The 72,089-nt window shown below is 36.9% G+C and overlaps 2 protein-coding genes across 2 annotated transcripts; both read right to left on the bottom strand.

Moving 5' to 3' along the window:
• Window positions 1-14,835: 14,835 nt before the first annotated feature.
• On the bottom strand, window positions 14,836-54,402 carry CRPPA (CDP-L-ribitol pyrophosphorylase A). The gene is made up of 10 exons (XM_032237600.1): window positions 53,995-54,402; window positions 42,107-42,386; window positions 30,350-30,499; window positions 27,028-27,132; window positions 24,941-24,986; window positions 21,582-21,679; window positions 21,068-21,157; window positions 20,010-20,102; window positions 19,396-19,518; window positions 14,836-14,944 (listed from the first exon to the last, which is right to left on the bottom strand). The coding sequence occupies exons 1-10, from the start codon at window positions 54,201-54,203 to the stop codon at window positions 14,840-14,842; spliced, it is 1,299 nt and encodes a 432-aa protein (XP_032093491.1). The 5' UTR covers window positions 54,204-54,402; the 3' UTR covers window positions 14,836-14,839.
• Window positions 54,403-64,214: 9,812 nt separating this feature from the next.
• Window positions 64,215-68,337, bottom strand: SOSTDC1 (sclerostin domain containing 1). The gene is made up of 2 exons (XM_032238243.1): window positions 68,098-68,337; window positions 64,215-64,630 (listed from the first exon to the last, which is right to left on the bottom strand). Exons 1-2 carry the CDS (start codon window positions 68,288-68,290, stop codon window positions 64,215-64,217), a joined length of 609 nt encoding a protein of 202 aa, XP_032094134.1. The 5' UTR covers window positions 68,291-68,337.
• Window positions 68,338-72,089: the final 3,752 nt, after the last annotated feature.

Raw genomic sequence — 72,089 nt, forward strand, 5'->3', positions numbered from 1 at the left:
GACATTTTTCTAAACTCACTATGCATTAGGCATAACTGAAGGGGAAAGTTATTATAATGAATGGTTAAGCAGAATCTAGACTAGCTTGGAGAGCAAATTTGGTTTTAATATAAATTAATCAACACTTAATTGATTTATTGGTTCTAGGCCACTAAGAATTTCAAACCATTAATTTGGAAGTTTGTTAACTCAGAAAACACAATTGTTACATAATCAGGCCTGTTTTTTTTCAATATCCCTCAGGAATTTGGCTCAAGTTAACTATGGAAGAAACTGACTCCTCACAAAATGAAATAATTCACAATATTTTAGAAAAAATGCTCTTAATTTATTGCTTTAATTCTATTTTAATTGTAATTTTTTTCTTTTAAGAAATTTCTCTAAGAAATTCATATGCCTGATTATTACTGACTGTCAATTGGTTTACTTATTAAGAGCAGTAAATGCAATTATTCTTGTCTTTGTTTTTAAATCTTTCTGGATAGAAATGTTGCTGAAGTCTCTGGGTGGCAGCTTGCATGAAGCTATACAAAATACACACTGGATTAATGAGGGATTGTTATGATTTCAAACAACAGGGAAAAGGTAGCTTTTGCGTTGTTGACTCAAGGCATTAGGAAAAGTTTGTTTTTTCAAGCTTAGTATGATTTCCTTGAGCGGGTGTTAAGCAGCCACTCCCAGCTCCTTTGCAGACAGTTAAGTTTCCTTCCTCTCTTTTCTTTTGCCTATATGAAAAAACAAAAGCAAACATAAAGCCCACATTTAAACCTCTAAATCTTTTTAAATATTATTTTCATGACAAATTTATAAAAAAGTTAGTGGAAGTCTGGAGTGCATTGAAATTGGTCTGTTCATTACTTTTCATGGAAACTGGTTTTGAACAATCCAAGGAAGAAATGGATTGACTTAGTTAAGAGTTGGTATGTGTGTGGAGCAACAAACTGTAGTGGTAGGTTATCCTTTCCACCAGCTGCTCTTCATCTGTAGTTTGTTGGCTGCAGAAGTGCCATCTGCTCTCTGAGCCCCACCAAGCAAAGCTGAAAGATGCCAGAGACTAACAGCCTTAGTTCCTGATCCAAAGAGGCAAGGGAAGAACTCTTCTGCCAGACCATGGAAGAAGACCATTTAAAATCAAGCAGGGTGGGCTTTCAACAAGGAAAGTTGGCCAAGGGAAGCACAGAAACCATGAAAGCTGGATTGGTCAAAGACCATTTGAGGACAAAATGCTCTGAAAGCTTAAGACATTCTGGAAAAGATGATCAATAATGAGTGATGTTGTATATACTCCTCCTTTTCCAGTACAGCCTGAACAGTCAGAAGGAATAGACTGAGTGAAATGATCACAAATATACCCATCTAGAAAAGTACCTACAGCAGTAATGAAGGTCCACAGGCAAGAACCTGAGGACATGTATATAAAGATGCAACTCTTGGTCTTAACAAATGGCAGTTAAACCACTGTCATCAGTGAAAATAGAAACAAGCAGAAACAAACAAGTAATTACCACATTTAGACTGGCCTATTTGAACTAACTCTTCTAATTTGGGGAGGGGAGAGTTAAGGCAGTTTCAGATCAAAGGGAACTCCCACTATTAGATAATATTTTCTTATTGTTAAAGGAAAGAAAGCTCCATCTGTTTTCTCCTGAAGCCCCAGTGTAGCCACCATTATTAATATCACTCTTCTTGTGTCATATACTATTTGCAACAGAAAAATTTGCAGTATCAGGGTTTAACATGTGAAAATCGGCATAAACTTCTCCAATAGAAAAATATTACTGTTTTTTTCTGTTTTTAAGTCACAAAGAAAAAATATCTAACAGTTGGTGGGCTGTCCAGATTTCTTAAGACATCAATAGCGCTAAATAAACATGTTAAATCTCTAGATAAATAATAAACCTGAGTGCAATCATAGCAAGTACAGAATTTAGTGCCTAAAAATGTGATTCAAAAGCAAGCAATATTTCGAGTTCGTAAAAATTATCACAAAATGTGATGTCTATTAATAAAATAGTTGCCATAGTGGGTATGGAACAAAAAAAAACCCCTTCTATTTAATTAGAGGGTGAATGGACAACATTCCTATCTTCTAATTCAGTTTTGTTCTTTCAGGGCAGTTGTTTTCAAACAACATTTCAATGTTTTAAAAATGCCTATTCTTGTAAATAAAGATACTTTCTATATACTTGATTGGCACTTTGTTGTGTAATTACATTCATTTTTAATTGCAGATATCTTTGAAATAAAAACATAAGAAGTCAACAAGATTAATCAAAGGAAACTTCCACAGGTATTTTGGAATCAACAAACCCTACTCTGATGGAAAGTTCACAAACCAAGACTACCTGCTATACTTATTTTCCTTTTTGATTATAATAAACGTGTGTCATGTGGAATTAATATTCTTTTCCAGTTATGCAGATTAAACAATGCTTGGATTCACTTCACATCCTGTAGCAACAATGGAAATGAACACACCCAACTCTGACTCATTGTCTTACAAATCCATGATTGTTCTGTGTTAACTTGCTCTCTTGACTCCAATTGGATAGGATTAGAACACTTCTAATTTATTTAATTGCTTTCATTTTCTTTTCCTCAGTTACATTGCAGAAAGCTAAATTTTGCAAGCAGACTGATATATATTCACAACTTTTTAATTCCTGCAAATGTTGAGTTTTGGGGTTTTTTCCAGAACATTTTTTATCTTTCCCCAAGAAAAGATGGCTTTAGGCAATTTTCAACACTCCCTTGGCTAAACTTTAAAAAATTGCCCTTAAAAAAATAAATAACAAAAAAAAATAAAAATGAAAAATTCCCACTGTGGAGACAACTGGGTTTATTCTTTTTCTTTCTGAACCATTAGTAGTTGACAAACTTGATCTCAAATATAGATCCATATCAGCATGCAAGTCCTGTGGGAAAGAATTTAATGTGAGTGGAGGAAACTATGTTTAGAGTTGCCTCTCTCTTTACATTCAAGCATCTAAGTGAAATAGAGCCATTTGGACTGATATCTAACGGCTTTGGCAATGCGGGTTAAGTAATACAGTGCATTTTAGATTATTTTGAACAATAATTTCCAGCAACTTAAGCAATGCAGCAGATGGCAAAAATTTGTAGGAGTTAAAAAAATCTGGAGGACACCAGGGTGCTTATTTCTGCCTGCGGCAACAAAAGTGTCAACAGAGTATTAAGACAGGAAGCGCCGAGCCTAAAGGAATAGATTTTCTTTCTATTTCAAAGGAACAGATGGGGAAACAAATTACAATGAACAGGAATTAAAAGTAGTTGATTAATGTAAAAAGCACAGTGTCTGCTTTTTTGTGGCAAAAAAATTCAAATCCCTTAAGTAGAAAGCTTTCAAATGTAAATCAAGACTTACAAAAACTAAATTCAATATTATTTTAGAATATAAATAGATTCTGCTTAGTATTAATCCACAAGCCATAGTGTTGGACTTCCTTGACGCCATGTAAATTAATATTTACAGAAAGCTGCATCAAACAACTTATTTAACATTGTATTTCCATAGGTCAACAATGTATGAATCAGTTTTTAAACTGCAAAAAAATCCTTCAAAAAGTAACAATGTCTTTCATACCTGACACATTTCTAATACACTTTTCTTTATTGTTTTGCAGATATTCCAGTGTTCAAATTCTCCATAAAATTCCCACAATCATTATTTATTTTATAGGGCTATCAATACTGTTTTTAATTGTATAACTATTTTCAATCAAGGCCACTGCATTTGATTAATTTATTTGAGAAAAAGATTAAAAAATAGCCATAATAATAATCATGTGTGGAAGTAACTATCACAATAATTCCTTGTTCAAAATTGGCAGAAAGCACCTGTAAGATACATGTGCTATGTGGTCTATTTGAAAATTAAAAATTAAAATGGTAGTTCTTAAAAGGTTAAGTTTTGGTGATACACCCTGGATAAAATATAAGTCATTAACAAAACAAAGAATTTCCAACTATAATTTTCACCAATAGATTTTAAAATTAATTGCTTTTGCTGCATTTTTGCAGTAAAAATATTTATTGCAAAATATTTTTTCAGTGAATGTAAATATGGAAACATGAAAAATAGGATCAGATACATCAACTTTTATTCTTATGTTTGCAAATTCAATATCAATCAAGCTTCAAGAAGATGGCCATGAAATAGATCTTTCAGCTAGATTTACTATATTACACAAATACAAAAGACAGCAATTCATGAAAAATGTTATCAACCAAAGCACCACAAGGGATATTTATTTTGCATGTCTTGATATCTGTCCAAGTTTATCTAGAAACAAAAACGTGATTCAAGAAAGCAATCTTTGAAACAAGCAAAAAAGAAACACTTTTGAACAGTATTTTTAATCACATAACGAAACCATATATTTCAACGAACCATATATTTCAAGATAGGATAAATATCAAATCATAAATTTTCAACAAATGAGATTAGAATTAAATAATTTCACTATATAATTAAAAGACTATTTAGGAGTCTATAAGGATAGCCCCAGAATAGTTCTGAGGGATATACCAAGGCTTCTCTGCTATTGCATTGTCAAATTGCTTGCTTAGAGAATTGTTTCTTTACTGCTCCTTATATTGCTGCAGTATGAAAGTACAACCTCTTCCTGAATTTGAGCCAAGGTGTATTAGAGCAGAATTTTCCCCAAAAAAATTGATATGAAGAAGTTTTCAACCAATATCTCTAGTCATTGCCAGTTTGGTTTAGTGGTTAAGGCATCAGGCCAGAAACCAAGACATTGAGTTATCTAGTCCTATCTTTGGCATCAAAGTCAATTAAGTGATTTTGGGCCTGTCATTTTCTCTCAGCCCAATTCATCTCACAGGGTTGCTGTTGTGGGAAAAACAGGAAGAGGAAGGGATATTAAAGATGTTCTTTGCCTTGGGTTATTATAAAAATAATAAAGGGGGAATATAAATACGTATTCTATTATTATTTTTCAATCAGCAAGCTTGGATTGAATGGTTTTGTGCTGTTCTCCAAGATCTCAAACTCTGGAACAAAGCATGCAATAATCCTAAACATTTTTACCACAATTATCATGATTTTAAAGTCATCAGGAAAATTGCTGCTTTGTTGAGACTATCTAAACACTTGGTTAGCTCTTGACTTACACGAAGGACTAGAAAGGGAACTTAACAAATTTGGGATCATACTAAGCTGGCAAGAATACTCAACACCTTAAATGATAGGTTCAAGATCCAGATGTATCTTGATAAACTTCAACACTGGGCCCTATCTAACAAAATAAATTCAATGTATTGAAAAGTGAAGTCTTACATTTAGGCAAGAAAAACCAAAAGTACACATATAAACTGGGTGAAACCAGGCTTAGCAGTAACTGAGAGGAATCTTTGAATCTTAGTGGACAACCAAATAAATATGAGTCAGCAGCAGCTAAAAAAGCCAATGCAATCCTAAATTGCATTAACAGAGATATTCAATCAAGATCACGTGAGGTACTAATAAAACTGTATAAAGCCTTAGTAAGGCCACACCTAGAATACTGCATTCAGTTTTTGTCATCATGCTGTAAAAAAAAGATGTTGAGACTCTAGAAAGGGTGCAAAGAAAGACAACAAAGATGATTAAGGGATTGGACTATAAAACATATAAAGAATGATTACAGGAACTGGGCATTGCTAGTCTGGTGACAAGAAGGACCATCGTAGACATGATAGCAGTCTTCCATTATTTGAGGGGTGATCACAAATAGCAGGAGATCAACCTGTTTTCCAAAGCACCTGAAGGCCAGACCAGGAATAATAGATGGAAACTGATCAAGTAGAGATTCAATCTTAAAAAAAAAATTGACAGCGAGAACAATCAATCAATGAAACTGCTTGCTTTCAGAAGTTGTGGGAGCTTCATCACTGGAAGTTTTCAAGAAGAGACAGGACTGCCACCTGTCAAAAATGTTGTAGGATCTCCTGGTTGGGTTGGACTAAATGATCTATATTGTCCTTTCCAATTCTGTTAATCTAAATGGAGTTGCTTAAAGCTTTTGCCTCTACAAATCATCAAGTCTTTATTTGCACCACTGCAGAAAATCAAGACAGTTGAAATGCAGAGCATATTTTACCTGTTAAAATGCATCACTATTGCTTTGGGTATGAATTTAAGACAAATCTGATTGAAGTACTTTAAATTTAGAATGGTTCTTGACCCTTTAACTAAGATTGTTAGCAATGAAGTAAAGTTGGCAGAAACATATTTTTGATGTTACATGCACTATATCAGTAATTCTGATTCAATATTGTAAAATTTATATTCCAGTCAAATTAAGAAATAAATATATGCGTCAGAATAAATTATAATTCTGTTAATAATATTGCTTTTATTTTGAATCAGTAGTCAAAGCAGTTCATACATCATTTCAGAAATCAAGCAACATCCCTATAAAATATGCTAACAAGATTATTTCTATTCTGCAAATAAGAAAATTATACACTCTTTGCTTCTAAGACCATTTGTATAAAATTATTAACTTAAATTTATCATTTATTTTGTTAACCACTACATCTCATTTTTTATATTCTAATGTTGATATTTATAAAAATAACACTTTCTTTTTTTTATTTTTCCTTGAAAAGTTTAACAGCATTGTTCTTTCCAATTGGCATCCAGTGCTTGGTGCATATGAAAGTACACAATTGTAGACATTGTTATGAAGAACTCACATAATTATTGAACACAGAGAAAAACAAGGCCAAAAGATACTCTGTCTATGCAGCCATTCACCATATTAGTTTGCTTTTAATAATTTGCATGATCTTCTCAGTATTGATTATATCATACTGCACTCTTCAGAAGGAAGCTCTAAAATTTTCAGAAGAATTACTTGAAAATAGAATTTCTGCACCAAACCGCTCTAACTGATCTATTAGCTCTATCATAAATGATAAAATTTAAATCCATGAAGCAAACAGCACCTCGGGGATATTCAAGGTGTCAGTTTATAAGCATTTTTATTTACCTCAAGTATGTATGAAATGATGTAAGAGATGATTAATTCTCAACTCAACCTCAAAGACTTTGTGCGTGAATATACACAGAAAAATATAAAATTGCTTAATGATCATCTAACATCAGTCAAACTTATTTTGTGTGTGTGTGTGTATATATATATATATATGTATGTATGTATGTATGTATGTATGTGTATATAAATGCAACAGGAGTGTGTTCATGCATACACAAGGGTATTAGGGTAGAAATTATTCCATATGAATACTAAGAGACAACTAACTATCAAAGTGGGCATTACATGATTTCTTAAGATAGCACCATAACTTAAATTAGTATTAAAATAATGTTTTCCCAAAATAATATATAGAAAATAATGTTTTAACATTTCAAAAGACATTTAAGCTCTTTCAGTCCTTACTACCAAGACCATAGAATTATAAATATGCAATCTAAATGTTTAACATTTACTGCTGAACACAAGTGGTACAGTACAATGGTCAAGATGTTGGCATAAAAACCATCTAGTTTTCCTTCAGACATAAAAGACAGGCTGGTAGCTTTGGGCCAATCATCCTCTCAGTTCACTTTACAGAATTGTTGTTTATAGTAGGCAGGACTATTAGGTATATATTCTATCAACATGTTCCAAAATAAAGGTTGGATAAAAATAGCATTAAATGCAGCATCTGCATTAAAATGGCAGTTGGACTTACCTGAACTGCAGAGTGGCGTGGGAGGAGTAACACGTGGGTATTACCAAAGCCTTCTTGCCTATTGGAGACTGAGGTATTAATCTTTTGGAGCCACACCTCCGTACCTCCTCCTACTCTCCCAGATTACCGATGTATCGTAGCAGACACTGAAAAGGAAGGACAAACAAAGAACAGCCAACACATATCCTTCCTAATTGCTAACGCTGAACCTGGACTCGCTCAGGCCCCCTCTAGGCGCAGGGCGCCCAGAACGGGAGGGAAGTGACTCCTGCCACGCCACTCTCCGAAACATGCAGTTCAGGTAAGTCCAACTGCCAGTTTCCGAAGAGAAGGCGTGGGAGGAGTAACACGTGGGACATACCAAAGCTAGATGTCCTGGGAGGGATTCGTTGGGCCTGAGCCCCCCGGGGAGTCCAGAACCCCCTGCAGAACCCTCCTGCCAAAGGCAGCCTCCGCAGAGGTATGGCGTCCAGTCTGTAGTGTTTAATGAAGGGGGAAGGAGAAGCCCAGGCGGCCGCCCGGCAGATCTCCTCTATGGGGGCCTGGGTGGACCAGGCTGCAGAGGTGGCTGCACTTCTAGTGGAATGAGCCGTGATACCTTCAGGAACCGGAAGTCCTTGGGCCCTGTAAGCCTGTGAGATGGCCGCCCTAATCCATCTACTGATGGTGGCCGGAGAGACCTTGGCTCCCCGGGAGGAAGGCTGATAAGACACAAACAGAGCCTCCGAGCGTCTAAAAGAGGCCTTGCGCTTTAGGTATATGCACAAGGCTCTCTTGACATCCAGCTTGTGCCAGGATTTCTCCCTGTCACCTGAGGGGTGAGGACAGAAGTCCGGGAGAATAATCTCAAGAGCCCTGTGGAAGGGGGAATTAACCTTGGACATGAAAGCGGGGTCCAGTCTGAGGATGACCCGGTTATCTAAGAAGGTGCAGAGATCCGCCCTGCTAGAGAGGGCGTTGATTTCGGAGACCCTCCTGGCCGAGGTGATGGCGACCAGGAAGACGACCTTGAGGGTTAGGAGCTGAAAGGAGACCTCTCTCAGGGGCTCAAACGGGGCTTCGGTGAGGGCCTGAAGGACCGTGGGAAGGTGCCAGGTGGGGAATCGATGGACCACTGAGGGTTTCAGATTCGCTGCCCCCTTGAGGTAGCGTTTTAGGACCGGATGTTGGGACAAGGGAGGAGCATTCACCCCCCCTAGGACCGTGGATAGGGCGGAGACTTATCTCCTGAGCGTGCTAGTGGCTAGACCCTTTTCGTGTCCCTCCTGGAGGAAGTCCAGGACCTGTGGAACCGAGGCGGCGGCTGGACAGAGACCTTCAGCTCGGCACCAGTCCGCGAAGGCCACCCAAGACGCATTGTAGATGCGCATGGTGGACTGTCTCCTGGATGCCTCCACAGTTCTGATGACCTTTTCGGAATATTGGGCCTCCTTTAATTGTTCCCGCTCAATCGCCAGGCAGTCAGATGAAGCCACTCTGGGTTCGGATGCTCCAGAGACCCCTGGCGGAGGGCCAGCACCCCCGCTGGGATCCTCCAGTGGGGGCCTGTGGACAGATCCACGAGATCTGCCAGCCAGGGGCGACGAGGCCAGAAGGGAGCCACCATTATCATCTCTGCTCCCTCCACCACCACCCTCCTCAGGACCCCGGGAATGAGAGGGGGGGAAGGCATAAAGAAGACCTGGTGGCCATCTGCAACGAAGGGCATCCGTGTCCATGGCTCCCCTGGTCGGAAGCCTCGAAACGAACTCTGGCAGCTGGGCATTCTGCGGGGTCGCGAAGAGGTCCACCGTCGGATGACCGAACCTCTCGCAGATCTGATGGAAGATCGAGGAACGGAGCTGCCACTCTCTGTTGTCCATCATCTCCCTGCTGAGCCAGTCTGCTTGATGGTTGTCCGTTCCGGAGATGTGTTCAGCTTTTATGGACTGAAGGTGCCTCTCTGCCCAGTTCTCCAACCGCAGGGCCTCGTCGCGAAGGGCCCTGGAGTGGGTGCCGCCCTATCGGTTCACGTGCGCCTTGGCCGCTAAGTTGTCGGTAAGAACCAGGATGTGTTGATCGGCTACCGAGCCCTTGAAGTGTCGAAGGGCCAGATGGATGGCTCTGAGCTCCAGCCAGTTGATGTTGTTTCGCAGATCTGACGGGGTCCAGTGGCCCTGGGCGATCTGATTCTCCAGGTGGGGCCCCCAGCCGAAGAGACTTGCGTCTGTGGTGAGGATCCTCCTCGTCGGTTCTCTGAAGAGGCATCCTCTGTTCAGTGCTGGGGAGAGCCACCAATGGAGGGATAGCCATACCTGCGGGTTCACTCTGATCCTGAAGGTAGCATCGCTCGTCCCGGCTCTCTGGTGAGGTAGCAGGAACCACTGGAGCTCCCTGGCATGCAGTCGGGCCCACGGTACGATTCCTATGCACGAGATGAACTTCCCCAGGAGCCTGGAAAGAAGAACTACAGGGACAGAGCGTAACTTGCGAACCTCAAGAATCATTTTAATGATGCTGTCCTTGCGATCCTGGGACAGGAAGACCTCCCCAGCTACCGAATCGATAATGGACCCTAAGTGAAGAAGCCTGGTGGAAGGGACCAGATGGCTCTTTTCCAAATTGATGGAAAACCCCAGGGCCCTAAGGGTGTCTATGGTGGTTCTCAGGTCTCACTCAGCCAGGGCGGGAGACTTGGCTAAGATGAGGATGTCATCCAAATAACAAAACAAATGGACTGGAGGGAGCGTAGGTGACCGGCTGCTGCTGCTAGGATCTTGGTGAAAGTCCTGGGGGCTGATGCCAGCCCAAAGGGAAGGGCCCTGTATTGGAAATGTTGCCCTTCATGTGAAAACCTGAGGAATTTATGGTGTTCCGGGGCGATCCTGATGTGTAAGTATGCCTCTGTGAAGTCGATAGAGGCTAGGAAGTCGCCCGGTTGAATACCCTCCAGAATGGACTTTAGGGAGGTCATTTTAAATTTGCGGTATACTACCCTGGAATTTAGGAGCTTAAGGTCCAGGATGGCCCTCCATCCCCCTGAGCTCTTAGGGACTAAGAAGAGGTTCGAGTAGAACCCGGATCCCTCTTCCCCTTCTGGGACTCTTTCAATGGCCCTGATGTCAAGTAGATGTTTAATGGCCTTGGCCTTAAGGGCCCGCTTGGCCGGGTCCCTGGAGGGGGCAAAGGTACAGAATCTGCTGGGGGGAAGAGAACGAAACTCCAGGTGTAGCCCGAGCTTTACAGTCTGGAGAACCCACTCATCCAAGGTGACCCGTTCCCAGGCATCCGCAAACAGGGAGAGGTGACCACCGATGGGGAAATCCAGGCCCAGATTACCTGAATCTGCGGAAGGGACGACCGCCTCGCCCTCGAAAGGGCCGCTTGCCCTGCTGCTGGCCCCTGAATCTGTCCCTCTGGAACTGTCTATCCCCTTGCCTGTGGAATCTAGGGTTCTGGTACCTCTGATTCTGGTTGTACCCGTCGGGTGATCGGTACGGGGCCCTCCTGGGGTATGGCGCATGGTGGAAGTCCGATCGCTTAGTTGTTGTTGGGAGCACCTTCCGCTTGTTTTTATCCTCTACGAGGAGAGGATCCAGCGCCGTCCCGAATAGCTTCTCCCTGGTGTAGTCTGCGCCCATTAGGTGCAACTTCATCCGGGATTCCGCCTGCCAGTGACGTAGCCAGAGCATGCGCCTAGAAGCAACTGAGGAAGACATAGCTTGGGCCACATACTTTACCGCATCCAGCGTGGCATCTGCTGAGAACTGCGTTGCCGCCAGCATCTTGGATATGTCTTGTAGGAGGCGCACATCAGAGGCCGGAGTCCTGTCCCTCAGCTGCTCCAACCATAGGACTGTGGACCTGTTAAAGAAAGAGGCGGAGGCAGCCGCCCTGATAGCCCAGGTGATGGCCTGAAACGTTTTGCGCAGGACAATGTCTGCCTTCTTGTCCTCAGGCTTGAGGCAATTGGCAGTGTCTCCTGCGACCATTGTTGAGGATGAAACCAGAGTGGCCACTGGGTTGTCCACCTCCGGTACCTGGAGAGCCTGGGCAAAGGTTTGATTAAGGTTGTAAAACTTTCTTTCATTCCCACCTGGGGTGGGGAAGGACCCTGGTTTTATCCACTGCGATTTAAGGACTTCCATGAACATCTCCGGAGTGGGAATCTCCTCCTTGGCCACGGGGGGGTCTATGGAAGGGCCCCTTTTTCTTTTTGCTCTTACCCTTGTCCGATGATTCTGCTGCCGGTTTGGGATCCGGGGGAGGATCCAGATCGGCTGTGGCCGCTGCCTTGCGAAGTAAGGAGCTAAATAAGGAAGAGGGAAAAAGCCCTGCCACGGTGGAATCATCCTGTCTGGGGATCCTCATCTTCTGAGAACCCCACCTCTTTTAATTCTCCTTCCTCTAGGTCGGAGGCCTCGCTAGCTGTGGAAGGGGAGGGAGACCTGGCTTCCCTGGCAGCTGAGGTGCTGGGACGTTCCTGCTGGATCCTAGGGGGATCCTGTGGGGCCCTGCTCCTGGAACCTTGAGGTTGCTGACCTAAGCTAGAAGCCATTACCTGGGCCAGAGCCCTGGCTAGCATGTCCTGGAAACTGTTAGTTAAGTCAGGTAGAGCAGGCTGTAGTTCTGGAGGCTGCAAATATTCCCTGGGCTCCAGAGAAAGTGGAGCCAGGCGAGGCCTGGTTGGGCTGGTGGTTCTGCGCCCAAAGGAATCCACTCTGGAGTCCGCTGGGGGAGCAGGCTAAAGGGGGGGTGATAAAGAGCTATGCCTTCTAAAGGAGCCCCCTGGAGAGGCTGGAGATGCTGCCTGGGCCTCCACCCGGGCTGGGGCCCTGTGAGGGGAACAAGACCTGGAAGGGGAAGGGCTGATGGTCGCCCTGAATTCCCTGGCTGAGGCCCTGGTGTTTCTGGCCTCCTTCCTGGGGGCTGCCTGTTTGGGGGCCCTGGCCTTATCCCTCCTCAGTGGGGATCTCCCCCTGGGTGCTGGGGAAAAACCTCTGGAAGTTCCCTCGCCGGGATCCTCACCCCCTGGGGCCTTGGGCCTGGTGCCCTTGCTCCTGGTTGCCTCTGCCATTACTCACGGTTAGATGCACACCACCTCCTCCTCCTATAGCCGGCTGCAAGGTCGGATTCTGCTCTCAGGGGCTGGATCTGCTCCTTAAGCCCTTTGCTGATCCTCTGAAGCAGTTGCCGGCAGGCCCAGCTCTGGATTACCCCCCCGGATCACCGGCGGGGTGGAGCCTAGAAGAAGCCTCTTCCGGCTTGCTGGAGCCTTCTGAGCACTTTGGGCCTCCGTAGGGAAGCTCCGATCACGTGCTCGACCACGTGGTCTTTTCAAAATGACGACCAGGCCAATTCTCCTGCTGCTGGAGATCGTAGGGGGAAGCTCCTGGAAGTCCCCGGGCCTCGCAGGTCCTCTTCTGCCTCCCACAGGCCTGGGCTTCGCCTGGATCGATCGTGCCAGGCAGAGGCTTCTTTGCCCTCTCTTACGCAACCAGCCGGTCGTACTGGACGCGTGCGCACATGCTGGTTTGCAACGAGGCTTTTCCAGCGGCGCGGAGCACAGCGGAGGAGAGGTGAGGAGAAAGGCAAGGTCTTTGTCGGAATCCTTTGTAGCTAGAGATCGCTGATCCAAATATGAGGGGAAAAAACTCTAAGTCTTCGCAGAGAAGGGAGAGAAGGAAAAACACTCCTTTTCAGGCTTCAGACTGAGGTAATCTGGGAGAGTAGGAGGAGGTACGGAGGTGTGGCTCCAAAAGATTAATACCTCAGTCTCCAATAGGCAAGAAGGCTTTGGTAATACCCACGTGTTACTCCTCCCACGCCTTCTCTTCGGAAACAAGAGAATACCTAAGATACTGTCAGCCTTCCCAAGTAAACCAGACAGGAAAAATATAGATATGAGCCAATTCTACTTTACTGTAAGGCTACATTAACAGAGTGTTGCAACTTTGAAAGTGCAAATATCCCACTGTCTCCTTAACAGCCTGTTAAGGAAAGAAAGAGACCCTTCTGAGTCTCTTTCTCTGCCCATTGGCTGTGCAGCTTATTTTACCATTTCCTAGGGAGCATTTTTTTTATCCTATTTCTCTTTCTCACATACCAGTAGAGATATAAGCTATCTGTTCACAATATTTGACAATGCAAAGATGATGCATTCATGTGCAACATCAAGCCCACGACCATGAACAACAAACCCTAACAGCTGGGCTGATACAACTTACTAGGCCAAAATCAAACAAAAAACTTAGTGTAGTGTAATGTGTAAAGCTAGTTTACAGTTACTTGAGTCAGTCTTTTATTAATCTTTTATTTTCAGCTCAGGAGATGAGCAAACCTGTAGTAGTGGCAATACTTTTATTTTCCCTAAAAGAGTCAGAATTTCATTTGGAGTTAATGGAATTGTGTTTAATCCTATTCTGTAGTTATTAGGATATAATAACTTGTTTCTTAAGTGTAATTTGGAACACTTTGTTTTAATTTTCCCATAGAATTCATTTTACTATTGTGTTTCACCAAATTCAATTCAGTCTTCTCCAATTTTTAAAATTTTCAGCAGTTTAGATATTATGGAAACTGAAATCCAGGACATCTGAGGGAAAACATTTTGGGAATGCTGATCTATCTCCATTATATGTTTAAGATGAAATCTACTACAGGGGCTACATAAAGCAAATATATATATTGTAACACTTATATTTTTCACAGACTTTTCCTCCCCCTTTTTCCTACTTACACAAAAGAGCAAAACTATGAGCATACAACTATACAGTATTTCTCTAAAATAATAGTCATACACATTTTAATAAATAACTACTGATAGGTTCCTTAGTTTATAGTTCAACAGAACCAGACTTAAAACATTTTTCGGTTTACCAGCTCATTGTCATATAAATTTGAAACATTCACTTTTTACTTATCTCTTCCTAGAAGTATTTTATTTAGCCTATTTCCTACCTTCCTCTCTGCTCAAGGCACTTGAGGCAATGTGCAACTGAATCTTCTGTATTTATTATAAATATATTTTATTTAAAATATTTGTATTTCATGCTAAATATATTAGTGACAAACCCTAGTTTTTAATTGTTAAAAACATATGTACTTTCAAACACAAATAACTAAAAATATTATTTTTTCATGCTACTAGAAGCTGACCAACAAATGCAGGATTTCGTTCTCTTATTAATACAGTAATAAGTGCAGCTGCTGAATCCATGGTCTCTTGAAGCTTTAGACTTTCCTGAAAGAAAAGGAAAAGTTTTCAAGAATGAGATACATATCTAGAATTTTAATATAAAATTTCCTTCACAACAGCAATGTTTGAAAGCAAGTCCCCAGTTCAGTATTTCAGTTCTGCATTTTGAATGTTCTTAGATTGATGTAGACATAATTGCTTCTGAAATCCAAATTCAATTCACAACCTATAACTACATTTTTCTAATTATTCTGGATTTTTTTTTCATTTGTAGTGAATAAATTTATATACAATAAATTATCAGATATATCAGAATAGGAAGCATGCCATAAATAATTTGTTCTTAACATGTTAAATATTTCACAGGATCATCCAACAGTTGATTCTTTCTGCAGTTATTGCTGGCATTTTATATTCCAGCTTATAGATGATATGAAATATTGTTACTCGTTACCAAAACCTGAACAAGGAAGGAAGGTTTTGGTAATTACAAACTCTCTATGTTCAGTAATTGGATGCTATTGAACTATTCATCAATTATTTCCATCCATGTAAATACTGCATCAGGTACTGAAATATATGGAACAATGTAAACTCTACATTTTATATGCCATAGGCTATTATCCTCTGCTTGCTTGGTAAAAAAATATGCATGGAAGCATTATTTCAAGAAGAATCTTTTTACAATTTAAAGATTGAAGTACACATATTATCAGACCCTAACCTTCTTTTCACAAACCCGGGAATATCTGGTGGAATGCAAGAATCTCAAATTTCAAAAGCACTATTTTTCATGGATTTGTTCAAAATTAACCATTTAAGCCTTTCCTTGGAACCATGAGGATGAACTATTACCCTTAAAATATTCTAGAAATGTGATTTCACATGTTATAATCCTTATAATCCATACATATTATTTTTTCCTGAACACCTAAACAGAACAAATATTTATTTTTTGAACAGTATTAATAATTCTAAAAAAACCAGCAAGCGAACAAATAAAATCACCTTTTTTTTAAACCTTACTAGTGCTATCCAGAAAGGAGAGACCACCAAATGTGTAGAGTATATGTATAACGTGTATAAAGTGTAGACAGCAATGTTGCATTGCATATAGGGTGTCAGAAGTAGGACAACATAATTCTTTGCTTTTTGATAGCAATTATATTTTGCATCTTCATTAGGTGACAGCTTGAGCTTCAAGCCTCAACAGACATATAAAAAGCAACTTGATTTAAGAAAAATTAGGAATGCAAAAGCATGAAGTATATATGGATATTTGTGGAAAGAACCATTAATAGAAGAAGCTGGAAATAGAAAATAATTTTTGCTTTTAATATTATGTACTGACAAATCTTGTTTATATTTATACTACTATTCAGCATTGCCAAAATCCTAAAGAATATTGGTTTTGATGAATACACAAAAGGAAATTACACTAAACAAACTAAAAAAAACCCACCCTTTAAAACAAAGCCAAGAAAGGCTTTAATGACAAGATACTTTTTATTGAACAGTGAGCCGAGGTGGCACAGTGGTTAAATGCAGCGCTGCAGGCTACTTCAGCTGACTGCAGTTCTGCAGTTCGGCGGTTCAAATCTCACCGGCTCAGGGTTGACTCAGCCTTCCATCCTTCCGAGGTGGGTAAAATGAGGACCCGGAGTGTTGTTGGGGGCAATATGCTGACTCTGTAAACCGCTTAGAGAGGGCTGAAAGCCCTATGAAGTGGTATATAAGTCTAACTGCTATTGCTATTGCTATTGCTATATTTCTGCCAAATAAACATGCACTCTTTCTAAATTAAATAATGGCATGCTTATGGAGTTTTTCTTCAAAATTGCTAATTATTCAATTCTTTAGCAGACATTTTATTCCTAAGCAAAATAGCTATTCAACTATAACTTCCTGCTTTTCTACAATGTTCTTCCAACTGCCAAAAGCATTTTCCAAATTTCTCTTTTAATTTATTTCTTTGCTTTGTTTAGTAATTGGTTATTTTAATTGCAATGAAAAAAATAATAAATACTTTTCAAAATTGCTTTGTGAAGGAGTGTTGGTTTATGTCAAGATTTCATCATTAAAATTAACTAAGCTTCATGATTGAGCTAAAAAGAATAACTTGCCTTACAAATTAAAACAGAAAACTGATATACGGCGCCATAATTTTTCTTCCACCAAATACAAGTTTGGAGACCAGGAGAATTTCATGAAAGAAGATATAAATTTTGTAAATACTGTATATCAACAGAATTATAAATGGCTTTCCCACTATTTCTACTTCTATTACCAGAGATGACTTTTACAGATTTTAATTAGGAATTCTGAATAATAGAAGTTAGAAGGGACCTTGGAGGTTTTCTATACCCTGCTGAAGCAGGATACCTATAACATTTCAGACACATCACTGTCTAGTCTCTTCTATCAGTAATTGTTCTTGATATATTTGGCAGGCACCAAATATATCATATCTTTGCGGAAGGCTTTCCAAACATACATAATATTTTTTTTCCACACAACACTTCATTGGCTTTATTTTGCGTTGCATATTATATCATTGCATCTGCCTCTATCTGTATGTAGATATGTATATATTAATATTATATTCTACTCTAGAGTAACATATTCTATTTGGGGAAAAGGAAATAAATATCATTCTTGAACACAGGTATGAGCAGTCATAAAAATAGGTACAATAGGTACAGCCAAGTATTGCCCTCTGAGGAAATTAGTGGAATTCATTGGGATTTATTTCTTGGGAAGGTTGCTTAGAATTTATATGAACTTCAAACTTCTATTGGGAATTTGTCCTTTCTGGAAAAGAAGATGACTACTATTTATATATCAAGTATATATTTTTAAATATGTTTTACTTTATTCTTGTTCACTGAAAAATGCTTTGAACATCAGCATTGTCAGGATGCATGCATGAGCAGGTAAATGAATGTCTAATGTCAATATAAAGTGTTAGAACTTGGGCAATAAATTTATAATTATAAATTAGGACAAAGTGAAGATCTATTACCTGTTACTGTAATTATATTAATAAAATCACTGTTGACTGATGAAGACATGTGATATTTATGCTTGAGGGTTTGTAAAGGAAAACTTACTGACGGTCAAAATATTTGAGCAATTGCATTTTGGTTGAGATTTTTACCAGAAAGGTAGTATAATTCTCCCCTCCCCCAAATTCCACATATAACTTTTAGCATTCTTGTACATAATTCAGCAATGCACTGTTATCTGATTTACTTGCTCACAATTATATTTTATCGAAGGTAGTGATGAAGTAGTATGCATTTTATACAGTTCAATGCAGGTAAACCATTTTTTCAATTAAGTTAATACAGTAAGGTAATACTTTATTTCTCAATAACCACAAATCATAGCCAAATCTATAAACTATATAGGTTTATTTTTCAAAAGACTGATGATCCCGGACATATCACACCAATAACATTTATTCTACCCTGTTTACCTGAAAAGAGCCCTCCCAGATAATTAGCCTAATCAGACTTTTGAGTGCATGCGCTAAAATAAGCCCTTCCCTGAAAATAAGCCCTCCCTGGAAATATTGCAGCACAGCATATTTGGTACCTCTTGCACCTGAAAAATTATCAAACCTTCCCGAAAATAAGCCCAAGCGCTGTCTTATTTTCAAGGACACACAGAATGTAAGCTATACTTGTAACATTTTTATTAACACAAGGATTCTTGTTTTCGAATGATTCCAAGTATTTTATGCTTAGAATAATCCTCCTTTTAACTACAATATGGAATGATAAATTTGTATATCACAGGTTTGGTTGTGAGGTGGTACCAGCCTGGTTAAAAATATTGTGTTGGCTAATATGACTGCTACTAAAGTCAAGCTTCTGGGCTACCTGAGACCTCTACTACCAGGCCTTCCAAGGTTTCTACTTGTTAATTTTTTCTCACCATCACACATCAGACTTTCACTTCCTGTTTCTTCTAATTCTCCATTGCCTGCTTCTCCCCTATAATATCTCTAGGACTTTAGTATTTCTTATTCTTTTCTTCCTTTTTTATTTCTATGAATGACTACTTGCCACCTCAATCACAGGCAGAAAAGCTTAAGCTTCAACTGGTAGGAAGTATGGGTGAAGTTCTGGGCACATTCTCAAAATATGCCTTGGAATCTGTTATCACCCTCCCCCCCCCCCCCCCCCCCCCCCGCACACACACACTCCCTAGCATCAGCTCACAGCTCTCCTCTGTAAGATTGCAAACTCAAACTCTTTACACACTGCCTTTATGTGATGCCCACTTAATGACCCACATGGACTTGGGTTTATGATAGTAACCACTGCCAGGACTGCTGTTGCTAAATGATATAATCATGTGATGTCTTGCTTTACAATTGCATTGTTTAGCAATGGAAATTCCAGTCCCAATTGCTATCATAACCCAAGAACTACTTTTATATGTTACAAAAAACTGATACAGATTTTTTCCCCACTCATTGTAACACATACCTTTTTATACTGTATAAAGAGACTATAAAGTAAAATATTTTTCTTTTTAACTTCCTTGGCAAGTATAGTAAAACTTTCAATTCCACTGTTAAAAGGTGTATTTTCTAAAATACTCATGTTTATCTGCAAAGGAAAGACACATCACAAATTATTTATTATCAGAAATGTTTATATTTTCTATAGATACAAGGGAAAAGGTGATTGCTATTTAACAGTTGACAAAATATTTTTTCTCAGAAATATTATGTACATTTTGCTTGCAATTGTTAGCATGCTAACCAGGAAATAAATGCAAAGACTAGTCTATTTCTAAACAAACATGCATGACTGAATCCTATATCTTATCAATTCTTTTATATATTGTCCATCTGAATTTTAAACTATTGCTTTTTGTATGGAATAAGAAATCAAATAAAATATCCAACAAAATAAAAAACCCTCTTCTCGAAGAGCAATAAATTAAAAAACCAAGTAACTAGTTGAATAATTTTGGTTTCCTTTTTACAAGATCTCTTACTTGTTACCAAAGTCACAACAATTATGAAAAACAAAATATTAATGTATTGCACCAGACTGATAAAATATTTTAGAAACCTGAAGAAATTTTAACCTACCAAAATGAGAACAACAGGGTACAAAACCGAAGCACCTGTCTTTTCAAGTTTGTCTACCAGCAGTGAGACTTCATCAAAGCCAGGCAGTTTATTCTAACAAAAAGGGAAATAAGAGTCATTTTAGAAACCTGAAATATATTATGTTCCTTTTCTTTTATAAATATGGGAAATTGCCATGCTGAATCAGTTCATGTATATTCAGTACATACCTACAATGAATTTAAGGTACTATTAAGATTTAAATCTCTCTTTTCCCAAGTAACTATGGGAGTTTTTTCTAGACTTCCATATATCACTATAATATAAATTATTAACCTGTTTATAAATTAGTTTTCCCATTTTCTGGCCATTCTGAGCCATAGAATCAGAGAAACTGGAAAGAAACATAAAATGTAATCTTCTTAAGGTCATTTGTATAGTCAAAAAATAAAACATTCATATTAGAATCATGGGTCTGGATGAGATGTCTTCAGCATCATGAACACACCACTTACAGAGGATATAACAGGTTTTTTTAGAGCAATTTGTTCAGAAAGTTATTTTAAAAGCTTCAAATAATTTGGATCACAATAAATTTGCCCAGGTAAGCCAAGTGCAAACATGTTTTTTTTAAAAAGCTAAAATTGCTAATAAATTTGATGTCTTCCCATATGTGATGAATTAGTTACACCCTCTGATACTGAAAGCATATTTTGAAACTTTATATCTCGCTGCTACTGTTGTGCAAAACATTCTGAATTCAGAATTTCCAGTGCACAGACTTTTCAGTTTTTCCAATCATTTTGAAAGTGTTTCAAGCTCATATTAGCCTTGTTTCAAGTTTGAAAAAAATTAAGCTCAAAATATTTTCAAAATGATCAACACAACATTTTACTCTAAAATGCATCATATCAAATTTAAGCTATATTCCACACTTCTCTGAATGTAAAAATTTGGTTAACATATACGTTAGTACAAATTTAGAAAAAAGTTTAAGTAATATTATGTGGCTAAAATATTTTTAAAATTATGAAGTGGTCTTCCCTCATAAACTATTATTTACTTTCTGTAATACTTACTTTTATGCAAATAAAGTTGTAGTACTGTCCTAACAAAATATTTTGTAGATTGTCATTTTTTTGAAGGGTGATTGCTACATTTTTAACATGCTGAAAAGAGAAATAAAAATCATTTAATTAATTCATTACAATTCATTTTTAGTAATGAATTGCTAAAACTGCATGTCTCAACTGAAATACAAATTGTTTACTGAAGAATATAGGGTATTATTTGCATGATTTATAAGTAATAATTAATACTTAATTATTCAAAGGAAAAAAGAACAATAAAGTATCACAGTGCAGAAGAGAAAAAGCATTTTGCAGACTGTTTTCTGATCAACATTTATTTCTTTATTAAACAATATATGTATATAACCACCCAAAAGGTATGTAAGAAATATTACAGAAAACCTGTGATATTTTAACTGTGATAAAACCTAACAGAGGAGGTGATAAACTTGTTGAACACAAAGAGTTATTGGCCAACAGCAACTTTTATATATTGGCTTTACATGTTGCTGAGAATACTCACTTTCACGTGATTCTTCATTTTTTCATTAAGGAGCAATCCCACTTGTACAGCATCTTCCTCTATGTCAGTAATAATGCAAACTCCCTGTGATATAGTGTCTAGCAAAGACAATTTCAAAAAAAGAAGAACAAAAAGAGGGGGAGATTCATTTTCTTTACTATTACCTCATTTCCAGGATCCTTTCATTTCCCTATACAAAATCACAGTGTATATAGAAAACAGAATGTTGTTTATGACAACCATTAATATTAATGACATTTCCAGGCTTAAAATCTTGGCTAATCTTCTGAATTTTTATAAGGGGAATATATTATGGATTGTTCATGATAAATTGTACAAAACAGTTCTAGGAATCAAAATAATATCTGTTCTGGGCATGACTGTTTTGTCTTTCATTCATAAAACTGGTTGCTACTCATGGATATTCAGAAGACAGCTTTGTATTTCACTGTTCAATTGGTTATTCACTTCTACATTAAAGAGATTCTATAAGCTTTGTAGTGGACTTTGTTTTTAAACTGTTTTTTATAATAAGATATAAATGAGTTTAAAGGGTATAATAAAGTTATTGGTTTTTCTTTTGGGTGCTTCCAACTGTAGATAAAAACAAGGGATTCAGTTGCTTTATTTAACACACAATATTATACTTATTCAATCATTCAACTACAATTTGTTTTTAAGTTTTTGTACACAGAAATTTTACTGACTGTCCAATGATTATCCTGAATTATGCTATGTGTGAAGAATAACTACTAATAAAAAGTCTTCCTACCAACCAAGAGTTTTAGCATGAAAAAAATGCATAAATGTTCCTTTGATACGTACTTAATTAATGAAGGTTCTGTCTGCAACTCTGGATAATATTCTTCTAACTGGGATTAGGGAGGGATAGAACAACTACAGATAACATTAATGTAAAAGGAGCATTTTTATTTTCAGCAGCATCATTTTACTACATAAAAAATGCTGACGAGGTGACAAGTCCAAGCAGGACATACAAAGTTATGTAGTGCCTGCTGGCAATTCCCCTGTGAACATAAGACTTAGTGATTTTAAAAAAGGTAAGCTGAAACTGGAATTCAGGAGGTCATATCATCATAAGAATTTGATCAGAGTTCCAAAAATATTAATTCTTCACCTAATTTTAAATATACATTTTAGGGACTACCTTAAAGGCAGACTGAAATCTTCAAGCTTACATGTTTCAACTAGAGGTTCAAAGATATAGTTAGCCTGAGGCAAGAAATCCTTACACAGATTCTTTCAGGATGTTTTTATGCTATCCAGGTTCTAACTACTTTTATAAATGAGTCATCTTAACTGCAGGATGAGATTTCCCTATTTGCAGACTAATAATATAAGAAAAAGGAGAGACATGCGCCACATTGTCTGCACATCCAGCAAGTTGCTACCTGCTTTATTTCAAGTGCATTAAGACTTATTTTTATTAAATCAGTATTCTATTATTTTCCAATCTACATTTTAAAAGAAATACAAAAACTAAAAAAATCCATGGTTATTAGTTTGTATGTGTGTTTGTATGGAGTCCTTGGTGTTCTCTGAACTTGGTTGTTGGCTTGCAGATGTTTCATTATCCAACTCCCCAAATCATCATATATAAAACTGTTTGTTTTTCTTACCTACATCAGTGTTCAATTTAATAGAATGGAATGTGTTCTTTATCAACAGTTTATTCTGCATACAGGAAAACACTTGATTTTTTCCTCAAGCATTTGAAACTTATTCTACATTTGCATAGATAAGATTACATTTGTAATTCAAAGTATCAAACAGAGCTCAAATAATTAAAATATATATGATATATTAATTTGTTCTAAATTATTTTAGGCCATGTATCTCCAGTTGACTTGATCAATTACTTTAAAGATCAACAGGACAAATTAATAGCTATTATTTGAAATGCCTGTAAAAATATCTATGCAAAGGTTCTGTTTAGTATTTAGTTGTAATATTTATTTAACAAATATATATGGCCATCCATATTTTAGTAGAAATCATAGGCAACCATACACACACAAAAACTATTTGAAATAAGCAACCCTTCCCAGAAACCACTTGTATCCATCCATCCCATTATGCCATTTATAGCTCATTTATAATTAAGACAAATGAATGCTAAAGCAAATATCTACTTATTCTTCACTTTTTATTGTTATGTTCCAGCTGAAGTTTCATAATAAATTCTCTTTTTAATTTGTCTATGATATAAAGCATTATCAATAATGTCATGATATATGTGTGATTCATCTGTTATCAATGAATATTCAGTTTGGATCCAGATTTAAGATGATTCAATAAATAAACTTCTTAGTCACTAAAATTTTCATTAAGTTGAATGTTGACCCTAATGTAATTCTCTAAAAAATTCAAATCTGGATAATTTGATCCCAGAAATACATAGCATTTACCTCACTGACTACTCTTAAAGGAAACTAATTACCATATGTATCTTTCAACCATCTTCATATGAATAATTAATATAGGTTTTTCAAAACAGTTAATATATAGTTCTATATACATAATAGAATGTAGAATTAACTTGAAACTGTAGAATATTTGATGAAAATGTCTGGTTGATTCAATTTTAAAATTATTTAAAAATATTTACATTTTTAATATTTAATTATTATTTTAGAAATATCTTAGATGGTCAGAAATCTGAAGCCTGCATAATTGTTTCATTTAATTTTTTTCATAATAATTTCTCATAAATAACTCAGTGCTTTTTTCATAATTTCTAGTTGCTCTTATATGGGAATAACTTAATCTACCAGCAATGAAATTTTTATTTGTTTATGCAAATTTCTGAAATTAACATCAAACTTAATATTAACTGGTGATTGCCAATCTATTAAATAGTTACATTCACAGAGAAATATGACTAATACTAAAGAAATGAAAAGAAAAACCTACAATTCTGTTTTGTTCAAAAACTCAAAAGAGAACCACTCCATATGACATCAATATATTTGCTATTGGGATCTAAATAATTATAATAGCGTTTCTGCTCTTCACAAATGCAGCATATATACCTATATCTATACATCATATCATTCATCAGCTATTCACACCCACTGACCATTTCCCACTAATGTTACATGTTAAACAAAATTTATATTCTACAACCCTCATTGATTACTATATTTTTAGACTTACCAAATATAATTATAGAAATTTTTTATTCTAACTGATGTTCTTTTTATATACAGGAATTTCCCCCCTTATTTGTAAAGCACTCTCAGGTAGAAGGAACTGCAATGTTACCAAAAAGAATTGATGACTGTGTCCAATGCCTAGAAGGAAATATGTAAATTGCAGAAACAAGGAAAAACACATACCTTTGATTAAACAATCAGCTGCAAAAAGATCCCACTTGTAAGTTACCTAAAGGATAAATAATATTTTCTAGAGCAATCAATATATTAATAAATAATTGCAAGCAGAACAGTGTCCAAAAGCAACTGTTTACAATATATGTAAACACCTCCAAAAATTTCTTAATCTTATTTTTCTAAAAGATTAAGATTTTGTAGCATTTAAAATCTATTGAACATTAATTTTGACTCCTTGCAAAGAACTTGTATTTCATTTAACAATAGTATTTATTATAATTTACAATTAATAGAGTAATTATAATTCATTCAGTAACAGAGATATATCTGAAAATTATAATCTTAATGCATAATATCATCAAATCAAATATCTTTATTACATTCTTTGATCAGTTTATGCAGTAAAAAAGGAATATAATTTAACAAAACAATTCATTATCAGCAGGTCAAAACAATAAAGACAATAAAACAAGGTATATAATTGTTCAACTGCATCAGTTGGCAAAAAAAGTATCTGGAACCTAGTATGTGACTTAACAACTCTTAAAAAGTAACCAATTTATATTTAATTAGTATGATTTATAATTTAGTGGTAATGGGGAGATCATACTATATCTTAGGACATCACAGAAAGGACATCATAAAAGAGACATAATTAAAAAAGAGTGATAAGTCAAGGGGCATAATAAAAACAGAATTAAAAAGGCAAGCTTAAAGGTGGAAGGAATGCCCTATTATAGATTCGATGCCAATGAGATTTAGTTGCTATCTGACCTCAGCAGAGGCAGCAGGCCAGTACTGTTAACGATTACTCTGAGTCCTCAGATTAGAACTGAGGAGCAGACCTAAGTCTTAATATTTGACATATTAAATTCAACTTCAAGACTGCATATTGGGTGCATTCTGGGCTACTGAACAAAATTCTAGGAATTTAACTGAATCTTCATAAGACCATAAGTTTATATATAACCCCAGTTCAATTGCTTTTGGGATGTAATTTATCTATGGAATTTAGTTATTGCTTGTGTGTTCTATTGGGGAGTTGAAGTGGCATAATTTGCCTGTGCTGGTAATATCATCTACAAGTGTTAAGGTTTTTTAACAGTTCAACTTTTTTTTCTTTAATAGAAAAGCAAATAAAATAAATTCAATATAAATTTACAAAATAGGACAATCAATATATAGTAGTACTCTCCATGGACTGGTGGCTTCAAAAGTTTGTGTAATTCTTTCAACATAATTTTCAACCTAAATACTTTGACAAGAATGAAAAAATACAACTGCCATTCTTGCTTTTTCCTTGTGCCAATCAAACCTGAGATGGACAATGCATGTTAGGAGCAAGATCAGCACTTGATTATTTAACTACTTTTGCCATCAAATGTTGATGCTGTTGCCAAGGCTACATATGTTGTTGGACTATCCCAATCATCAGCAGAGGAAAAAAAGTCTGTAATTCTCGCAGTTACAGTAGCAATATTCAATATACAGTAGCAAAGACTAGGAGATTAGCCTCCTTCTCTAATGGAACTCCTAAAGACTGTAGTTCATTTCCATTTTCTTGTCCCAATCAGATAATTAAAAGAAACATGGAAACTAACATGACAGGCCATGCAATTTATAAACTATGAAATATCTTCTGATAATTGCTACAGAAAATTACAATTACTTGTAATGTGTAATTTTATATAAGCTCAAATTTGATATTGCATAGATTAAATTATAAAGAAAACTTCCTTGATGTTACCCGTCAAAACAGAAGGAAAAAGCCATCCCATCCATTATGTGATATTTTGTATTATTCTCTTGCACAGTGTTGTTCTAGTAGCTTTTCTACCTGCCATGTTTGATATTACCAGAATATTTTCCATTCTCCTCTATGCTTTCTCTTTTAAGATGATGGTTTTCTACTGAAATATTTATTAACGTAAGCATTATTTATTAAACAACATAATTAATGTGTTAAATTTAATAAGATGGTCACATGTTTTATTATAGTTAGTGTTATTAGCACCTAGACATTAACACCCTGTAAAAAATTCTGTATTATCAGAAAATGTTTCAATAATAAGCAGCAATAGCAATGTTCTTACCTTCCATAGGTCAGGAGGTCCTTCAATAAGTTTAGCATTTATATTGCTATATTTTAGAGCTAGATGCAAACATTCTGTTCCATAATCCAGATCATAATCACTACACTGTAGAAAACAAAAAGAACAAATTATAGAATATTTTAAAAATAAAATATGTCATTTAAAATATGTAATGGGATCTTCAAAATATATATAGAAATTCAACAAAATAGATAATACTTCTCTATGTTTGGTTAATCTTTTCAAAATGTTGCTACAAACACAGTACATTCACTCTCCTGGAAAAAGGTAAATTCTGTAGTATTTCAAATATTTTTAGAATCACACAGCAGTTTTTATCGCTCTGTATATATACTTAAATGCTCCCTATTATAATGATTACAATTTTAATGCTGAGCTCTCACTTTGGAATTCAACCTCTTTTTGCTCCACAACTGTAACTGTGTTTCAATCAAATATTTATTAATATAATGATGTATCATGGTATCAGGATACAAATGCAACTTAATGACTTGTTGCTTAATGACCATTCAAAGTTACAACACATATAATGCACTTCTGAATATTGCAAAATTCCACACAACTTCCCCTGCATAGTCAGATGAGTGCAATCTGGCTTCTTGGCAACCTGATTGCACTAATCAACATCTGTCAAGTGGTAGCTCAGCATTATAATTGTTATCATTATAATAGAGAACATTTAAGTGTTTACACATACAGAAATGACATCTGCTGTATGAATCTAAACATATTTGAAATGCTAAAAACGATGGGCACATAATTGCATTTGAAATCTTCTCTGCTCTCAATGATGAGAGATCAATGAGGAAATCTGCAAGGAAGATTGCAAGCTGTTGCCACCTGCTGAGAGGATTCCCTCTTGTCTCTGGGAGCTGGCTGAAAGAACTCCTTTCTAACTTGTGCATGCTTGGATTTTGAAGGTCAAAATTTGAGTTGGCAAGAGCTAAAAATCCTTCTTTTCCACCTCAATACCTGCTTGAACCTTGGCAGCCAAAATCCAAATGTACACAGAGCCCAAAATTTCTTTCTGTCTCATAGTCTTTCCTTGGTCTATCTCACAGCCCTTTCGCTGTCAGGACTTGACTGCTAAAAGAGAATCTCTCTTGTTGAAGTATGTGTTTTGTGTGTGCGTGCGCACTAACACAGCCGTAACTTAAATTTGACCAATATTGAAATAGCAATAGCAATAGCAGTAGACTTATATACCGCTTCATAGGGCTTTCAGCCCTCTCTAAGCGGTTTACAGAGAGTCAGCATATTGCCCCCAACAATCTGGGTCCTCATTTTACCCACCTCGGAAGGATGGAAGGCTGAGTCAACCCTGAGCCGGTGAGATTTGAACCGCTGAACTGCTGATCTAGCAGTAGCCTGCAGTGCTGCATTTAACCACTGCGCCACCTCATGAAATGAGTTTTAGCCTTCCATAAAAACTTTTTCATTAACTTATCCATTTAATATAGCTAATAGGAAGTAATCCTGGAATCTCTCTTAAAATATACATATAAATGTAATGTTCTCTTAAAAATAACAACTAATACTTGACTTTTAGTTTTTGCAATTGTATGCACTAAATGAAAGTCTTTCCATAACTGAAGCACTTATAAAGAAAGATATGGATAAATGATCATTTATCCATTGTGTTTCAGTTGTAGCTTGTCTTGAAAGCTGTAAAAGATGATCTCTTGTACTAGACTTTAAAAAATTAAATTATAGGAAAGAGTCTCTGTGAATAATTCCCTCTTGTTCTGTAAGCATCCATTATCATACTTTAAAATCAATTGGCAATGAGAAGCATTCCTGAAGGAATCCTTATGTGCAATTTAATAAAGATTTCCGCTACTCATCATCCAATGATAGGCTACTTACTTTTTAATTATTTCTGCTGAGCTGCCCCCATACTTTAAGTAGTTTTGATTGTAATTTTGTAATTTTTTTATCATGGAATTGATCATGTTGTCTCAGGTCTTAATCCTAGAGAAATAGCAATAATGCTCTTTAACCATTCCATAATTTTAAGATCTCTGTGGATTGTGGATATGCCAGTTACCAAACTTGTACATTTAATATCAATTTGGGTGGAAATGGGTTGGAATTTCATTAATAATTCTAAGTCTGTTATCTTTTCTAATTGAGATAATAATATATCTCAAATTAATACAGTTCTGTTTAGTCCATTAGAGAAGGAGCCATCATTTTTTCTTCTCTCTATGGCATATCAATACATTATATACATTTATTCAATTTTTCTCTAGTTTTTACTCTGAACTCTTGTTTTAAATGAGTGAGGAAGACCTATTTAATTTATGACACATATTGTTAAAATAATATTATATTCACTAAGACAAATTTAAAAAGTTTAGGCACAAATCATTCACCATGAACTATTTATCTGAGCAATTTACACTGTGATGGTAATAATGATTTAATAGCTGACCAGCTGCTGTAAGGCTATAAACTGAAATGAGAATGCAATGAGAATGGATCAGCAGGGTTATCACTTTAAGAGGCTGTCTATATAAGAGAGATCCTGTGAGGGCTTGTCTCTGGGTATGTGCGTGCTTCCGTGCTATATTTGATGATTGATTGCCTGATTGTATCTAGTACGTATATGTATATTCTTTGTAGATAAACCACTGTTTGAAAGACAAACCACTGTTTACTGTATTTTGCTCCTGGGTTGTCTCAAAATAGTTACATTGTGTGCACTCTGACATAAAACCATAGGTTTGAACAAGATAGAAAGCAATCATGAAAATCAGGGCTGCAGAAAGGAGGAATATTGCCTCCCTTTCAGCCAAAAGAGAATTTGTGGGGGGGGGGGGGGGGGGGGGGAAACAGGTCAGAAAGTGGATAGAAAGGGACCTTCCATAAGAATCAATTGGAGACACAACTTTGCCAATGTCATTTCTAGTTCCATTCCCACTGGTTTCATTCATTCTAAATTTCCTATGTGTAGTATTTGGAAGTAGGGTAAGCGACAAAAATGTCATTTTCAGAGAGAACCTTCATCTTCCAGCTACCTCAGTTACAGATGGATAATGACATACACGTGGTAATAGGTAGACATATCCTTGGGAAATAGTAGTCTGATCCTGTAGCAGGATAAGGAAGCTGCCTATCCTGAGATCTACCTATATTCAAGCACATGCCAAATCCCTAGCCAAGGAAAAGAAACACTACAACTTGTTCTTTAAAAGAATACTTATTTGGAGCTTTCAGGTGAGAAATGGCATTTAGTACTATACAAATAATCCAGATGTTCTTACTGTTACACTGACGGCAAAAAAACCAAAATACTTACCTGAAGATATGCTTGATGGATTTTATCAAATAAGAAAGCCTGAGGCATTTCACTTGCTCTGTACTTGGCACGATCTAGTGAATGGTCTAAACATCCCTCTGTAGTGGAAGCAATAACCGTGGAGACAAGAGGACGGATTGCTCCTGCAGCCTAGGGTACAAAAAATGTCAGTTTTAAAACAAGTCAAATCAAATTAAAGAGTTTAATCTTTACATACATTATTAATCGAATATAGACACAGATGAATTCCATGTGAATAAATGGCACACCAGAATTAATTGCACAAAATATTTATATATCAAGTTCATGCACGATCAACTAATTGCAGTAGACAACAAAATTATTCAATGATACACCGATAATTAATCTAAACTCTTATTTATATTTTTTGTTGTTTCTAAATGGAATATTCATTATCACTACTTGATTAAGCTGATCATCAAATTGACATACTTTATTACCCTAGCTCTTAATATTGATTGAATGCTGTTATGAATGTATGGCAAAGTTTATTTGAATTTGGGTGTCAAAGATTTTCTGAACAATACTGAAAAATATTGATGACTATGCCTTCAAATGGAACAACATTACATGATCAAATATGAATTAGTCATTATCAATAATAATGATCATTGTGAAATAGTTTACTTATATTAAAACCTTTCCTTTGCTAAACATTTCATTTCTGGTTCATTGATAAATAACTATAAAACATTTGTTTGACTATTAAATTTGATTTAATACCTTTGTAAAGGAGTACCGGAACATTAGATTAACTTAATTTAGTCAAATGATATGCTTATAGATATCCTATGCTAAGCATGTATGAAACTTGTGAATTAATTTCTAATATATATTAGATTGATATAAATAATAAATTCCAATTACAGGAAGTGGTTAGCAATAGAACTTTAGTGGTTAGAACTTTGAGAACAAGCTTTTCCCCTATCTAAAATTTAGCTCTATTTTTACAAGCGTAAATAAAATGCAAAAGTACATTAAAACGATGTAACAATTTTCAAATTCATGTCATCAATTGTCCATTTTATCAAATTAAACATTGACACTTCTAAATATTCATATTAATATGGTTTTAAACCATAGGACAAAGATCAAAAGCAAAGGGGAGGGGTGAAATCACCTTGATCTTATCACTGACTTTGTTGGGTAGGTTTAGTTTACCAATATTTAATCAGATTCCCTATTTATCTAATTGTGCCCACTATTGTCCCTCTTATTGTTAGAACACTGCCAACTGGAACTAGAATTTACATAATTGAAAGAACTTTTATTTGACAACATTCATAACAAATTCGTTACAAATTCTACATTCAAGCAGAATTAACTGTGTACTTATTTTTGCAACAAGTAGAAACATGTACATCTGTTCAGACATCCATGCTTTCACCAATTATATATCTAATAATCAACATGCTTTACCCATAACTGTAATTACCACTTCTGCTAGCAGAACTGTGTTAAAGAATTACCTCTTTTACATTTTTAGAAATGCCACCTTCAAAGAAAAAGCAACCATGATTATGTGACTTAAATATTTCAGTTATTTTTCAGAAAGTACATATTTTGTATAATGAATTTTGTATAAATTCACATTGGATTTATACCATTTCTTTGGAATTAAATTGATTCTGTAATTATTTTAATTACCAACAAACTTGTAAATTAATTAGCAGCAATTACAGAACCAACATTTATATGTTACCATATTACTGATCAGTAAACCCATTGTTATTTCTTTGACATCACACACATATTTATTTTGGACCCTTTTTGGATAGTCACTTGCTTAAGTTCTAGTATTACAGTACATATACTTTCAGTAAGCATAATCTCAGACTCTCAATGCAAGAAAATACTGTGAACAATTACGGATATGTGAACATTTTATTGTTAATAATTAGATAAACAATGGTAATTTGAGTGAAGGGGAAAATCTCTCTATGTTTACATACAATACAATACAATAGCAGAGTTTGAAGGGACCTTGGAGGTCTTCTAGTCCAACCCCTGCCTAGACAGGAAATTCTATACCATTTCAGACAAATGGTTATCCAATATCTTCTTGAAGATTTTCAGTGTTGGGGCATTCAATTCTGGAGGCAAGCTGTTCCACTGATTAATTGTTCCGTCAGAAAATTTCTCCTCACTTCTAAGTTGCTTCTCTCCTTGATTACTTCATCTTTAGAGGCTTGGGCTATTTGCTTATATTGTGCCTTAATTATGTCTCCCTCTTTCCACTTTTTATACTTTTGTCTTTCAATTTGTCAGAGAGTTCTTTATGCAGCCATGCTGGTTTCTTTTGGGAGCTGTTATTTTCCTTCTTTGTTGGTATTGTGCAAGACTGGGCCTTTGTAATCTCATTTTTCAAAATTTCCCAAGCTTCTTGAGTTGTTTTCCCCCATCCATGGAATTTTCCCAAGCTCTCTCTAAGTTTATTGAAATTAGCTCTCTTAAAATCCAAGACTCTAGTTTGACTTTGTTCTACTACTTGGGTTTGCATAATGTTGAATTCCAATATTGCATGGTCACTTGCCCCCAGGGCTCCTATGGCTACAACACCTTCTATCATTTCCTCTCTTTCAGTGAGAATTAAATCCAATATGGCTGATCCGCTTGTTCCCGTCTCTACCTTTTGGGAAACAAAGTTGTCTGCTAGGTTCGTTGGGAACCTGTTGGATCTTCCACTTGGTAAAGAGTTTATTTCCCAGTTGATGTCAGTAGTTAAAATCTGCCACTGCAATTGTGGTGTGCTTTCTACATACCTTAGTTAGCTGACTAGCAAAAAGTTCATCTACTCCTCTGCTTGGTTGGGTGGCCTGTAGTATAAACCTATGGCAATGTCATTCCCCCGCCCCCCACAACATTTAATATTGACCCAAATGCATTCAAGATAGTTCTCATCATTGTCGTGCTCTATTTCTGTAGAGATGTAGTTATTTCTTATATATAGTGCAACTCATGTTCTTCTTTTATTGGTCTATTTCTTTTAAATAATTTAAATCCTTCTAGCTGTGTGTTCCATTTATGGGTTTCATCCCACCAAGTTTCTGTAATGGCAACAGTATCGTATCTGCCCTCATTTACTTGAATTTCTAATTCACCCTGTTTATTTCTCATATTCTGTGCATTGGTGTGTAGACATTTGAGTCCATTTTGATTGACCCTGTGTTTACTGTCTACATAACCTTTGTTATGCCTGATTGCCCCTATTTTCTTGCCACTTGTATGATTCATGCATATGGTATGGCACTCACTATTTTTTTTTTCAAGTTTCTTTTAAAAGTTTATTCATTGACAACAAAATTATAAGTAAATATATACACCAGAATACACCCAAATTTTAACATAGACTTGTCAGAAAACAATTCACAAATTAAATTTTTTTTCCTCTGTTTCAAATGTTTATTCATTTTCATTTTCAATTTTGTACATTCACTTATATACTGAATATTGCAATAATAATAATATAATAAAAAAAAACACAACCTAAACACAACATCATAAACCCAACCTGTCGCTTTCATACACCCCTTCTTCTCCCCCTCCAACTTTCCTTTCTCTCTCCAACAATCACCCCTCCTACTTCCCTTTCCCCTCCTATCTTCCTTTCTCGCCTTCCTCACCCTCCTTCCCCTCTCATCCTCCTTACATTCCCTCTTCCTCCCTCCTTACTTCTCCCTCTTCTTTCCTCTACTTCTCACTTTGGTGCATTTCTCTATTCATTAATCTATTCAATTACTAAAAATTGCGCTAAAAAGAAAAGAGAAGGAAAAAAAAAGAAAAAGAAAAAGAAAAAAAAAGAGGAAAAATAAAAAGAAAAGATAAGGAACAACAGTATACAAGTGTATTCTTCTTATTCTATATATTGAGACTATATCTCCACCCACCCACCCACCCCCAATGAACCCCCCTCCCTAATCCCCTCCGACTTCCCAGGTCCCACACCCGGCACAGTTCAGTACCATTCACCTTCTAGAATATCTTATTAACAATAATAATGAAATAAAATAAAAAGAACACTCCGAAAAAGAAAAAAAAAGAAAAAAAGAATAAAAAAAAATAAAAATCTTTTGCATTATGCTCAGCCTCCCATCATTCTTAAAATTTAAACAGTATAGATCATTCCATTTATATTTATCTTCGTCCCTTGCTTCTTTGATATTTACCCCCATCTTCCTGTAGACTCTCCAGATAGCCTTTCTTAACCTTATATTCAAATAATAGTTTATACAAAAATCAATTTACCTTCAAATACAGAGCAGTCTAATCATACTTTCGCTACTCATCTTCCTACCCCTCGTTTCTCATCTCCATTCCTCCCAAGCCCAAATTCCATAAGATTAGGATCTCGCTCTTCACTTTAAAATCCTGAGCTTTTTATATTATACTTCAAGCATGTAAATCCGTAAAATGTGTGCCCAAAATCCATACCACTTCATTCAGTCCCAGGATCCCTTCATCGATGTCCCGCTCCACCTTCCCTTCTGCCCCACTCCTCCCAACTCCATTCATCCCAAACCGCAATTCAAATAAATCTTGGTCCCCGCTTTCCTCACACCAGAAAACAATTCATGCGCAGTTTGGATTAAAATTCAAATAAGTCTTATAAAGATCCCATACAATATCTGTCCAAAATAAGCAATGCTTCTTTCCATTCCTCATCGGTACACAGCTTTACCATTTCGTACCAAACAGGAATCCTAAAATTTTAATCAATCCAAGAGCTTAAAAAGTATTTTAAAGACATCGCTGGATCTTTATTCTTTACTCTTCTGCCCTTCCGGAAAGAGAAGGCAACCCTCTGCCTTATAACCACGTGTCCCGCTGCTTTGAAAATATGGCTAAATCCTCAGTTTCCGCTCTTCTGCCTCTCCGGTAGGGGGAGAACAACTCCCTCCATCTTGTAACCAAGTGAATTGCTGCTTGTCTTTCCTTCACCTTGTCTTTCCGCTTTTCCGAGTGAGTCAAGAAGCCCCGCCTTCAGAGTTTTATAATAAAAGTCCCGAGCTTCCGAAACAGAATTGAGACGAAATCTTTGATTCTCGAGTGTAACTGTGATTCCAACTGGAGCTTCCCATTTATACTGTATTTGACGATTTTTAAGCTCTTGGGTTAAAAAGTATAGTCTCTCCTTGCTTGCAGCATCTGGAGTGGTATTTCTTTAAAGACAAACAAATCTTGCCCATCGATTCGGAGCCTGTTGTTGTAAAACTTATGGATGATCGCATTTCTGGATTCTCTTGTGAAAAAGTATATAATTATGTCTCTTGGAAGCTGTCGCTGTTCTGCTACACACGAATTCTGGCGATAGATTTTTCGAATATTCCAATCAAAATTGAATCCCGGACTTCCCACCGCTTGACTGAAAGCCTCTACAAACGTCTGTTTCAAGTTCTCTCCTTTCTTTTTGGGCAGTCCTCTGACTCTTATTGCAAACGCCTTTCTGTTATAATTTATCATTATAAGTTGTGTTTGAGTATCTCTAATCTCTTGTTGTAATGCTTGGATGTTGGAAGTCAAATTAGAATTAGCCTCCTCCAAAGTTTCCAGTTTAGTCTCCATTTCTTCGATATAATCTGTCAAAGTAGACATAGCTTCAAACATATCCACCTTTATTAGGGCAATCTTAGTCTGTATTTTGTCGCATAAATCCAGCACAAATTCTTTGATTTCTTGTTTAAAATCATTGAGTATTTGAAAAAGAAGCTCCTGTGTTAAGGAATCTCCAGTAGGGGGTGTAGGAGGCGAGGGCAGCGATTTACTAACAAGTTCTTTAAGCACATGCGGGGGGGAGCGTTTTGCCTGCTTAGACCTGGGAGGCATTATAGATAAAAGCTGAGAATAAACAAATAAACAGTGTCTTCACCTGCTCAGTTCTCAATAAGTTATTTGTAGATTTTGCTTGTTAATGAGTAGCAGTCTCCGGGGAGATAAAGCCGGTTAATTACGTCATCAATCACCAACATAGTAAAAACGCCATTTTGCAGCACGATTGAACAAAGAAGTTTCAAAGGAAAACGAAGCTGGTGTTTAGATAGTTATAAAAAAGGAACATCACAGGAGTAAAACCCGCTCGTGTTGGTCTTAAGTTGCTTTAAGCAATTTATCATTGTCCTGAGGGGGGGGATCGCCTGTCTAGGGCTGCAAAAAAAAAAGCAGCTGAGAAGAACTGGCTGGAGATAAGAGCTCAGTTACGCTGGATCTTTTCTCCGTTCGCAGCCCAAAGAAAAAAGAAAAAGGGCTGTGAACTACGAATAAATCCTAGCACCTGAGCTTCTGCCTGCCCCTTTCTGCCAAAAAGGGGTGATATCTATTGATCTTAATTAGATATACAGACCAGAACTCTGAGAGGAGCTCCGTTGAGCTCCTTCGGCGACAGGCTCCGCCCCCAGGAAGTCGGTATGGCACTCACTATTAAATGCTTGGTTTTGCTTGACGGCAGGAGTGATAATGTTACCCGCACAAACATCTATATTACATGCACTGATAACCCTATGAGTTTTAGATTGCTAGGGACAAAAATGTTCTGTATCAATTAAATCTCTGTCCCCGCTGTTCAGTTTAAATGTTTATCCAGAAAATCTGTGAATTTAATGCCAAGTAACTCAGTCCCTTTCTTGGATGGGTGCAAACCATCTCTTTTGCACAGTTTTTCATTGGACCAGCTGCACGCACCATGACTAATAAAACCAAAGCCTTCCCTTTTACACAACTCCTTTAGCCACACATTAAACTCTGCTACACGCTGGCCCTTTGCTTTTTGTTTCTTATATACTAGTAAAACCTCTGAAAAGATAAGCCTACAATCTACACTACTAAGTTTATACCCCAAGCTCTGGAAATTATTCTTCACAGAAAGTACATCTTTTTGGGACACATCATTTGTGCCAAGATGTATAATAGCATCAATGTCACAGTCCTTACTTGCATTCTTGACTATGATTTTATATATATATATATATATATATATATATATATATATATATATATATATATATATATATATATATATATATATATATATATATATATATATATATATATATATATCCCAAACTGCCTTTTTCCTAAAAAGCCCCATATTTCTATAGTTTTTTCTCATAAGGAAATACCTATATTTTTTAAGAACTAAAGGCTAGGGTGAGACAGAAATAAATTAGCAGTAAACATTAAACAGTAATTTGGCTTACATCTAGATCTTGTACTTTAGCTAGACCTAAGTTTTTCTCTGTTTGGGGTCCTTATATTTAAAATCTTAAGCATGCACCCCACCCCCACGTATGCATGGCAGAGACCCAAAAATCATCTGGCTGGTAGGAGGCAGCATGCATACAGGGCAGAACTGAGCTGAGGCGATGGTTCACGTGCCCACAGAGAGGGCTCTGTGTGCCATCTTTGGCACACGTGCCATAGGTTCATCATCACGGATCTAGCCAGTCCCACTGTCAGGAAAACCAAGCAGGATTAATGAAGCAGCTTCAACTATAATTTCAGTACGATCATAATCAGCCCAAATTAGAACTCTGGTTATTATTACATGTGAAAAAGATTTATTTTCCTATAGCTAATACAAAAAAAATTCTTTTTGCTATTATAGACCAACATAAAAAAGCTGCTGAGTTATTGTTAGATACATGTTACTGCAAGTTTCTGTAGCAACAGTAGCTTGCTTTCCAATTACACCTGATTTCCTGGAAATCAGAAAAAAGATGCATAGCTTAAGGCTGTTGATCATTTATGGTCTTGCACTTCTCAGTGAAATGACATGCACTAATTGTGTTGGAAATGCTTCATCCCTGGAGCCTGGTATAGATGAAAGAAAGCTAGGATATCCATGAAAAGCAGGCTTGAGTATATACATTTTATGTATTTGTATCCTAATTTTCATTCCAAAATGAAGCCCTAACAATTTTGAGCAAAAAACAACAACCCCACAATATTTTAAAAGATAAATGTTGATAAACTGCTAAAATGAACATATTTCAATAAATCTGTAAATATAATTTAAGTAGCAGCTAATTCAGTTCATGAACTACTATAAACTCATAAACACAGAGCTCTAGAAACAGTTGTATAGTTGTGTGAGCAGTGGTGGGTTTCAAAAAATTTTGGAACCTCTTCTGTAGGTGTGGCCTGCTTTCCGGGTCCACTGGTGGAACCTCTTCTAATCAGTTCGGTAGATTTGACGAATCGGTTCTACCGAATAGGTGCGAACTGGTAGGAACCCACCTCTGTGTGTGAGTATATACGGTATAGTTTTATAGTTAAGGTATTTTAGTTTTTTCTCAAAGCTTGAATATTATTCTTGTAATAATGTAAAATTCTAACTATTAGACTTCAAGCGTTTTTTGATGGAAATGTGGCTATATTATACTTACTACCATATGAATTGTATTTAGCATATGAGAAACAAACAAATAGACATCAATTAAAGCAAGTAAAGGTATTCCTTGTCTGGCTTTCAGGTGCTTTGGAAAATGTATGGAACCTGACCAGGAGAGATTCAACCTAGAAATAAGGAGGAACTTTCTGACAGTGGGAAAAATCAACCAACCCCTTCGGAAGTTGTGGGCGCTTCATCACTTGAGACTTTTAAGAAGAGATTGGACTGCCATTTATCAGAAATGGTGTATGGTTTCCTGCTTGAGCAGAGGGTTGGACTAGATGACCAACCCCCTGCCAATGACCTGCCAACTCTATTAATCTGTTTTCTGTTAAAAGACTGGCAATGGACCAAGTTTTATCGCTGCATAAACATTATGGTTAAAACTGGAACATTGGTGTAGCATATTTCTTTGAATCTCCCAACAGATATTTTTATAATCAACATTCATATAAAAATATATCTTTATATATTTGTCTTAATCATATACTAGCACTATATCTGAATGTCAAAACACCCCCATTTCACCTTTTTTTGCCATTAATGAAATAATAATCCAAGTTTTAAGGAAAAGGCACTAGCATGATATTAACTTATTCCTGAAGTTATAACAGAATAAGCTGAAGTTTTAGTTATAAGATTTCATGAGAAAATTGGAGTTAAGAAAACTCCTGGTCCCAGGATTGACAAGTTTCTTTTTTTTTTAAAGTGCCGAATTTTTTTTTTCCTTGTGGTACTGTTAAAACTTTTGGCAATACAAAATTGCTAGGCGCTTTGGAATGCTGCCTTCTTCTGTATTCACTACCTTTCACAACTTGTATTGGCAACAAAAAATGGGTTTCTAGAAATGTATGTTTAATTATGAATTGCTTCAAAACATAAATGGAATTTAATTGGTTACAAAGCTATATTCTAACAAACAGGAGATTGTTTCATATAATTAATTTACTAGGGCATAATTTAGTAGTTCTCATAAGCTCCACATTTGAATCCTGCAGGCACATAACAAACTGATTAGTAAATATAATAATGTAATTTATTCTACTGACAAGTGGAATTAAAAAGTGAAATATCCTACTTGATCAATTGCCATTTCAAGAACATTAGGACTTCATACAATTATGCTATTCATATGGTATGCAGAATCTGAATTTACAGTATCATTGTTGCATGAGTGATTTAATGTTAAGTTTCAGCCAAGATTTTTTTTAAAAAACTAGGAAGTCTAAGTACATAATTTAAAAAGGAAATAATTACTCTTCATAAAAATGTTTAACAAAGAAATATTTATGTAGATTTCTCATTCATCTCACTTCATGTTTCAGAATAGGCTTTGTATATTTTTTTCCTAAGTGGCCATCAATAAGGAAGGATTTAGGATGACACTCCAGTTTACTATGCCAAAAAAAGAGAATATTTATATTGCTTTTCTATGGATGCAGGCACTAGCTATGCATAGGCTTTGCAAAGAAGCCTCCGGAGAACGAAAAATGGACCTACGGGCAGCCCGGAAGTTTGGGAACTGACTTTTGGGTTGCCCTTAGGGCTACTTTTTCCCTCCAGAGTCTTTAGGTGGTTTCCCTGAAGCCTCCAGAGGGAGAAAAACAGCCCAACATACAAACTTGAAGTGCGTTCCCGAACTTTTGGGGCACGGTGCCATAGGTTCGCCATCATGGATATATACATAAATATACATACATACACACATACATGCATGCATACAAACGTTTGTGTGTATACATATATGTACAAATATCTTAATCACTGTCCATTTTAATTTTAATACATGGTAGAAAGACGAAACACAAGACGCTTTCAATCTTTTTTCTAGCAGTTATAAATGCATTTATATTTTATCATCACAAGTTAAGTTTATGTCATGGTTTCGTCCTTTTCAGTTCTTTCCTTTCTAATTATCAAACCTATAAATCACAAATTTATTTTTTTTGTTTTCAGAAAACGTTTAAAGTGCAAAAGTTACCTTAATTTAAAAAATTGTGTATTTTCTTCTAAATTCTTTCTGGAGATAAATATACTTTAAAATCCCATTACCATAATCCTGAAATTGATATTTGGTCTCAATTATTTTTTTCCTAGAATCTTAGATAACATGAGGGTATTTCTATCATTTACTCAAATGATAATAATTAAAAATTCTTTTTACCAATAATACTGTAAAATCTATTCTTATTTATAAAATGGCTCTTTAATTTGTCAAAAGGATTATTAGTGTTTCTCTTTTAATTTACACTGATCAGAGTGGATAAAAAGTGATGATTTTTTTTTAAAAAAATCATATTTTTAAATTTAAACCCGATTTTCTTATTTAAATCAGATTTTTTTTTAATCAATTTTATTTTAAGAAAATGTTTTTGGAGTAAAATGTATCTAAAGATAGTTTTCTATTTAAGATACATTAATAATTTAAATCAAATTCACCCCGACTGATCATGTTCTTCTTTTATTCTTCTTACTCTATCAAATGCCTCTCTCATTTGCTCCTTCTTGCTTAGCTACTCACCCACCCCATAAGCCCAGTTTTTGGTGTCTTCCTCAAAACAATGTAACTGAGTAGTGATTCCTCATACAGAAGAAAAAAAGATTTTACTGAATAATTTCGGATAAATGTTTAGAATGTTCTGATATACTATGTGAAAATGCAACAGATTAAGTAAAAATAAATATGGCTAATATTGATTGTAATAACTATTTCAATTATGTCTGTTTATGTTAACTATTTCTGACATCCATAACATATTTTTGATTCTTTGTTTAATAAAATTAAGAAATTCACCAAAGAAAGGCATTTCTTACTTAGCTATCCTATTAATAGATTCAAGTTCAATGTTCAGTATCTCACTGATTTAACCATTTACAGTATAGAAAATTAAACAATCTTTACTTATTAAACTTTTAGATGGACTATGATAAGGCAATAAAACATTTTGCTATATATTTAAGTGTGACTTAAACCCTTAAAATAAATTTTAATATATTTTACTGAAGTTAATTGTATTTTCAGGTGGCTAACATTCAAAGGTTACAAAGCAAGCACAAGAGTTTTAACTTCCAATGGTATTTTTCTCTGTATTCCATTCCACATAATTTACTACACACTGGAATTAAGATCCATTCATTTTTAAAAGCAATGTGCCCAATTTGTACTGGCGACTCTTATCCATTCAAGAAAGCAAATTAAAAGTTCCCATGGGTACATAACATTTGTATCTTGAGTATTTTTTTTAATCTTAGTCAATAATTTTAGTTATGCATATTAATGGAGAATATAAGGTTGATAGACTAAACTGAATATCACTATTAGTACAACATTACAGATCTTTTATAATACTTACCCCGTGCTCTTTGGCAGCCATAACTACTTTAAAAAGAATATCTTCCTCAACAAATGGTCTGACAGCATCATGGATTACTATTATTTCTGGTTTCTGGAGTGGGGCACAGAATGTATTGCCTTTTACAAATACTTTCAATCCATTGAAAATAGATCTGTGACGGGTTAGTCCTCCTTCCACTACCGTTGTCCGTTCATGGCCGTATTTTCTAATAATAGATTTCATTATTTCAATATTCTCTGAAGAGACCACAACAACAACATCAGTAATCCAGTTGATTCTGTAAGACATTGAAGAAAAAGTACAATGTCTAAAACTTCCTGGAACGTAATGTTTAAATTTTATTCTATTCGGAAATAAGTATATAATATAGCTTCCAAATTTTGCCTATACATTTAGTCTATTTTTCACCATAATACATAGAACAAATATTTACTGTATAATTTATAATATATATTCAGTGAGTGTACAATTGCAGCATTAGTAATAAGATTATGACTAGAGTAGAAAAACCTCTTGTAGTTATGACTATGTTTTACTAATTTTGATGGAAATATAATCTCCATTTCCAAATCGTAGTTTACATTTATGACTTCAGATTCATCTTGAAAGTTTTCCATGGGGTTGTTAGTTGAGGAAGTTGCAAGGCAAAGATAACATTTAAATTTAAAGTCTATTTTGATTAAGGTGTTGGATTAGAAATCTAAAAACTCAGGTTTCATTCCAATCTGAGCCTAACTAGTTAACTAGGTGACTTTAGACAATCTAATTCCAATCTACCTCATGCCTAGTTAACCTGAACTGAGCTCCTAAATAAGAATCTGAATATAAATCTAATAAGGAAATATAGAAATATATATATATTGTTGAAGTTTATTAGTGATTATAAAAATGTTCCTGCTGAATTTTATTAGTCAATATAATTATAATTTATGATTATATAATACAATTATTTATAATTTATAGGAAACTTGACTTGATAATTCCACAGCAAATTTTCATAATACAGTATTTTAATATGTTTATCTCCTGTTTATATCTTAGATCTAGGGCACATATTATCATATTAAAAGAGTGCTCCAGATTTATATATTCAAACTCTAATAAAAAAGGATTTTTTAAAATGTGAAGATAAATATTCTACTAGCATAAAATACACATTAAAACTAACATTTTATCATGCAACTATACATATTTTCAGAACACAGCTGAAGCAAACGAAGAACTGTGGTTTTTTTTTAAAAAAAAATTAAAACTTGTTAATTTGAATTTGAAAAGGTGATTCAAAGACAGTATACCCCATTCTTTCACAAATTCTGCGTCTGTAATGTGGTATTTATGTTTTCCTACTAATGCAAGTACTGCACTGCGTAAACTGTGTTGCTCTTGTCAATTCTATTGACATGGTCAGCAGAAAAGCTCAAAGCATCCTGTTTTTGTGCGTGGAACTAAGAATGTTGAAACTGATCTGAGGCTAAAGCTGACAAACATAATATCCAAATTCACAAACTAATACTATCTAAACAGAATACTTTATTTGGCCAAATGTGATTAGACACACAAGGAATTTGACTCCAGAGGTTCTCAATGTATATGCAAAGCAACAGATTAATAATAATCATACTATTGTGCCAATAAGATGGTAGTAGATAAGGTGAGAAGAGAATAATAATATTATAATCATATAATATGAGTAAATATATTGAGACATAATAAAATACAGTAAGGATTAAGTGTTTATAAGAGTGATGGCACAAGGACAAAAAAACCTGTCCCTGTGTCTAGATATTTTGGCATGCAAAGTCCTACAGTAAAGTGACCAGATTTTAAGATTAGTAAAGTGAGACACCATTGACGGATGGACAGGGGTGTTCTTGATTAAAACATTTCCTCCAGCGCTGTGGCTGAGGTGAAGCTGCCAAAGCTCCCACTGGTGCCTCCGCCCGTGGCAGCGGTGCCTCCCTCTCTGCTTGGAGCACCTGAGCTGGGCACTGCGTTACCCCTGCCGCCACCTCCTCCGCCACTGCGATGCTTTTGAGAAGCCACTGGGCCTTTTTTTCCTGCTGCCTCCCCCTCCGCCACCTTCCTACTGGCTCCCACAGCCTCATGGCTCCTCAAAAGCATGGCGGAGGAGGAGGGGGCAGGGGTAATGCAGTGCCCAGCTCAGGTGCTCCAAGCAGAGAGGGAGGCACCGCTGCCACGGGCGGGGGTGCCAGTGGGAGCTTTGGCGGCTTCACCTCAGCCACAGCACTGGGCGGCAAAAGTTTTAATCAAGAACAACCCCCTCATTCCATTCCCAGGCAGAAGAAAGAGACTCTGTGGAGGAGAGCTTGGCCAGTCATTGGAAGGCATTTGAGAAGGAGAAAAGCAGGCAAGGAAACTTCTCAAGAAGTTCCAGAAGCAGCTGCTTCTCCTCTGGAGGAGGGAAGGAGAAGGAAGGAAGGGTAGGGAGGTGGTGAATAAAAGAAAGCAGGAAAGAAGAAAGGGAGGGAGGGCAAGGAAAGGAATGGAAAAGAAAGTAAGGTAGAGAAGGAAAGAAAGCAGGAAAGAAGGAAGGGAGGGAAAGGGGAGGGAAGAGAAGGAAGGAAAAAAGGAAGATAAGGTAGGAAAGGAAAGAAAGACGGAGGGAGGGAGGAGAAAGGGAGAAGAAGGAAGAAAGAAGGAAGGAAAGAAGGAAGGAAAGAAGGAAGGTAAGGTAGATAGAGAAGGAAAGGAGGGAAGGATGAAGGAAGGGAGAAGGAAGAAAAGAAGGAAGGGAAGGTAGATAGGGAAGGAAAGAAGGAGGGAAGCAGGAAGGGGAGGAGGGAGGAGAAGGAAGAAAGGAAGGAGAGAAGGAGGGAAGGAGGAAGGGAGGGAGAAAGGGAGAAGGAAGGAAGAAAGGAAGGAAAGAAGGGAGGGAAGGAAAGAGGGGAGGGAGGTGAAAGGAAGGAAGGGGAAAGAGAGGAAGCGAAGAAAAGGGAGGGAGGAAGAACCCGGCTTTCCTGAGAACGGTCTGCTCTGGGCTGGGGAGGGTGAACCAAGAAGTTTAGACGGACTTTGCTGGCGGTTGCAAAGCAGCCTTCCCCTGATTGCCTTCCCCCAACACCCCCTAACCCTTTCAAAAGCCACCCCCATCGCTGGCCTCTCCGACCCAGATCCCCTCCTGCCTCCCCTCGGCTCACCCGGACCAGGTTGCTGATGGCGGCTTGCACAGCGGCCACCGGGGCAGTGACGTCCAGGATGGCTTTGCCATCTACCTCGCCCTCCTCTTGCATGATGACCAGGTGGGAGATCTACTGGGCCACCGGCTCCAGGATGCCCTCGATGGTGCGGGTGTGGAAGACCGGCATGGCTGCAGGGAGAGCGGCGCCCAAGAGAAGCGGGGAAAAAAACTTGCGACGGCTGAGCCGCTTGACCCGGGACTGAGCACTGGGGGCTTTGGGGAAGCCCTTCAGACTTTGGGGACCGGAGCCGCAGCCGAGCCGGGACTTCCCCCTCAAAAAAAAAAAAAACACCTTGCTTCGCCCAGCTCAGCCCTCCGCTCTGCAGTCCTGACCCCACGCCACTAATCCCCAGTTCTAGCTGCCTGCAAAGGACCTCCCCAGCTTCCGGAGCCTGTGACAGTAGAAATCACTGTGCAGCAGTTGCAAACTGCCGCACAATGTTTTCTTTTCATGTGCGTGGTCGCGTGAAAAATCAGGACTTTTTAAAAATGCCGAGAAACACGGGACAAATTTTTAAAAAATCGGGACTGTCCCGCCAATAGCAGGATGTCTGGTCACCTTACCCTATAGTGGCATCCTGAGGGGAAGCATTGAAACAAATGATCAAATCCAGGATGTGAGGAAACTATAGACATTTTCTCAGTCCTTGAACCCTCTCATTCCATGAACGATTCAGTTCATGCACATTCATTACGTTAGAAAAGTACATTTATTAAAATCTAAATTATATACTTTGATTAAGTGGTCCTCCAAAATATTAAAAAGATTTCAAGCAGTTCATGTGGAAAAACAAAAACATTACACAAACCCTTTGATCTTCATTATTGCAGGATGTAATGGACATAATTGATTTGTTTATCAAAACAATTGGAAATAAAGAAAACCTATAATATAATAAATACATTATTCTAAGCATATTTTAATCACTAATACTTAAAAAAGTATCACAACTTGTTTATTCTCTGAGAAAAAAATATTCTTAAACTTCCTACTTTGTACTAAATTTGCAGAAAATGTGTGATTCATGTTTTCCAGATGTCACTTTTGTTTTTAAAAAGTTGAGCATGCTGTAACACAGCCAACAAAAAAATGAATGAAAAGAAATTGGTCTGAAATTAAAAGATTAATTATTTTAAAACATAATTAGATTTGAGATAATTTTGCATTGAACTTATACCCTGGCAAACATGGAGAGTTAGAAAACTTCTTAGCTTCTACACTTGATCTTAACCAAAAGACTGAGAAGCGATCATACCCATTTATAAAAAAGGTAATAGAAATGACCCAGGCAATTACAGACCCATTAGTCTTCTAAACATTATTAGTAAACTGTATACAAAACACCTAAACTATAAACTTCAGGATTGGCTAATTTCAGGGGAGATAATCAAAGATGAACAAGCTTGTTTTAGAGAAGGAAGATTTACGGTGGATCACATCTGGTACTCCACCATCTAGTACAAAAATACAGGCCTTTGATTCAATATCCAGGAAAACACTCTTGGAGAAATTAAAATGCACTACTATCGATAAATGCCTCCTTTTCCTCATATAAAACTTGTATGACAATTCCACCTTGAAAGCGAGGTGCAATCCTCAAGGGATTCTAACTGGCCTAGTAAGGGTACAAAAAGGGGTATGGCAGGGTTGCATCCTGTCCCTCTCCCTTTTTAACTTCTATATCAGCGATGGCGAACCTTTTTTGGCTCACATGCCATATGTGGGGGGAGTGCACGGGAGTCGTGTGCGGGTGTGCTGCACCCATAATGCAATGTGTGATCCCCCAGTGCACATACGTGCACTACAGGAACTCCCTCCCATTTTTGCATGCTTTCTTTGCCCTCCCCAGGCTCCAGATGCTTTATAGGACCCTGGGGAGGGCGAAAACAGACTCCCCACCCTTCTGAAGGCCCTCGGGAGGCTTCAGGGACCTTCAGGAGGCTTCCCTGAAGCCTCCGGAGCACTCAAAACGACCCTACAAACAAACCAGAAGTCCGTTCCTGAACTTCTGGTTTGCCCATAAGGCTGGGGTTTTTTTTGCACTCCGAGGCTTCAGGGAAGCTCATGAAGCCACAAGGGGGGCCTCCGTGGGGGGCAGGGACTCATGTTGCCCTCCCCAGTCTCCTATAAAGCCTCTGGAGCCTGGGGAGGGCAAAAAATGGCTTTAAAAAAGGGTGAACTCAGCTGGCCAGCACACGCATGCGCGCTGACTAGCTGATGGGGCAGCGCCTTGCATGTCTTGACAAATGGCTCCGTGTGCCACCTGTGGCACGCGTGCCATAGGTTCGCCATCCCGGTTCTATATCAGCCCTCTGATCGATCTTTTACAGAACCCTAATCTGTATCCTCCAAAACTAGCACAACACAAAATACCGATTCTCCTATATGCCGATGATGCCGCTATTATTTCACAAACTCCTGTAGGACTGAAGAGACAAATTAGGGCAACACTTGGCTATTTCAGGCAAAACAAGCTGGTCCTTAACTTTGATAAATCAAAAATTTTAATTTTTGCTAAAAGACGTAGCCAATACTTCTGGAAAATAGAAGGCATAGTTTGGAAAAGGTTAGAATATTTAGATATCTTGGGGTGGTTTTCCACTCACAAGGGACATGGAAGGCACACCTGTATCATACATGGCAAGCAGCCAATAGGTCCTCAAATGCAACTAAGCACTTCTTTTACACAGGCATAGGGCAGTTAGTACCTGCTGCCTTAAAACTTTTCAAGGCCAAAACATTGGAGCAAATTCTATATGGGGACAAACAGGAATCCTTGCAAAAAAAAAAAGATTTGCTAGAAACCATACAAACCAAATTCCTGAAAGCTATTTTAGCTTCACCCAAAGGAACTCCAATGCCCAGTTAAGAATTGAGACAGGCATGCTCAAATTCAGGTAAGAGCCTGGAAGATGATGATCATTTATTGGCTTAAAATACATTTCTTTCAAGAGGGACTGTCCCCAGTAGTGTTGCTTGACAACTTCCCCTTCCCCTGGAAATAGGCAATAGATCACAAGCTGGGCTCTTATGGGTTCTCACCAGTATTCTTAAAGTCCTTAGGCCAGCGATGGTGAACCTTTTTTGGCTTGTGTGCCAAAAGCGGGGGGAGTGCAGGGGAGTCAAGCGTGTGCGTGCCACATGACCCCAGCATGCATGCATGCATGCATGACCAACGCTTCCCTCCATTTTTGGCATGCTTTTTTCACCCTCCCCGGGATCCAGAGGCTTTATAGGAGCCTAGGGAGAGCGAAAACAGCCTCCTCCACCCTCCCGGAGGCCCTCTGGAGGCTTCAGGAGATTCAGGACTTCCGGTTTGTTCGTAGGGCCAGTTTTAGCCCTCCTGAGTCTTCAGGAACCTTCAGGATGCTTCCCTGAAGGCTCTGGAGGGCAAAAAAATGACCTTACGAGTGATTTCCGGTTTGCTCATAGAGTCATTTTTTGCCCTCCAGACCCTTCAGGGACACCTCCTGGAGGCCCCTGAACGCTTCGGAGGGCTAAAACCGGCCCTATGAGCAAACTGGAAGTCTGTTCCTGAACTTCTGGTTTGCCCTTAGGGCCGGTTTTTCGCGCTCCAGAGGTTTCCTGAAGTCTCTGGAGGGTGAAAAATGGCCTCAAAAGAAGGCCGCAGTCAGCTGGTCAGAATGCGCATGCACGCTGAACAGCTGACAGGACAACACCTCACCTATAAGCATCTTATGCCGCACTTAATAACTCACACATTTGTTTACTAAGGGCTTCAGAGAGAGCGGGGGGTGGGTAGACGTCATTAAGGAAGACTTACTCACTTAACAGCTAGCCCCATTTGCGACTGCAGTAGGCAGACAACCATTATAATGGTTATAGATTGAGGACCAGCTGTTTCATTTATCAGACGTAACTCAGGTAATTTTTACAGCTACAAAGCTAATAACATTGTTTGCCAGCAGCATTTTCAGAGACACCAGAGATACTAAAACAATTAGTTAAATCTTTTAAACCTAGAAGACTTACTGTTTATTTTTATAGTTTTACCAATCAATTAATTTGAAATTTGGAAGTTAAGAAATGGAATAAAGAATGAGAAGTTCTTATATTGCCTAGATAATGGGAAAATATTTTCACTTCCATAGCAATAGTCTCAATAGGTCAAACTATGGATGAAAACTGCTTAGAATGTATGGGACTTTATTGCGCCTGTATAGAAAAGGACAATCTAAGACATCATTTTCTTGGAAATGTAATAGTTATAATACTTCTTCAAATCATATGTTTCACAATGCCCTATACTTACTATGTTTGAAATAAAATAGTGGATTATATAAATGTGACTGTGCAACAAAAGCTAAAACTTTTGAAATGATAATCTTTACTTGAACTATATTGGTAGTATATGGAATCTGACAACAGGATAACATAAATGGATTGCCCATGCTCTTACTAAAGCTAAAAGATTGATATTGCCATCATATGAATGGAGACATGATTACACTTCCTCGTTATAAGTGGATTGCTAACAGATGTAGACTTATTTAAGTTAATAAGTCAAAGACCAACTGTATTAATACTCTCCATACAAATATTATTTGTACAAAAGTATTGAGCACAATTATTTTGTTGCTATCTATTCTTCTAACAAGCTATTTTAGCCCATGATAAATAAGTGAATGAACCATTTTCCCAAGAAGGCATTTTACATAATAATATAAAGTATCCTAAAGTTGTCTGACTGAATGCAAAATTTCCATTTACATGTCCATTTCCCCCCATATAACAGTTCTATTGACAAAGAACAATAAAACAAAACTGAATAGCATAAAAAACTTTCATAAAACAGTTATGCAAACTACAAGAATTTAAAACTTGAATTGATAACAAGGTGCTTGAGAGCAAAAGTCACCGTCCATGCCTTAGTGGATGTGAAGTTTTGTTTTACTCAACTTCATTGTTTGTTTCTTTTTAAAGTCTGTTAGTTTAAAAAAATAATTGCAAAGTTAACATCCTACAAAGCAAAGAATTGACCTTAATAGAAATAGCACTTAGACTTATATACCACTTCTTAGTGCTTTGCAGCCCCATCTAAGGAGTTTATAGAGTCAGAATATTGCCCTCAACAATCTGGATTCTCAGTTTACTGACTCAGAGCATAATCTATATTTCTAACACGAACTCTGTGCTTCATATAGATCTCAGATAATAATCTTAGCAAATAAGATAGTGGGTAACTCGCTTTGCTTTCTGGTTGGTTCAGTAGGCCACTGAAATCATTTTGAGTATGCCAGAAAATGTATACTTTTAATTCCTGAAGAGTTTGTTAATTTAAAAATCTGCAGATCTCAATCTAAATTAAATGAAATTGAGCAAGTTTTAGTTCAATGAGTGCAGTGCTGGATGCAATACTAGCATAATGACTCACACTAATGCACTGCAGAAAAATAAATTATTTGTCCCAAGCCAATATTATTTCATGCTTGTTCTTTCAATTATATGCTTGGAACAAATACAAACCCATTTTGTTTTCCACAATTCCATCACACAAAATATATAAAAGATTTTAAGGGGTGAGTGGGTCCAGAACCAGGATATTTTGTTCAACATGCACAAGAAGAAACTTCATTTAGAAGTTTTTCCGTATTTCTCAATCAGGTATGATCCATTAAATGTGAAGTTCTAAACTTATCCTGTTTGTTTGTTTGTTTGTTTGTTTGTTTGTTTGTTTGTCTTCAAATCATCTATTAGTTTGGATTATCTTTAACCCGGATGGTTTTACAGAAATTTAAAAATACAACTATGACAAATTCTCAAAGTCAAAATACATAACAAACCTGAAACTTCAATTAAAGAACTGCATGGAACAACAGATGATAAAATACTACAACATTTTTACTGCAGTTGAGTGGATGATGTACATATCAAAAATATACAACAAAAAGACTTAGGGAATGTCGGATCCTATGTTTTAATGTCTTTTTTGATCTCCTGCAGGCATAAAAAGGGATTGAAAACAAAATTATAGCACAGAAATTTGGAACTCCTAACAGTATATAATTAAATGAAAATTTAATACTATAACTCTATTATAAAGAAACCAAAGGGGGGAAAATACAAGGATTACTAGTAACTTTAAAGCTAAGTACAACATAATAAATCAACATTAAATGCAATATAAATAAATATATTACTGTTAATCAATTTAATAATTTGAGACATTTCCTAATGTAATAATCAATATAAACAAATCATTGTATAATTCTGAAGTGAATTACAGTGAAACTACTTCCTGCTTCATAAAAATCCTGCCAAAAATGAATTGGTTTTCCTTTTGAGGAGATCATGCTCCAAATATAACTTTCAAAAGTAAGAGCTAAATAGAAAAAGGCTCTTATGGAGACAGATTGATTAAAAGGAAAAATATAAACAAGCAAAATATACAAATAACAAGAAGATAAAAATAAAATATATAAAATAAATAAATAATATCCTAATAAGTTGTGATGATCACCTTAACTTCTAGTTAATCAAAACCCATTCTTATCTACTCTATATGAAATTATTATTCAGTATATTGGAGCCTTCTCAAAGAACAGATGTGCAGATGTTTATGATATATCTTTGGCTAATCATTATTTATTAATTGTATGAAAATTAGTTATATGTATACTGCTCAGCATATATATTGTTCTTAATTTACACAAATGCCTTCTTCTTTTATAGAAAAGTGCATAATGTTCTTTTTGTTGTTGTTTAATGGAATTAAGGAACTTTTTTCAACTTGTTTCACAAATACATTTTAATATGAATAAAACCAATGGCGCTAAGTGCACTATTAAACTGAGTGTAAATTGACTAAATTTTAAATAGGATGTTCTTGTAAAAATAATCCAGAAAATCAACACCAGGGTTTAAATAATGTTCCCAAAGATCTAATTAAAGTAGGACCAGCAAAAAAGAGAAAAAATCAGTTCATCAATCAATCTTCATTGTAATATTATAACTAAGACTATACTAACCTAAAAACTCATCCAAAAGTAATCTAATACCAGACTAAGCCTTAGACCTCAAAGAAGTCAAATCCTAACCCTACCTTTCCCTGAATGGTTGAACAACTGATTCAAAAATTTCTTCTGTCATAAAAGATCAATTAAAACTAATGATTATGCCAAACTAAATCACTACTAATAGAGATCGTTTAATGTAAATTAATCCTCAAGAAAACCTACCTAAGATTAATTTAATATAAATGTTTTACAGTGAAGGTTATCTTAGTGTTCTGACTTTAAAATTTACCTTGACAAGGAATAATGAAGTCTATGTCAGTAATTTCTACTGACGTAACACAAATGTAGATTCACTGCTACTGAAAATTTACTCAAAAGCCTATCATTGAATTAAATGTAAGACCAGACTTTATGGGAGGCCATCATAAGCGAAACTGCATTCTAATGACAATTCAATTTTTGTACCCTAAAAGTTATATAAACATATCACTCTCACATAAAATAAAGACGAACACTATATGGATATATAAAAACTAATTCTAAAGCTAATTATTGAAACCAATGTAACCAGAACTGAAGGAAACCTAGCTCGAATTATACCAATAAAAATAATTACCCTGGCAGTTACCCAACACAATAAATTAAACAATATATTCTAAAATTACTCCAAATGTCGCAAGATTCGTTTTTCTCATCATGTACATGTATACATCCGAATTAGACTCTGTTGTTTCTCCATGTCATATATGTGGGTATGTGCATAATTTTGTAATTATTATTTATTTTGTCATGTTTGTGTAGTGTATATTGGAGTTGGTGACCCTTTGACAGCTGTATGCAACTAAATTTCATTTTAATGTATGCCAATTAGTGTACTTTCAAAGTAACAATAAAGTTAGTCTAAGTCTAACATCAAACTACACAGCTCAAGTAACCTTACCATTAAACATATGTCAAGAGATGTATATCCCTAGATTTTAAAATACTACATATTATCATTTTGTAGAATTGCCATCTCTGCTTTATTGATACAAATTTGAATGTAGGTGATCTTTAAAAGACCATTCAGGATCCAGAATACAACAGTGCATATGATGAAGATCATACATCAATTCATGGGGATTGCTGCGCTGTTCTGGGAGTTGTCGTCCAGACATTGTTACCAAGTTTGAGAAACACTGATGTGGTTAATGCACCAAGTCAGAAACCAAAGACTTTGTGAGTTCTTAGGCACAAAGGGAACTGAATGACCTTAGGCTACTCACTATCTTTCAGTCCTAGGAAGGAAGCAACATTGACTAGAAAGCATACAGAGGGAGGGGAAGATAATGAATATGAATACATCCAAATCGTTCCATGAATCTTATTACACAGAAAGCACACATCCTCACTTTAAATACATCATGAGAAGTTCAGAACTGCACATGAGAAGTTCCATCTTTAACCTTTTCCTTAGCCATGCTTCCACCGTGCTAAGCAGCAGCCTCCCAAACCCTCCAAGTCTGGGCCAAGCTGCTCTTAGTGCTATCATGAGCTTTGTAAAACTCGCTATGCACAGCTCCGCTTTGCGCGCATGCGTAGAACGGAACAGCCCTTTGAAGCACCTGGCCCGTTACGCATCTTTTCCCCTCTTAAGCACATGGGAATGGGATGCTGAGTGACACAGGTGTGTTTGGGACGGAAGGATGCAGCAACAATATAGCTTTACCTTTCTATCGCCCGCACGGTATAGCTAATGAGCGGCCTTCCCAGCATGGGGCAAAACTGCTTCGGGGTGCTGCCACCCAGCCTTTCCCCGCTTCCTCCGGCAGGTAGAACTGCTGCTACCGATACTGGCGGCGATCGCCGGCAGGGTCCGGTCTCAAATGCCTCTTCTAAGTCATCGGCTTTCCCGACTCCAGCCCCCGGCGGCTCCATTACGTGCTTACCCCTCAAAAACGACTCGCAGCAGGCTACGCTCAATTGCTTTGCCTTGGATTTGAAAACTGTGAGTCGCAAGAGTGCCCCGTTTTAATCACTCCATATTGTCATGGGACAATTGATTTTAGTCTCCATTTTTAAATCGTTTCTTTAAAGCTTTGCTGGCCCTTTAAAGGACCTTTCGGAAGTGGAAGAGAAGCCGAAGAACGGGCGGAAGAGAAGGGGGGGGAAGCTGTTTTACCTACTGCGCACGCGTTGCGCTTCTTACTCAGCTGGAAAGCCATTGATTGGAGAAGCAAAAGCTTCTAGTCTCGTTGCTGGGTTCAGGCTGTGCCCGCTGTTTGGATTGCGATGTACCTTTCAAATGTTTTTATTCATGCATATATGGTGTGTTGACTTTAAAAAAGGCTTTTATAAACCCAACAGGTTCAGAGAGATTCCCATTCTCGCCTTTTGTCACAGAAACTTATCTTAAATATTAACTTGTATTCTCTGCCATAAAATATACATAAAACTATGTTTTCTATGAATATAGACTGTCGTAGATGCAAGTAATCTACACTATGGGGCATATATTTAGTATTTATTCTTCTGTGAATACTTGATAACCTCTAGAAAGGTTAAGAATGCTGACACCAACTTTAGAATATAGTGGTTTTTATGCTTAAAAAGTTTTGAAAAATTAAAAATGGACAATACAGATTCTGATGGGCACAATGAAAGGTATCTGCTAGTAGATTGGTGCCTGTGATGATATGTTGCCTGTAACAACTTTTAATTTCCTTAGAATTCAGCTAAGACGCTGAACTTGTCGATCAGAAAGGTCGGCAGTTCAGTGGTTCGAATCCCTAGCGCTGCGTGAGGAGTGAGCTCCCGTGACTTGTCCCAACTTCTGCCAACCTACCAGTATGAAACCACGTAAAAATGCAAGTAGAACATCGTTCCAGGTGCCTTTCATTTTTAGTCATGCCAGCCACATGACCACAGAGACATCTTCAGACAGTGGTGGCTCTTCAGCTTTGAAACAGAGATGAGCACCTCCCTCTAGAGTCGGGAACAACTAGTACATACTATATTGCCAAAAGTATTCGCTCACCCATCCAAATAATCAGAATCAGGTGTTCCAATCACTTCCATGGCCACAAGTGTATAAAATCAAGTACCTAGGCATGCAGACTGTTTTTACAAACATTTGTGAAAGAATGGGTCGCTCTCAGGAGCTCATTGAATTCCAGCATGGAACTGTGATAGGATGCCACCAGTGCAACAAATCCAGTTGTGAAATTTCCTCGCTCCTAAATATTCCACAGTCAATTGTCAGGTGTATTATAAGAATGTGGAAGTGTTTAGGAACCACAGCAACTCAGCCACAAAGTGGTAGGCCACGTAAACTCGTCCAACATCAGTATGTGACCTCGCAAATGCGCTTCTGGAAGAATGGTCAAAAATTCCCATAAACACACTCCTAAACCTTGTGGACAGCCTTCCCAGAAGAGTTGAAGCTGTTATAGCTACTAAGAGTAGACTGACGTCATATTGAACCCTATGGATTAGAAATGGGATGTCATTTACAGTATGTTCATATGCGAGTAAAGACAGGTGAGCGAATACTTTTGGCAATATAGTGTATGCGCGAGGAGAATCTTTACCTTTAATACTTCTAAAGTCCACATGCCTACTTCCAAGATTTGCAGTTTTTTCTCTGGAAAGACAATATTTATAAGCTGGCATCCTTACATATACATCTTTATACTGTTTATGAGCAGCTATTTAGATTTTAGAAATGGTGGTAGAATTTTTATGTTTTATGTTTTTATTAGTACAGTTTTGCTATTGTGGACAGAATAATTTCCTATAGATGTTGTGGCTCCTATACAATAGACTACTTTCTTCTATATTGAAAAACAAGAAAGTTTTACATAATTAATCTAAATAAATGGAGTGAATCCTAAAATACCCGTAACTTGTGGTGTATTCCACAACAGATTTAATTAAAAAAAAAAAAAAAGGTGATAAAACAACTTTGGGGATAAGGCACCAGACTAGAAACCAGGAGACAGATATTTCTAGTCCCACTTTAGGCATAAAAACTGGCTAGATGATTTTGGGCCAGTCATTTTCTGTCAACCCATAACAATCTGTTGGTAAATTCTTGTCACAACTAATGGATCAGCATTTGCACCTTGTACGGGCAGAAAAAAAAGTTAAAAAATAAAGTAGCCATCTTTATTTTTGCTCATCCCTATCCCATGCATACATCTGCATGTGGGTTTAGGTTTACGTTTTGTTTTATTTATATGCCGCCCTATTCCCAACGGGACTCAGGGCGGCTCACAAACCTAAGGGGGGAAGGGAAACACAAAAATTACAAATACAAGCATTTAAAAGTAACCAACAGACACACAAATTGAGAGGGGAAGGGAACTCATCAACCCCATGCCTGCCGACATAGCCAGGTTTTAACGGCTTTTCGGAAGGCCTGGAGAGAGGTGAGGGTCCGAATCTCTGCGGGGAGTTTGTTCCAGAGGGCCGGAGCTGCCACAGAGAACGCCCTCCCCCGGGTAGTAGCCAGATGGCCAACCCTGTGTGATCTAATGGATCTTTGGGAGGTAATTGGCAGCAGGCGGTCTCTCAAGTACCCAGGTCCAATACCATGAAGGGCTTTATAAGTGACAATTAGCACCTTGAAGCGTATCCGGAGACCAATCGGTAACCAGTGCAGCTCGCGGAGGATAGGTGTAACGTGGGTGTACCGAGGTGCACCCACAATCGCTCGCGCAGCTGCATTCTGGACGAGCTGAAGTCTCCGAATGCTCTTCAAGGGCTGCCCCATGTAGAGCGCATTGCAGTAGTCCAGTCTTGAGGTCACGAGGGCATGAGTGACTGTCGCGAGTGCCTCCCGGTTCAAGTAGGGACGCAATTGGTGCACCAGGCGAACCTGGGCAAATGCCCCCCTGGTCACAGCCGACAAATGATGTTCTAAAGTCAGCTGTGGGTCCAGGAGGACTCCCAAATTGCGAACCCTGTCTGAGGGGCATAAAATTTCACCCCCCAGCCTGAGTGATGGAATGCTAACCAAATTTTTGGGAGGGAAACATAACAGCCACTCGGTCTTGTCTGGATTGAGTGCAAGCTTGTTGACCCCCATCCAGATCCTGACAGCCTCCAGGCACTGGCACATCACGTCAACCGCTTCACTGGAAGTATCAGAACATAAATAACTACTGAACGAATATAAACTATGATCTACAATAATATAGTAATACAAGCAAAGATAGAGGGGAAAAAACAAGAGCTGTTTTACATGCTGTTATTATACTGAATAATAATGGAGCTTTCTGATAACATTTTAATACAATGACTTTCTGCAATTGATACAGATGATTAGGTATACACGAAGTCTACATTTTAAGCCTTAAAACATTCTTTTTAAGGGTAAATCTTTCCTTAAATCTTGTTTCTGTTCTAAAATCTGAACTTTACATAAGACCTAATTGCACCAACTATGGTACTAGTGATGTAGAAACATTGCTTTTTGAAATAAAAATTTGCACTAGTATCTGCAAGTGTCTCGGGATGCACCACACATAAGGATTTAGCTTATAATATTTGACAGATATGTGAATAATTTGTGAAACAATTGATTTGTACTTCTTATGTCTAGCATCAGTAAGAATTAAGTGCTATAAATCCATATTTATAGTGCAAAATGTGCATGCATTCAACATGCATTGTTATCCCCAATTCCATTGTATATTTCACAATGTTAGCTTCCAAATTCTGTATATCCTTTACTTTTCAATTTAGAAACTGGAAAGTGAGAACCATAACAGCATTTTAATAATAATGCAAGTCATACTGCCTTATGTTTCATCTATTTTATTTTGAAAACATGTTAATAACAAATTGAAGGCAGGATTGAAGTGTGGATTTATAAATACTATTTGTATATGGCATCATGTATTCAAGGTAATTCTTTAGTTATAGAAAATATAATTTTGCATTTATATATGTTAACTAGGAAATACATTTGAATTTAGGAAGGAAAAGAGATACAAATTACTATGTAGATCTCAGAAGGTTCATATCAGTTCCACTTTCAATGTCTTTATGCTGTTTTCTTCTTAATCATTCTTATTGCAAGATACTTCAGTTACAAAAGAAGCTAGAGCACAATCTATGTTTTGTCACATCACATATCACATTGCACACATATTGGACAGCTATGTTGTACTTTCAGCATCATTTTCTAGAGAACGGAATTCATACTGGGTGCAGAACATAAATCATCCATCTCATACTACACTATGTATATTTTGGAAGAATGGCAGGATGGATAAGGATGCTAATTCCAATCTGTTACTATAATCAATAGGTATTTCTAAATGTCATAGATGAATGTGCATAATTATGTTTTATTTACATGTTTTATATATATATATATATATATATATATATATATATATATATATATATATACACATACATACATACATACATACACACACACACACACACATACACACACACACACACAAGTACATATATGTGTGTGGGATTATGTTTATGTATGTATGTATGTATGTATTACAATGTTTTGGTGTCTTCTGGGTATGCATTTATCAAATACTTGAAATTTGAACCCCATCTTATCATTGTGAGCATACTAGGATAGGGTATATTTTAATAACCCAATAAAACTCATGTTTGAAAAACTGGGAATTCTGTTTGCACTCCAGTTCTAATCTGAATTTCTGAGACTGCAGGAAACCATCCCAAAAAAACAATATATAAATATATGTAGTTTTCTCTCAAGCTAAGGAGGTTGATGTTAGTACTGCCTTAGTTACTGATGCTATCAGAAATAACTTCATGTTGTAAGATTCCCTTTCATCTGCCTGCTTTTCATAGAAAATAGTCCTGGATCTCAGTTCAAGCTGGATTTTCTTCAAGATATTAGTTTTAAATTTTCTGTTTGCTTATCCTGAATGTCAGTTCAGCTTAATACATTATATTGAAGTTAGCCTAATCATAATAATTAAAAGCTTGCATGTTATCTACAAACTTGATTCTATTTTTGAGGACAATTGAATTTAGGAAGGAAAAGAGATGGGCAATGCATTCCTATTGTACTTTTTTTCTCAAAGTTAAGACCCACTGTGTTTCATGGAGTTTACTATATACAGAATTGGGTGGCAAATAAATTTGAATGCATGCATGCATGCATGCATGCATGAATGAATGAATGAATGAATGAATGAATGAATGAATGAATGATTCCCTGATAACTCTGCACAGAATTGGCTGCTTTCTGATGTAATGAGGTTGATTGGGCTACAAAGCAAAGTAGAAATATGAAATTATTTGAAAAGTTGGCTGTCTTTCAGGAAAACTCTGGCAGGCTCAGTTAAATGGATAATGCCAAAGCAAAAGGAAGAAGCCCTGTGACAGAATGTCTGCCTGGCTCATAAATCTGCAGACAAATTTAAGTTTTAACCTGAAGCTACATTTATAAGTATGTCAGTAAAATTAAATCAAAGCTTTCTTGCCTGGCCTGCAGGAAAGGAAATGCATCATGAAAAGAGAATGTTTTTCAGCACTCACCATTTTTTCTGAGTTGTCTAAACCCTCCAAGTTAGCACATTAGCCACAAAAATTCCAGAGTGGAATGTGTTGAACTCACACATGATTAATATGGCACTCTTTAAGGAAGGATTCAAAGACCAAGTTTAGAGAGATGATTGTTATTTATGAAGCAGAAACATTTTAGTATTTCCAAGGGCATTATTTAAAAAGTCAGCATTATTCTACTACCTGCACTGAACTTGGTTTGACATTTCAAGATTGCTAGATCTTTGAAAATGAAGGAATTTTAGATGTTCCAATTTTTACCAGTAAGATTATTATTATTTTAAGGAGACAAAGCAGAACAGAAAAAAACAAAACTCCTATTTTTTGTTGCAACAGAATACCATGTAGATCGTGTTTTAAATGAAAAATACGTTCATGCTTTCCTAATATATCTGTTCAAATCACTGTATATTATTATTTCATGGCACTATCAAATTAACTTCTGTACCGCAGTAGAATACATTTCTTTATTTTTTCCCCAATATTTAGCAGAGGACATTTTTATCAACAAATAACAGTTTACTAATAATTACTAATAACATTGTTCTTTCAGCTTAGTTCCTAATTTCATTTCAGTACTGGATTTTTAACAATAGTAATCATTCCTGTCCTTAAATGTAATTAATACTTTTCAATGTACACTTTTTATTCTAAAATCACACAGAAGCTTAATCATAACTATCTATTACTGCAAACAGATCTGTTAACATTCTGAAACCACCCACCCATTCAAATATTTCATATATATTGTATTCAGCAAATGAAAAGTGTATCAGGTGAAAGCTATTATTTTACAGTAGGTAATATAGTTAATATGTCAAGATGTCTTTTTAAATGCTCGTTATACTTTAATCAGAACATAGCTAAGGTTCAGAAGATAAAGTCACTCATTCTTGACATAAATAATTCTGGTACTGTGCCAAGCTCAGAGGTCAAGAGCAAGATTAAATCAAGAACAGAAATGCTATGTCGGATCCAGAAGATGCAAGTGAGCAAGTGATGCCCTTTTAGATATTTAATCACAACTTATTCACCTTTTTCGCTATTGGCTCATTTCCTATTCCTAATACAATATGGGGCTCTTTCATGTGACATAGTGTCTATGTTCAAACAGTGTGATTGACCCAGTGTAATTATCCAAATAGAAATACTCTTTATATCAGTAGGTATACATGATAGCACATGACTTGGTGAAATGGGGATCAGTCATATGATTACCTCCCACCTATTGCAAAGATTACTTGAAGGTTGTCACTTTTTGCTGCTTTTTTTCTATTATTATGTAGAAGGAAATTACAACACCACTACTAATAGTACAGTTGTAAGGGGCTGTGAAAATAACCTTGGGAACTAGGATAAGGAGCTCCCTCAGGCTAGACTATAATTAGACAAAAGATCTGAGCTCACAGAAAAAATGGATATAGAAACCTACCTAGTTCTCTGAAAATAAAGGCAATAGAGAGAAATATTTTCAGACTTCCAGGATTCCATTATTCCAACCTTATAAAGAAGGTAGGCTTACTATTCATGAATTTTATTTGTTGTCTGAATTACCACAAAACGCTGATTACAGTCAGCCTCTGAAAAACAGAGATTATCCATCATATTCTCTCTCTACAAGAAATTGTAGTTATTTCTACAAGTATTTCTAGACATTCTCTGTATACATTTTAAGAATGGTCCAGTTAAATGAATAAAAATATTCTATTTGTAATCTATTAAAAATGGCATTAGAGACCCATAGCCAGTTGTGCCCAAAATTTCAATTTGTTAAGTGCCCTCACTTTACAACCTTTATTGTCACAGTTCTTAAGTGAATCACTGCAGTCTTAATTTAGTACTAGAATTGTTAAGTGAATCTAGTTTCCCCACTGATTTTGCTCGTCAGGTCACATAAGGTGATCACATGACCTTGGGACAAATATCAAAGTATATGCCCATTGCCAAGCATCTGAATTTTGGTTACGTTATTGAGCCGTGGTGGCACAGTGGTTAGGGTGCAGTACTGCAGGCCACTTCAGCTGACTGTTATCTGCAGTTCAGCGGTTCTAATCTTACCGGCTCAAGGTTGACTCAGCCTTCCATCCTTCCGAGGTGGGTAAAATGAGGACCCGGATTGTTGTTGGGGGCGATATGCTGACTCTGTAAACCGCTTAGAGAGGGCTGAAAGCCATATGAAGCGGTATATAAGTCTAACTGCTACGTGACCATGGGGATGCTTCAACAGTCATAAGTGTAAAAAACAGTAATAATTGTTTGCCATTGTAACTGGTCACTAAATGGTTGTAAGGTGAGGATTATCTGTATAGAGAATAATTGTTCAAGATACAAGTCATTTTGGTAATCATAACTAAGATGAACAACTGTTTTGCAGCTGTGGAAATGGCAGTGTTCCTTTTTAAAAATTTACTGCATGCATGAATGGTGCAAAAATATATTGGAATAGACAGGATTACATTACTGTTTTTTTGTAGTGAGGCTGAGGGAAATAAAAATAACTACGTTGGCCATACCCAAGAACTTGAACAAAGAATACAAGAAAATGGTATGTTTTGTATTGTCAACAGGTTGAAGATTCCAAATGGTATAGCAATCTTTAGTTAACCAGTGGTTAGTGATTATTGAATTATTATTCAAAATCAGTATTTCTCTTTAAACTTGATACCAGGATAAAAAAAAGTTTTATTTTTAAACAGTGTGCTTGAGTTCAGTTCTAATGAGATACAATTAGCGAACATCAGATTTAAGGGCATGCAGTCATTCAATGAATCATTTCAATTCATTTGCTGTTATGCCAATGCCAACACAATTATCTTCCATATATATATGGGCATAGGAACTGGAAGGCCACTGAAGTAACTCCCTTAATGTATTTTCCCTACCACTGAGGACATCATCTGAAAAAAAAAGGCTGTGAAGTGAAGTTTCAAGATAGTGTTCTCTGTTGGGCAATGCTCATTTTTCATACTAGCTAAGTCTCCTGATGTAGGATGGATGCAAAAACATTTATTGCCAGATTATTGTATGAATCAAGTAATTGGTTACGTAGTTCAGTGAATGAATTTTACATATATTCTGTGGCTATAGTACAGTAATGGCTAACCTTTTCCGGACCAAGTGCCCAAAGTGTGTGCATGCACCTGAACCTCCAAAATGCAATGTGCATACAGCCCTCCATATGCATCCCATCCCATGCATGCATGCATGGCTCCTCTCACATACCACCCCTCCCTGTGTGCATGTGCGGCCCCATGCGTGCACAGATCTCTGTACATGTGCATCCCCTCCACGTATCACGCGTGTGCAGCACAAAGGACAGCTGGCTGGTGGGAGGTACATGCACATGTGCAGCGGAGCTGAACTGGGGCGATGGCTCGCATGCCCACAGGGAGGGCACTGTGTACCACCTCGGGCATGTGTGCCATAGGTTCGACATCATGCTATAGTACATACCATACTATCATACCACTTATTTTATTACATCAGACAAAATGAAAGGCATTGTTATTGGAATTTTTTAATTAAAAAGGTTGAAATTGACAAGCAAAAAATGTATTTTACAAAGTATTTACAAAACATTTTAAAATGTCTTACTTGAACTGTGTTTATTTCAAAGAAAAAGTATAAAGGTTAAAATATCTACATTATCTACAAATATATATTCTAATTTGATAACAAATCATAAGAAAATATTTTGATGCTTGAAAGAATGGAAAATATATCAGACAGCCATCTTAAAAAATAGAAAGCACATAAAAATTCATTAAATAATTACACTGTCAAATAAATAGGTTTCATTCAAATTTCATTTTTTCCTGCTTTATATTTTTCCTTTTTGTTGAGCAATTTGTTCATATCATTATACCATATTATGAGGGGAAATAATTCCAGCCAATTGACATTTTGTTTAAAATAAATGTTTTAATTTCACTCTAATGAATCTAATTAAAACATTTATTTTAAATAAGTTGTCTTTGCTGCCAATAAAATATGTGATATGGAAAGTGCCTTTGAAAAATTCAGAGTAGTTGCTGTCTGCAGTATAAAATGTTTGACTTCCCATGGCAAAATATTCATTTTCTTTATTTAGATATGCATATATAAAATAATAAACTGTAGGCTTATAGACCAGTTTTAAAATAAGAAGAGTCACCTCTAAAAATTGTTCAGAAAAGAATGCCCTTCTGAGTTTGGTCAAAGCCACAAATGTATATATACCCATTGAAGAAGCAACCACAACATAAGATGGGTTTTGTTAGGTAGTGACATCTGTAAAATAGAGAGTCATTAATAAATTGTGTGTGGGTGTATTTTTGTGTGGGTGTACATGTTTGCGCACCCCTACACATACATGAACACTCCACATACATTAAGTTCTTAACTTGGAGACTGCTTCGTGGTTTTACTGTTCTTTTTTCTTTCTTTATGTTGTTGATTTGGCTTAGCTTGCGTTGCTCCTTCAAAGTTATGACTTGATTCATTGTGTTGTCTTGTGTAACGTTTACACTTACAAGCTGTAACCACAGTTACTTTGTAGGTTCTTGTGCTTCCATCTTGACACTGCAGCTGAATCCTCTGGGTGCGAGTTTTGTCATTGACACATCTCCATTCCTGTGAACTTCTTCTGCTCCAGTACTTGGATCCATAACCTCCCCCAATCCAGTTAGGTAGCACTGGCAAAGGAAGGCATTCCCCAGCACATACTAACTCTTTCAAAGGGTTTATGCTAGTACATTGACCATCTGAAATGTATTTTGTTGATCTCAGTTCCCGACATCCAACTTGAACTCGACCTGTCCAATACAAAACAAACCCTTATTTAAAGTTTTGTATCAGAGATAGCATCAGACATAGCCTCAATGTTTATTGAAGGTCATTCATATGATATCACATTTAGCTCCACCCTAAATTACTACGTAGATCTCAGAAGGTTCATATCAGTTCCACTTTCAATGTCTTTATGCTGTTTTCTTCTTAATCATTCTTATTGCAAGATACTTCAGTTACAAAAGAAGCTAGAGCACAATCTATGTTTTGTCACATCACATATCACACTGCACCCATATTGGACAGCTATGTTGTACCTTCAGCATCATTTTTCTAGAGAAGGGAATTCATACTGGGTGCAGAACATAAATCATCCATCTCATATTACACTATGTATATTTTGGAAGAATGGCAGGATGGATAAGGATACTAATTCCAATCTGTTACTATAATCAATAGGTATTTCTACATGTCATAGATGAATATGCATAATGTGCATGTTTTATTTACATGTGTGATATACATACATACATACATGCATGCACACATATATGTATTTAGTGTCACAACCCCTGGTATGCCCAAAAATGGGAGGAGGCATACTGCTTCCTTTCTCTGTCTATCGGCTCATCACAAGAGACCATCCAGACAGAAAGCCAATTTTTTTGCTGTTGCCTTTGTTACATTTATGTTGTATTTGAGCTGATAAATAAATAAAGGAAGACTAGTATAGACCTATTTCAAGCTATTTAGCTCTTATCAGCTAGCCAGTAAGGGTATGGCTAGCTGATGAGAGCTAAATAGCTTGAAATAGATCTATACTAGTCTCCCTTTATTTATTTATCAGCTCAAATACAACATTGTATGTATGTATGTATGTATGTATGTATGTATGTATGTATGTATGTATGTATGTATTTAGTGTCACATACCCCTGGTATGCCCAAATATTTATCAGCACAAATACAACATTATATATATATATATAATTAACACACAAACACACACACACATATACATACACACACATGTATACACACACACACACAAGTACATATATGTATGTGGGATTATGTTTATATATGTATGTATTACAATGGTTTGATGTCTTCTGGGTATGCATTTATCAAATACTTGAAATCTGAACCCCATCTTATCATTGTGGAGCATACTAGGATAGGGTATATTTTAATAACCCAATAAAATTCAGGTTTGAAAAACTGGGAGTTCTGCTTGCACTCCAGTTCTAATCTGAATTTCTGAGACTGCAGGAAGCCATCCCAAAAAAACAATATATAAATATATGTAGTTTTCTCTCAAGCTAAGGAGGTTGATGTTAGTACCGCCTTAGTTACTGATGCTATCAGAAATAACTTCATGTTGTAAGATTCCCTTTCATCTGCCTGCTTTTCATAGAAAATAGTCCTGGATCTCAGTTCAAGCTGGATTTTCTTCAAGATATTAGTTTTAAATTTTCTGTGTGCTTATCCTGAATGTCACTTTAGCTTAATACATTATATTGAAATGAGCCTAATCATAATAATTAAAAGCTTGCATGTTATCTACAAACTTGATTCTATTTTTGAGGACAATTCTTATAATTTAATATTCTTTGTACATGTTCTTAGTTAATATATAGCACTTTCTTTAGAGAAAGTGTGTTATAGAATTACACCACTGCTTGCAAGTGTTTGTCTTAAGAATTGAGTATCCCTGCACAACCTGAGGCAATGTTATTTCGTTTTTTAAAGGCAACTGACATTGTGCTAAGGTGCTGAAATAGCAGCAAATGCAGACATGTTTCTGCCTGCTTCACCCTCATAGAAACAAGCCAGGTCCTTATTTTCATAATTATCCCTTTGAAAGGAACGCACACCATGAATTTCATCACACATCTTTCAGTCTTACATATTCTTAAAGTAAATGTTATCATGGAAACAATATTTTGTAATTTTCTTATGATATGAACTTTTCCAATGTACTAAACTACAACTCTAAATTCCTGGATCTGCTAACATTTTGGGATGTTATGTTAATATGTAGCACACTTAAGTGGTTACCAGCCTTCATAAAGCCTATGTTTATATGTAAGGGGAAAAATAAGCAAATTAAAAATGCAAAATTTATTTTAGAACTTGTTGAAATTGAGTCTTTATGTAATTAGATTCTTCTATCAATGTCATTCCTTTAGAATCGGCATGTGTATTTTGAGGTACATTCAGTGTGGAAGTTATATGTAAAATCTACTGAAATAAAACTTAGGTATGCACTGGATTTACATAAAATGCCAACATGACTTGATTGGATTTAACCTTTTTTTTTTCTTGAGCCAAAGAGGCATGGACCACTACTGGACAAAATGAGACATCAGATATAGTAAGTAGTTTTCAAGAAGATACCAAATTTACATTTTCAGAGGACTTCAGATTCCTTCCTGAAGAATTCTGCTCCATCACTATGTTCTTTTGAATATCTGTATGATAAGCTTTCATGGTATTTTTTTTAAATTCCCGGGACAGTTTACTGACAGTGAATAACTACTGAGCTATTTCAGTAATCTTGCATTGACATGATAGTTCCTGTATCTTCCAGTCATCTTTCCTAGAAAAAGTAGTTAAGCCTTTCTGTCACTGAAAAATGAAACTATTTCCTTTAAATATCAGTGTTTTCAGAGCATTTTCCTTTTATATATTTTTTGAACTAGGTTGAAGACAGACAAAAGACTTTTTGGTTGCTTATACTTCTCTCTGAGCAAGAACTAAGCAAGATGCTGGGCCTTGGGAGTGGGGAGAAAATACTTTTAGCTGCCCAAAGTTGGTTGACGATGGTTTGCTATATAATAGCTTTAAATGCATGCATACATTTTAAGGCAGGTTGGAGCCAAGATATTTGCACACCTGCTTACACATCTAGATCAGTGTTTCTCAACATTGGCAAGTTTAAGTGGGCTTGGGATTCTGGGAATGAAGGTCAAGCATCTTAAACTTGCTTAGGTTGACAAAAGACTCATACTCATGAGGTCTCTTGATGCAAGTGCTAAATCAGTATTTTAAAAATATAATAAAGTGGGGGTGGCAATGGAACAAAACTCTGTCCCTGAAGGTAAATGTTAGCTTTATGAAATAGCTAGAGACAAATACTTGTCTCAAAAAGCATGCTTGCATTTCTAAACTAAAGACATGGATGTACACTAGCCTCAATGCTTATGTTTTGGAAGACAGAGTTAACCTTGAATAAAGCTACTTTTTTCTCAGGGTGGCACGACTGATCTGTCAGTCCGAATTCGGACTTGGGTCTCACAGGAGGAGTGAATCAAAGGTAAACACTTGTACCTATCGCTGAGTTGATCCTCGGTCTGCTTTATGGGGAAAATCAGAAAAGGTCGTGCTTAATATTCTTCACTGCAGGATCTCAGTGAGCATGTCCGTCTGGAACACCCCTGTTTTATAAAGGAAATATACTATATCTGAATACACACACATATAATACTTACTGCTCCGATCGAATCCTGCATGTCTGCCTCCGTGCCTCGCTTGATTCATGGTGTTGTTGTGGCTACCGGGCGGGACAGTTTTGACAACGTGGGTATAAAGGATCTCGGTTGCATCGTTTTTGAATGCCACGCAGCTCTTCAGGAGCGCGCAGGCTAGCAGCAAACTCGGGAGGTGTAGTGCGGCAGCAAGCATGGTCAGAGCAATCGCGGAAACCTCTTGGAATGTAGGTGCTTCTCTGCTTCTGCGGCCACTTCTTCCCCAAGTGCCGCCCCGTGCCTGCGGAGCACCTTTATATAGTCCTAGGGGTTTGGCGCTCATTCAAATGTGAAGTTCCAGATGACAGCACCGCTGAGGCGAGGGTGGGATCCCCTGGAACGGCAGTGGGTCCGCTTTACCAATAGAAGCCTGAGGGGGTGGAGGAGGAGGAGCGAGCAAGCCAGCCGCGACCTCCCGCGGGAACCTTGGCTGGAAGTAAAGCGGCATGACTTCTCTTTGCCCTGGGCAGCAGCAATGCTCGCCCGGCTTTGCACTGAAGTGGGGGAGGCATCATCTTGTCTGATTGGAAGTCCTTTAACGCCGAGCTGCTCTATTCCGTCTCTTATTAATACATCTGTAGGCAAAGAGGATGGAGAGTTACCTGGGAATAGTTAGGCAGCGCTGTACTATAGAATTATACACAAAAAAAAAGCGTACTAAGGAAATGCCTTCTTTTTAGCCCCATTTCTTCCTGCTACCTCACTGTCTTTTCCCCCTTCTTTATTTCTTCTGGGCTTTTTCCTCTGCACATAGAGGGGACTGGAGAAATTTACAGCTTGCTCCTCTGACCAATTTAAGGAATGCCTTGAGATAGATGTTAATAATGCAGCTTTGATCAACACATCATTCTGTCAGTAATATTTGTGTTGGGAATAGTCTTCAGTTAAGATGCATCTGTGTGCATCTTAACAGGAGGCAAGTATCTGTGTGCACCTCCATTCTGCAACTTTGGTACTCTAAGAAACTTTCTCTGAAATAAAGTATAATATTTAGGATAACTGTTGACTGACTCCAACTCTAAAATGTGAACCACTTTTGCAGATATGAAGAATATTGCAATACAGTTCAATAATAAATTTAGTAGTCATAAGCTGTTTAACAAAGGAAGGAAAATTATTTTAGCTAGTGGAGTTATATTAATATTAGAATCATTTCCTTTGCTACCAGTGAGTTTCACTACAAATGCAACGTAATTTCATATTTGTGCAATTCCACAAATAAAGTTTTTGGCCATGTTAAACATTCCATATATTGATGAAAGAAATGTCCTTCTGGGTTTGGCTCCAAGTATGGAAAAAGACACTGGAGACATGGAGGCAGCTTGGAAAGATGGTTTTAATGGTGGACAGGACCACATGGCTTGAGTCCTGAACAGAAAAGGTGATCACATGCTTCAATGGTGGTGGAGAAGAAGAGAAGGAAGGACTGAGATGCTGAGTCCCTGGTTTTATGATCTCTCTGGCCTTTGATCTTGAGCTTGTATTCTGATTGGTTGTCAGACTCCCATGGGGCCATGCAGGGGCAACTCTAGGCTGCATTTTGAATCCAGGTTTGGTTGAGTTCTCAGATGCCATGTGGTAAGTTGGGTAAAGTGCCAATATTATCATGTTTTAATCCCATCTCCCTGGGGCTAAAGTGGAGAAGTCTTTTATTATGTAAAGGGACTAGCTTGGCCTTCTTAACGGTCCATTGACAAAGTGGAGATGGGCAGGAAGCTACAGGCAGCTATTCTGTCTTTTAAAACATGTTTCTTTCTTTTCACATCCAGAGAAATATTCTGCCTTTTCAATATTTCCTAGGATATTTCATTTTTCTGGGAGAGGACTGGGTGATAACTTCCTACAATTTGACACAGAATATGTCTATATAATGACTATTGTATGTCTATACCAATTCCCCCCCCTTTTTTTCCCATACAAGATCCAGTACACGTTGGAATGGCATTTACTATTGACTTAGTGAAAGATTCTTGACTAACTTTATCACAGTACTTTCAAGGTAATTCCTTATTACAGTTATTTCAGATGTCAAAATGGAATATCATCTTTAAAGCAAATGTCCAGATTTGCAGATACTCTAATCTGGGGCTCCAACTTGCAAGTATAACTGTTTGCAGAAAGGCAGCCCAAGCTAGTATTTGAACCAGAACATTTTAATGTATATTTCAAATACACAATGAGAATTAAGGACAGAAAACACATCTTGTGGACACACTTTCCTCTTTGAAATGTTAATAAGAGTCATCAACAAAATTTTAGAAACAAACACACATACACACACAAACGTTTTTGTAGATTTTCACAGGTGTAGGTATGTTGGTCTTGTTGTATTCGTGTCTTTTCCCATGTAAGATTGAGATTGTCTTGGCAACATTTCAGTGAGGTCTCACTCGCCATCTTCAGGCTAGGTTTTAGTCTTAAAGTGTGATCGGAGCTGCTGTCTTTCTATAAATCTTGGTGGGAGTGTGTGGAACGCTGGCTTTGTTTCAGTAAATGGAAATATTGGTTGTGTGGTTGTATCATGATTGGTAGATTGGTGCTGATTGGTGCTGGCTGTGTGTCTATTGTTGTTTCATGTTGTAATGACCTGGATGGTGGGTGGGGCTGGTTTGTTGACTAGTCATGAAACTACAACACCAACTGCAGGGTTGGTTTTATATATATATAACCAACTCTTCCTAACTAACTGCTTGCCTGACATCAACTCCAGGACATAACTTCTCAACATCTTTGGCAGAGGCTAGCTTACATAATATTCACAGCAAATGGCATATATGCACTGTTTCTTCAATGTAGGAATCTGCCAAAGAAGGAAGCTGATTTTTGACATAATTCTCTATGCTTATCAGTCCTCAATTCTCTATGCTTATCAGTCCTTAGGTTTTCCAATAGTGGAGTCATCACCATCGTATTCAAGGGACAGTATTTTGTTGTGTTTTTTTTTATATTTTTCTCTTGTTTTCTCAGTTTGAACAGCAAAAGTGCCAATGCCCTTGCTATCAAATTGTTCACCACTCTAGATTGGTCTGCCTGCTTCATTGTATTTGCATCAAAATTATGTTGTCTTTTAAAGTCTGTAAGTTTAGGTTTAGGTTTAATTTTATTTGTATGCCGCCCTTTTCCCTGAAGGGACTCAGGGCGGCTCACAACTCAAAAAGGGAGGGGAAATACAAACAGAATAACAAAAACATAAAAACCATACATAGTTAAAAGCACCACAATCATACCATTCGAAGTGGGACAGCGAGTCTTTAGCCCCAGGCCTGTCGGAACAGCCAGGTTTTAAGGGCTATGCGGAAGGCCTGGAGGGTGGTGAGGGTACGAATCTCCACGGGGAGTTCGTTCCAGTGGGTCGGAGCAGCCACAGAGAAGGCTCTCCTCCGGGTAGTCGCCAGTCGACACTGGCCGGCTGATGGAATTCGGAGGAGGCCTAGTCTGTGGGATCTAATTGGTCTAGTGGAGGTAATTGGCAGTAGGCGGTCTCTCAAGTAGTCAATGATAAGTCATTATCACAATTCACAGCTACTAAGTCAGGTGGATCCTGATACTAAAATAGCAATAGCACTTAAACTTATATACCATTCCATTGTTCTTTACAACATTTTCTGAGCAGTTTATAACATCAGCATACTGCCCCAACAGTCTGGGTCTTCATTTTACCAACCTCTGAAGTATGGAAGGTTGAGTCAACCTCAAATCCAGCAGGACTGAATTCCAAACTGCAATACTGCAGTCTATCCACCATGCCAACTGTTTATAACATATAACCATTAAGAGATAGGCAAAATGATCTTCACCAGATTCTTTTCTTTTGCCTTCTCCTTTTGCATTGAACTTTACTATTTGACCTTGATGGCTTGATTTTATAGAAATCACAATTCAAAAGATCTGAAGGGCATTAAGTTGTTTATCCCATAGCTAAGTGTAGAGCATAAAAGAATCCCTGTTCCAATCAT

This window comes from Thamnophis elegans, chromosome Z, assembly GCF_009769535.1.
Source record: "Thamnophis elegans isolate rThaEle1 chromosome Z, rThaEle1.pri, whole genome shotgun sequence".
Classification (NCBI taxonomy): Eukaryota; Metazoa; Chordata; class Lepidosauria; order Squamata; family Colubridae; genus Thamnophis; species Thamnophis elegans.

Bases quoted from the DNA above. Each gene is read 5' to 3' on its own strand.
- CRPPA (XM_032237600.1), bottom strand. From the start codon at position 54,203: ATGGAGCCGCCGGGGGCTGGAGTCGGGAAAGCCGATGACTTAGAAGAG. The intron at 21,158-21,581 runs GTGAGTATTCTC...TTCTCTTTTCAG, and splicing joins AAATGAAGAATCACGTGAAA to CATGTTAAAAATGTAGCAAT. The intron at 19,519-20,009 runs GTAGGTTAAAAT...TTTCCTTTGCAG, and splicing joins ACCCTGTTGTTCTCATTTTG to ATAAACATGAGTATTTTAGA.
- SOSTDC1 (XM_032238243.1), bottom strand. From the start codon at position 68,290: ATGCTTGCTGCCGCACTACACCTCCCGAGTTTGCTGCTAGCCTGCGCG. The intron at 64,631-68,097 runs GTAAGTATTATA...TGTATTGGACAG, and splicing joins TGCAGGATTCGATCGGAGCA to GTCGAGTTCAAGTTGGATGT.